Genomic DNA, 72,089 nt, shown 5'->3' on the forward strand with positions numbered 1-72,089 from the left:
GTGGAATCGGGTATGAACCAAGTAAAAGATGAGCATAGGAATCACCCTAGCTCAGATATGGATCAAACAGGATGAAAAACGATGAAAACGGTGGTGAAATAAGAGAGATCTCACTTTTCCGGCGAGATCCTGGTTTTCCGGCGATGACGGCGCCGGAAAGGTGGCGCCGGAAAAACGTATCCTAGGATGTTAGAGAATGTTCTGACATTCTGACCTAACCCTAATTCGTTAGCGGGGGGCTAACGAATGGGCCTTAGTTCGTTAGCGGGGATATGGCGAACTAACCTTAATTCACTATGATAATTCGTTAATTCGTTAAGGGATAAATGACGAACTAACCCCAATTCGTTAAGTAGTTCGTTAAGGGAGAACTGACAAACGAACCCCCAGTTCGTTAAAGGTTCAGTTCGCTATGCAGTTCAATTCGTTAACCAAACCATACGAATGAGGTCCAATTCATTAGAAGGACCAGTTTGTCATAAGGTCCAATTCGTTACAAGAACTAGTTCGTTATCATAGTCAATTCGTTAAGAACTGAGTAACGAACTAGAAGTTTGATAAAATGACCGAACAGCCCCTGGACTTAGAAAAGATTAAATTAATTACAAAATAGCCCTTGAGCTTAACCCCAGCCAGGGGCTCTACCCCTTGGACCCCGCTAAGGGCTGCCGCCCCTAGAACCCCGCTGCCAGGGGCTCTGCCCCCGGACCCCCGTTCGTTGAGGTTAATAATTAAACTAGAAAAACGATATGGGTAGTGATAGTTAAATTGATACGTGTAATTGTTATACAGTTAGTCGTGCACAACTCAAGAAAGGAATAACCATAAACGGTGAACGTAACCGGTTCAGGTGAGTTTCTAGCCCCATTCCTTGTTATGTTTTCGGGGTTGTGTGCATACTCGATGTGATTAGTTAATACACTTTCCTTAAGTGGTAATGTATGCCTTACATGATTATGTATAAATGAATACTTGATGGTGCATGAACGATCATCGGATATTGCATGTACCATCGGGTGATAGTTTGAAGATATGAATGATATGTATATAAAGTATGAATGATTGCTTGTTGGTATGTGAACGATCTTCGGATATTGCTTGTACTGTCAAGTTATAATGTTATGTATAATGTACGAATGATATGTACATATGTTATGAATGAATGTAAGAGATAGTCAGGTACAGAAGAAGGGGATTGAGCCCTAATAATACTCAAGGTAGAAAAGGGACCGAGCCCTTTATAAATCTCGAGGCAGAAAAGGGACCGAGCCCTTTATAATTCTCAAGGAAAAAAGAAACTGAGCCCTAATATTACTCAAGGCAAAAAAGGGACCGGACCATAATAATATCCGAGGAAGAAAAAGGGACCGGACCCTAATATTATCTGAGGCAGAATTGAATCATGTAAAGCAGAGTTTAAAATAAAGTATGAAGGTAAGTATGTATATTATGAATGAATTATGAAAGTACGAAGTACGTATGGAAGCACGTGGTTAGGGATGTATTGTATGTTGTATGATTAACTAGAACTCACTCAGCGTAGCTGCCTTTTAGTATGCACGCAGGTTAATCGACTGAGACAGCTAGTTTGAGAAAGACACATGGCAGGATCCGAAGAGGCTGGCATCTGAAGATTTGTCGTGATGTTTGAAATACTTTATGTTATGTTTTTAAAAGACAAGTTATGGATGTTTGTAATGAATGGTTGACTTTTATATTATTCCGCGTAAGTTTTAATTAACTTTGATATTTAGAACTGTGTTTATGAGTAAATCCAACATCCAATGTAGGATACCGGTAACGGGGCCTTACACACTTTTTATCTAGTAGCAACATATTTCCTACAACAGTCGTCTTCCATGTCAGCAAGGTCGGGTATTTTGAAACCAAGATCTCCCGTTTTGGATCCCAATCCAATCCAGCGATTCCCTTACGTACTACACTGGAACGCTCATGTTTTTGATTAGCAGACTCTGGTGTTTTTTGCTATCCTTCTTCATATAATTAGAATCATGCAAACTGTTAGTATATTACATACAACAAATATAATGAGTAAAAAGTATTTGAATATATAATTACCTTAAACTCATCAATTGTAACTCTTTCCTTAAATTCTTCCCAATGACTCCAATCTTCTATATAATCATACTCCTTTGTTATTTCTAAACCTTGGTCACAAAACTTGACTTTAAGTGTGTGACGAATGCTTTCATAATGTTTATCCCTTGTTTAATAATCTGTTCGTTGGCAACGTCATTTGATATTTTAAATGTTTCCTAAATATAAAGTTTAATATATTAATTATAAGTTTAATATACAAATATTTGAAAACAAAATAAACATACCACCTACCTTAAGGTAATTCCATGCCATATTATAGCCCTTTTCATCTACATCTTTTTCCAAAAGATGAAAGGGTACTCGTTTTCTAAAAGCAATGCCGACCGTGGACATAAAGTAAGCTTGAATTTCATATATTGGCTGCCCAAGATGATTGAATTCAATTGTGTGCTTTCATGGATTATTGATCATTTTAGTGAGTTTAGAAGGCCCTTTCTTTTTCTTCTGACCGCTATTTTGTAACTTGTTTTGCCTTCTAGGTGTTATATTAAATATTCCTGACACATTTAAAAACATTCAATACAAATGAATATACAGAATATAATGGCCATAAAAACACAAAGCAAGCTAGAATGTAAACATTCAATGCATATTTAGTTTCATAATATTGATATGGGGACCACATACATACAAAATTAAATCATATACCCTAACTTTATACATGTAAAAAAAAACATTGTATCTATCAGATGTGCCACTTTTTAGAGGGAATAAACAGAAAAAACATAAAAATAATATTGGTTCCAACAATATTGACAGGTACATACATACAAAAGTAAATCAAAAACCCTTCCTTTATACATGTATAAACTCTCGAATCCCCAATTCTATCCAGTAGAATTTGAGATTGTGATCATACTAATATACTGAATTCTCAATTATTAACTTTATATATGTTTCCTGTTTAATAAATTATTATCTACATGTGCGCACAAAATATTGAGTCCCCAAATATTAAAAAGAGAATTTGCGCTTGGGACCATATTGTTTGTTTTCTAAAACTCTAACAAGTTCAGTCGCAACATACCGCTTAGTTGTACAACAATGGTAGTACTAAGCGAGTTAGAGATTGTGTAATGAGGTAATCGAGCAAGCATGAGATAGTGATGGTGATTGTCTGAATTCAAATCTTTTGATGAATTGGTAAATAGTATGGCGGGGGATAAGTAATTGGAGGTGGAGCCAAAAGTAAAAACCACTAGCATTAAATTTAACTGGTATAAATTGATAATTAATTATGTTCATTGAGTTATAAACAATGGTTTCCAATTAAAAATATTAAAATAATGCACTGGTATAATTGTTTGCACCAATTTTAAGCGTTTTAACAAAAAAATAACAACGGTGCTAAACTCAATATCAAGTAACCGTTTTAAATGCATATAATAAAATAATGGTTTAAGACGTATTAACAACAGTTTCATATACTTTAACCGTTGCAAATGTATGTATGTATGCATGTATGTATGTATGTAAGTATGTATGTATGTATGTATGTATGTATGCATGCATGCATGTATGTATGCATGCATGTATGTATGTATGTATGCATGTATGTATGTATGTATGTATGTATGTATGTATGATTTCTATCCATAATTCTTTGTTGTAATTTAACTGAGAGTAATAATCATTAAAGGTTGTTTTTATACTAACTTTTTTTAAATTAATAGTAAAGTAAAATAGGTGAACAAGTAGATGGGTTTTAGTCGAGAAAATCAATATGTGAAGGTTACCATTGGAATCAAGATTCCGCTCAACCCTTCTCTGATGATTAGATTGATGTATATGTGATTAACTTGCTTTAATAAGATAAGATAAAATAACCCCCCATTCCTAAGTGAATTACCCTTTGACATAAAAGAAAATAGAATGCATAACTTTATGTCTACCACGAGAATATCAATTTAAGTAAGCAAATAATTCAAGTGAAGTATAAAGATTGGGATTGGCTTTGATTTAACAAATACCAATTCTAACTACTTCGTGTAGTTATAGTTTAGTCATACAACCTCCCATTGGTTGATTTAAGTAGATTATAATTACACATATGATTTCTTTAACTAGCATCACAACCTAATTAATCGTGTTATTCATATTATTTTATAATTACCAAAACTAGATAAATTGGTCATAACTTGTATCTCATCTTTTCAAAGTACAACACAACGAAATATGTTTTGGATAAAATATCAAGATATTCTTTTTTACCATTTCTAGTTTCCAAGAACATGAGTGAATCATGAATGAGTGTTAATAATCAATCTTGAATTAATGAATTATGATGATAAAACATATCTCATCAAAAGATAATTGCAAAATAACCATGTACTTCACAAAAACTAAATCATATATTCAATATAATCATCAATTATAATCAAGTTTCATTGTAGATTTAGATAGTAAATGGAGTTTTAACTGTTGAGCATGATAATGAACATCAAAGAAGATAACGATAACAAGCACATGATTAACTAGAACAATCCAATCACTATGATGATAAAGAATCTTCCTTCTTCAATGGTGATGGATGATAATGATGATGATGATGGATGATGACAATAGATGTCTCCAAGCCTTCAAACTCTCCAATGGATCTTCAATATGAGTGAAAGTGAGTGTTTTTAAGTGAGAAACCCATCCAAACTCACTCTAAGCACACTTGAAACAATGAGAAACGCATTCTATTTATAGGCTGTCAGGAGAGGCTGGCACGTCCCCATGCTTGGCTAGGCACGCCCTCATGTCCAGCTATCTAGGTGCATTTAATGTCTTATCAGATCGTACATGATGACTCATCACGGAGGCGTTCTAGGTGAGACACGACCCTGTGTTTGGAGTGTTGGATTCTGTATTTTTATATTTTCTTGAAAGGTAACCACGAGGATGTTTTCTTGAGGCACGGCTCCATGCTTGCTTCATCTTACTTTGTCTTTTCTTAGAAAGGTGACCATGGGGGTGTGCTGTTTGCAACATGGGGATGTGTTAGGCTGATTAATCACAATTTCTTTGATTTTCTTTGTCTTTCTTTGTGTAACCAATGCTTATTCTGGAGTAAACTTGAAAATAGAAATAAACATAATAAGTAGCTATTTGAACTAAATAAAATAATAAAAGGTGATATTTTGGAGATTATTTGATGTTTAAAAGATTTATATTTTTATATACACCAAACATCCCCACACTTGAACCTTGCTTGTCCTCAAGCAAACTAATCATAGAAAGAATCTCTAAAATAGCAAGGTAGGACCAAAGCTAAAACATCCCCAAAGAGTTTCGAGAAAATGGAAACAAAACAACCAAATTTAAATCATGAGAATATATGTAGTGATATATGAAAAGATTGCTTGTTTTATGTGTTTCTTTTATGCAGAACGTCGCATTCTCACAATGTTCACACATACTCGACTTTATAGATCATACAAGTGATGTTTGTATGTATATGAACACTCTAAGCCAAAATGCAACATGTGATAAATAGGCTTTTCGAGAGTTCAGTTCTCCACCTATATGAAGGGTTGCCTATACTAGATGGTAATAAAGGTTGGTGTTTAGTTTATGAGTAGGGATGTGGTGTTTTTGTGGAGGTTCAAGGTTAAAGGTAAAAATGGGTAAACACAACTTCTAACAACATTTGGGAGCTTCAAAGTGTCTTCAATAATCTTGCTTCTTTTATCACCCAATTTGGGGTGGTGATTTATTCTAACTACTTTTTTTTTACAAACCTAGTGACTTTTTTAAGGTCAGACCGTCAAGACCGGTGTTGTCCAAGATGTGGATCGGCTATTCGTTAATCCTATTCTGAACCTAACTTCCAGCTATAATGGACCACTCGACTTTCGAGCCTAATAGCCCCCACCCTCTTCCTTCATGGGATCTTTTTTCTCTTATTTTCACTGTACTTTTGTAATTCCCACAAAACAGTGGCCTTTGTTCCTCTAGGCGCCGCTTTTTCCTCACCTCATTGCTAAAGAGAAAAATTATCTCTCTACTTTCCGAAGGAATCTATGTTTTGCAAAATGTATGCAGCAAAGGAAATTGAAATCGAAAGAATGCATTCTAGTTCTTTAGGGTCTGCCGACGAAAGACCAGTGTAGTATTTTACCGATAGGAGGGATAAAGTGGTAGGATAAGGTTTTGAGTTTTGTTTTGAAATACATTACCTTCCTTTTTATGCAACGCTTCGTGGGGTATTGAAAAGGATACTCAAGACAAGTTTTAAATCACACGAAACATATGACTCACTGAATGCTCCGCAAAAATATGTATATGGCTTATCTCACAATAACGGAGGGACTGAGTATAAACACCATATTTTGCATAAAGTTCTTCTCAGTATTACAAAACTTCTTTTCACTTTTTCACATTTTAGATTGATTGATTTTTATTTGGTTATTTTGTGAAAAACTTGTCTTGGAATTTACCTTTGGTTATGCTAAAAATTATAGGTAGCTAATTTATTTTGCTTGCTACAAAAATTTATTAAATTTAGAGATTTTTACTAATTAGTTGGACAAGACAATGGACAAGTAATTCCCCTCATACTTGAATCTCACTTTGTCCTAAATGTGATGGAGTCATAAGTAATTAAAAAATGAGGCATGGAGGGTAAGTAAAAAAGGAAAACAACTTCCCTACGGGCCGAAACAAAATTTTGACAAAACGTCCCCTATTTTTCGTCTGTTTTTCTGTAGTGCTTCCTAATATATTAAACTGCACACAACCAACAATAAAACAAGATAATAATACTGAAAATTGGATGTGCGACCGCCCACATCTAACCTCAACGAGCCTAAATACGTCTAATCAAATGGCTCGGGTAAACCAGCCATAAATACAACCATCAAGTCATACAAAAATAGGAAATAAAGGTGTTTAAGACAACCAACCATAAAAAACATAAAATCATAAAATACTACCACTCGCCCATATTCCCAATGCCAAAAGCTGCTACCGTCACCGCCACACATTAGTTATCCGGGGGATCCAGGTCATAAGGTCCCCACGATGGTCCATACGTATACCCAAGAGTTTGATTTCATGACTCATCCCTGAATACTCTTTGGCATGCTGTAGGTCGGATACTTCAATCTGACTGGTCAACCTATCGATAGATGTGGTCATGTGAGTGTAGTAACGATCAATCAAGTCATATAGGTACTCAAATAAATACGGGTTCGGTTGTGGCAAGCTAGCACCAGCGGCTGATAATGATAGGCCACCTGGCTGAAAATAGGTACGGCGACTGGCCTGATGTGGTGGTGAACTTGCTCTCTTAGCGGGTCTTCATGATCCCAAATCTGGTTGTAGGCATCCTAAAATCGCCATTGTGGTGGATCCCTTGAAATCTGCTGAACCATACCCACACTCATACAAAGGTCAAGATAGAGAGGTTGTGATTTTGGGCTTTGAGTTCCCTCTAAATCTGCACCACCGTAAAGTTTATAAATCCAAGGACCTCCCAAAATCGGGGTTCTAACCCTTTTTGCATTGGCATTTGTTTTGAACATATGGAAAAACAAATAAGTGATCTCATGGAATATTGTTTTGATGCAATATAAGGCACAAAGATCCCTCAAGCTCACGACACCTACGCTATGGCCACAATGAGTAACACTATGGCTCAATAAGCAATTAATGTATCGAATGAACGGGTCATATAGAGCTGTTGACACACCCCAACCTAGGGTGGAATGCGGGGGTGCGAATCGTTGGTTCACAGCTCACAAGACACTATCATGCAAATTATGACCATCAGTTTTCTAGTTGTGTATAATAGGTAATATGTAAAGTATTAATAGGTACGATAAGTCCACAAAAGATTTTAAAATCAGTAAAATAGGGGAGTGATTACTCGCCATATTAATTAGGCGAGTTAAACAATAAAATAAAGATATTAAACGTGTCCAGATCCTTAAGCGAGCTGACTAATCCGAAACGAACTGACCTGGAACTTTGGTGCAGTAAACTAGAATTAAAAAAGAGAACATAGCCTTTGGAATCATATCAAACGGGGGTATAAAACTCAAGTTATAAGATTTTAACGATTTAAGTGAGCTGGTACTGTTTAGAATCCAAACTCCGAGTCGCGAGTCGGGTTTTGATTTGTACACACATAATTTTAAAACATACATAAAAGTCTTCTGGCCCGAAAGCTACATCTGACCAGAAGATAGCTAAATCGGATAGTCAAATATTTTGACTATTATCCCATAAAACGGGTCGGAGAGCAATTGACTAGAAAAAACCCCCATCAATCAGTAAAATTGATTGAGGGCTTTTGTTTTTTAGATAAAAACGAACGTTTTTCATGAATACAACTTACCCAGAAAGACTATGGAACAATGAGAAAACACGAATCAAAGGGTCTTAAAGCTTGAAAGTCAAACCGTATAATGAAGATTCTAGTATAAAACACCATGAACACCAAAGAAGGATGGCTTTGGATGATGGGGGTTGATCTTGCATATGTATTTAGGGTTTTGGTGGCTAGGGTTTTAAGGAATCTAGTTTAAATTTGTATATGAATAGTATAATAAGTAAATGAGCTCGTTTAGGAATTAAATCGAACAATAAATGGCAAAATCGGGTATAAAATAACAAAGGGATTTCGAATTTTCAAAAAATAAAACAAGTTTAGACCTGTTATAACATTATAGGACTTATCTTGGGGTTTAAGTTTCTTGCTTTTTTGTCCAAAATAGTCCCTGTACTTTTATAAATGCAATTTTAGCCGTTTAAGCGATTTTAAGGGTTTTTAAGACTTGTTTGACGAGTTTGAAAGTTATACGAGTGTAAACTAAGTTAAATACCAATAAATACAGGTTCTTATTATTACAAATGATCCGAATTACATTCCCAAGTCGGGTAAACGAATACGAATACAAATACGAAAAATTCAAAATGTTACAATATGCTTTTGGAGCTACTTGGCTGGTATTCCTCCTTTACATAACTTAATGGTTCCCAACCTTCAAGTCTAGTGTTAGCGGATGTTGCTTACACTTGATCATATTCGTCAAAAAATGTTGTTTGGGCCTCAAACCACACTGTAGGTTCGGTTTCCTTAGCGGTATAAATACCCTATGTGAATCCCAAGCTGAGTAACCGAGGTTTGATACCACACAACCCCGATCCTGAATTGAATACCTTTCGAGTCCCACATATACAAATACTTGGTTCTCATTGAGAACGAAGCGAGAAACTCTTTTTTTAGTTCGGTTATGGTTCATCCTTCATAGCTGAACACTCGGACCTATGGGCCCGTCACAAAACTGTTTTAATGTTTTTACTGATTGACTTCTCTTAGCATGTTGGGGCATGCGTAGAGGTTAGGTGCGGGATATCATGCGACCATATATTCAAGTCTATCTTGAGCAATTTTATCACGTCGAGTTTGCTCAGGAAAGAAAAGAAATGCATGAACATCGTCTCCAAATTAAGCCATCCTGGAAACAAAACAGTATTAGTTGGGTTTTAGCAAGATTATCAAAGTTCAAAATAACCATTTATTAAGGAAAACGCAGCGGAAAATAAGTTTTAAATCTTGTTAACCATTACACATAAAACCCGATTTATGTCAAACTAGGATCCATATACGATTTACACACTATCAATAAACAACCATAGGGTGTTAACATACATACCTTCATGTCCGAAAATGAAAAGGATGAATGAGATGAATGGCTAGCTTCCAAAGGAGGAAACCTCAAGCTTGTATACCCAACGAGCTAATCAACAAACACCTTAGGTTGCTAGGGTCCTTTACACTTGATGCAAGAACAAACCTTTGTTCTTCTTCTTCTTCTTCTTCTTCTTGTTCTCGGCTCCAAAGGAGAGAAAAAAAGAGAAAGATGTGTGTGAGAGAGAAAGTTTGATTGATACAACCAAGAATTCTAATCTCCCAATGAGATAGATTGCATGTATTGGAAAACAACAAAGAGGAGATAGAGAGGGGGGGGGGGGGGGCAGCCACCTTGGTGGGTTTTCCCCCAAAACCTAATACTCAAATTGTTTATTTTTCATTATACACATTAAGTTATTTATCCAAATAAATAACATTTCTCAAATACATAAATTATCCACATAATTTATTTAACACACTAATGCAAAATATCCATAAAACCCATTTCCAAATATTATAAGTGTTGATAATCATTACTTAGATCATATCAAATAATAATTATCATGGCGTTTGTCTAGCTTGTTATTGGGTATGACCCGACTTGGATCATAACGTACTAGGCACATCAAGTCTAATATGTGTTTTGGGCAGATCGATTCCAACAATCTCCCACTTGCACAAGATACATATAATATTGATGCAAATAGAAAATACCGCCTAACAACGATTTACTATCCCTAATACGTATGACGAAGTGCCATTCAGTAACATCATCCCCTCGAAGTCCCTTATTTGAATATGATTTAGGTGAAACTATCATTTATACTTTTGCCACAAATGTCATGTTAAATCCAGAGACACAGAGTGATCATTCTCTGTTGATTTAACTAATCAGGCCTTAGACATTTAACTCTCAACTAAGTCAAAGTATAATAGTTGGTGAATATCAAGACCCAATATGTATCTCAGGTCGGAGGATACTATGATGTTCGCCTTTACTCAAATTTACTTATGATCATAAATCACAAGGATTCCATGCAGTAAAATTGAGGGCGGGTCAGTCCAATACTTATCCCATAAATATTTATGAACCTTGGTAGCAAACCCTTTGCTATATTCGTACCTTATGAATATCTACCAATCCAAGTTCATATAGTCTTACTTTCATATTTTTTCCCACAACTATGATCGACTACGGACGTTTAGAATAATCAAATTATTCACGGATTTAAACATGCTAAAATGGAACATAACTCAAGAATATGACCAAAACCAAAACCATATGATTGAGTCAAAATAAAATTGTTCCGATATCCAACTACAAAATTTGATCAAATCCAATCACTAGAATATCGAAATCCTAAGGCGCGAGTATGACCCTCATGCTTCGGCCTTTTAAGGAGCTTCGTGAGTGGATCCACAATGTTTTGATCAGTGTGAACTTTGCGAATACATATCTTTCCTTTTTCAACTTCACCCCTTATGTAGTTGAATCTCCGCTCAATGTGCCAAGTCTTTTGATGTGCACGGGGTTCCTTGATTTGAGCAATCGCACCCTCGTTGCCACAAAAGATTACTACCTGAATGGTACGGACTACCCCTAGATCGGCAATGAACTTTCTAGTCCACGCAGCTTCTTGAGCTGCCAAGGAGGCAGAGATGTATTCTGATTCAATGGTGGACAAGGCTACCACATCTTGTTTTGCGCTCTTCCATGAGACAGCATCACCATTTAGAATGAAGACATATCCTGATTGTGATCGAGAATCATCTACATCAGTTTGGAAACTTGCATCCATGTAACCCTTTACAACGAGTTCCTCTTCACCAGAGCCATATATTAGAAACATATCTTTAGTCCTCCTAAGATATTTCAATATGCTCTTAACTGCCATTCAATGGCTAGTTCCCGGATTTTGTTGATATCTACTTGTCATGCTTAAAGCACATGACACATACGGTCTAGTGCATATCATGGCGTACATGATGGATCCTATAGCAGACGCATATGGGATTACATTCATTTTGTCTTGCTCATCCTTCGAGCTTGGACATTGAGATGTACTCAATATTCTTCCCCTTTGAATAGGTACCAAACCTTTCATAGAGTTTTCCAACTTGAACCTTTTCAAGATTTTGTCAATGTATGCACTTTGATTCAAACCTATCAACCGCCTTGATCTATCCCTAATGACCCTTATTCCCAGAATATAGCCGGCTTCACCAAGATCCTTAATGGAAAAGCAATTTCCAAGCCAGGCTTTTACACCTCCAAGGTTGGAACGTCATTTCCAAATAGTAGTATGTCATCGATATTTAATACCAGAAAGGTAATGATGCTCCCACTAGCTTTCTTATACACACAAGCTTCATCAGCGTTTTTGATGAACCCAAATTTCTTAACTTCATCATCAAAACGGTGATTCCAATTTCTAGATGCTTGCTTCAATCCATAGATTGATTTCTTTAACTTGCATACTTTGTTTGGATGTTGTGGATCGACAAAACCGTCAGGCTGAACCATATAGACATCTTCCTCAAGATGCCCATTTAGAAAAGCAGTTTTGACATCCATTTTCCATATCTCATAGTCGTAATATGCGGCTATGGAAAACAATATCCTTATAGACTTAGCATCGCCACGGGCGAGAAAGTTTCATCATAGTCAACCCCTTGAGTTTGAGTGAAACCCTTTTCTACATGTCTTGCTTTATAAGTATCTAAGTCTCCATGCGTATCAGTTTTCTTCTTGAAAACCCATTTACTTCCAACCAGTTTGGAATTTAGAGGTGGTACAACCAAGTCCCATACTTGGTTATCATGCATGGATTTCATCTCTACGTTCATGGCTTCCAGCCATTTATCACAATCAAATTGTGACATTGCATCTCGGTATGTGGTGGGTTTATCAGAATCTACCACGTAGCATCCATCCATGAAAAATCCATATCTTTCAGGTGGGGTGCTAATTCTACTAGATTTGCAAACTTTTTGTGTGTTTTGATCAACCATTTGATCATTCTCAACAACCTCTTGTTGATTACTAGTGTCAACCAAATGTGTATCGGGTTGTAGTTCACGATCCTCCTCGAGTTCCACAGTTTTATCAGTTCCTTCCAAAAGGAACCTTCTTTCCAAGAACTCAGCCTTTCGAGCAATAAACACTTTATGCTCGTTTGGATTTTAGAAATAATATCCCATCGAATCTTTGGGATATCCTACAAAGATACACTTAGTGGATCGGCTTTCAAGCTTGTTTTGGGTGTTGTTCTTGAAATAAGCCTCACAACCCCATACCTTTAAATATGATAACGATGGAACCCTTCCATGCCATATTTCAAAAGGTTTCCTATCCACTTTTTGGTTGGTGACACATTTAAAATACGGGGTGCGAAGATCAATGCGAAACCCCGGAATGATAGAGGTAATGTGCTTCTAGCCATCATAGATCGAACCATATCCAATATCATTCGATTTCTTCTTTCAGACACATCATTTTGTTGCGGTGTTCTAGGTGGAGTATGTTGTGAGACAATCCCACAACTCTTAAGTTCACCTAGAAACGCATCATTGAGGTATTCACCTCCTCTACCGGAACGTAGTACTTTGATTGTTTTGTTGAGTTAATTTTGTACTTCATTTTGGAAGACTTTGAACATTTCAAAGGCTTCATATTTGTGCCTTAAAAAGAACACATATCCATAGCGACTATAATCGTCGGTAAAGGTAATGAAGTATCTTTCACCATTCCTTGTCATTGTCCTAAAAGGACCACATACAACTGAATGTATGATACCTAATAAGTCTTTTGCCCTTTCATTAGTTCCACAAAAGGGCTCCTTGGTCATCTTCCCCCATAAACAAGACTCACATTTATCAAATGAATAATCATTTGCTTCCAAAAGACCATTCTTTTGAAGTGTATTAATGCGATCGTTGTTTATGTGACCAAGGAGACAATGCCAAAGAAAAGTTTCACTCAAATCCAGTTTGAGTCTTTTGGTGTTAGCTTGGTACAACGAGTTATCAATGGATGTATTATCATGAACTAATTCATAAATGCCTGATGTGTGGGTAAAAGTACACGCCTTAAGTGTTTTATGTTGTGTGTTTTACTGGTTTTTATGTATCAAACTCAAATACTTTGATAGGTTTTATGTTTACAGGTGTGCGGAGCTTAACGGAGCTTATTGGAGCTTAAAGAAGCTAACTTGGAGCATTCATGATGGAGTGGAAATGAAAGTGATGATCCATGAGATGATAGAGAATTGAAATACGAAGACGTGGCCGCAAACATGGTGGAAAACGGAGTTGAAACGAAGATTTTATGAAGAAAACAATTTTGGCCCAGCAGGACCGTAGGGCAGGGTCTCCAGACCGTCGCTTACGGTCTGACCGTAGCTTACGGTGGCCAGACCATAGCTTATGGTCTGGTCTGACGGAAAAAGGGATTTTGGTGATATTTCTTCCATATTTAATCCCAAAAACCCAAAGGTCGACCCCATTCAATAATTATCAGTTGGGGGACTTCTTGGAGGCCATCTTACACCACCAATACTCATCCTAATCACAATATTGATCCATGGACACCATCTCCAACATCATAATCAAGAGCATGAAGATCGAGATGCAAGGCTAAAGGCTTCATAACCATCTCCGGGTGTAGGGTTGAGTTGCATTTTAGGTTTTGATATTCTAAAACATTAACTTTGGATTTGTAATTGATCAATCATTCGGTTGATCAATTTTTTGCGTTTGATTTTTTGCTTCAACCGTTTTTATTAATTGATTACTTAATCTTTTATCAGTTAATTGATTTGTGGTCATCAACAATTAGGATTAAGTTCTTTCGTCATCGACCCGATTATCGTTAACCATATTTTTGATTTTGTGTTCCAATAAGTAAAACCATTTATCAATTAGATTTTCATTAAGCCATGTCAATTGTTCAGATTCAGTTCTGACGATCAACATAGGCAATAGTTAAATCTTTTGATTTACATATTTTAACGCCAAAACGTCCAAAGAAGTTTATGAATTTCCTAACTTGTTTCGAAACCCAAACCCTGGAGTTTGGTTATTTTCACACAATTGTTTACAATCTACTCATTTAAACCGCTTGACATCGTCTGTCCACTTTTAAGTATTTTTATAATAGATTTTTAGTTCCACTTGCACTTTCCACTGATTCCCTGTGGATTCGACACCTTACTTGCCCTAGCTAGTAAAGGTATTTTACAAATATTTTTGATTGACCTTTCGACATTGATGTGCGGGTAAAAGTACATGCCTTAAGTGTTTTATATTGTGTGTTTTACTGGTTTATATGTATCGAACACAAATACTTTGATAGGTTTTATGTTTACAGGTGTGCGGAGCTTAACGGAGCTTATTGGAGCTTAAATAAATTAACTTGGAGCATTCATGATGGAGTGGAAATGAATGTGATGATCCATGAGATGATAGAGAATTGAAATACGAAGACGTGGCTGCAAACGGGGTGGAAAACGGAGTAGAAACGAAGATTTTATGAAGAAAACAGTTTTGGCCCAGCAGGACCGTAAGGCAGAGTCTCCAGACCGTAGCTTACGGTCTGACCGTAGCATACGGTGGCAAGACCGTAGCTTACGGTCTGGTCTGACAGAAAAAGGGATTTTGGTGAATTTTCTTCCATATTTAAGCCCAAAAACCATAAGGTCCACCCCATTCAATAATTATCAGTTGGGGGACTTCTTGGAGGCCATCTTACTCCACCAATACTCATCCTAATCACCAGATAGATCCATGAACACCATCTCCAACATCATAATCAAGAGCATGAAGATCCAGATGCAAGGCTAAAGGCTTCATAACCATCTCCGGGTGTAGGGTTGAGTTGCATTTTAGGTTTTGACATTCTAAAACTTTAACTTTGGATTTGTAATTGATCAATCATTCGGTTGATCAATTGTTTGGGTTTGATTTTGTGCTTCAACGGTTTTTATTAATTGATTACTTAATCTTTTTTCAGTTAATTGATTTGTGGTCATCAAGAATTAGGATTAAGTTCTTTCATCATTGACCCGTTTTTCATTAACCATATTATTGATTTTGTGTTTCAACAAGTAAAACCATTATCAATTATATTTTCATTAAGCCGTGTCAATTGTTCGGATTCAGTTCTGACGATCAACATAGCCAATAGTTAAGTCTTTTGATTTACATATTCTAACGCGAAAACGTCCAAAGAAGTTTATCAATTTCCTAACTTGTTTCGAAACCCGAACCCTGGAGTTTGGTTATTTTCACATAACTGTTTACAAACTACTCATTTAAACCGCTTGACATCATCTGTCCACATTTAAGTATTTTTATAATAGAAATTGAGTTCCACTTGCACTTTCCACTGATTGCCTGTGGATTCGACACCTTACTTGCCCTAGCTAGTAAAGGTATTTTACAAATATTTTTGATTAACCTTTCGACATTGATGTGTGGGTAAAAGTACACGCCTTAAGTGTTTTATATTGTGTGTTTTACGGGTTTATATGTATCGAACACAAAAACTTTGATAGGTTTTATGTTTACAGGTGTGCAGAGCTTAACGGAGCTTATTGGAGCTTAAAGAAGCTAACTTGGAGCATTCATGATGGAGTTGAAATGAATGTGATGATCCATGAAATGATAGAGAATTGAAATACGAAGACGTGGCCGCAAACGGGGTGGAAAACGGAGTTGAAACGAAGATTTTATGAAGAAAACAGTTTTGGACCAGCAGGACCGTAAGGCAGAGTCTCCAGACCGTAGCTTACGTCTGACCGTAGCTTACGGTGGCCAGACCGTAGCTTACGGTCTGGTCTGACGGAAAAAGGGATTTTGGTGAATTTTCTTCCATATTTAAGCCCAAAAACCCTAAGGTCCACCCCATTCAATAATTATCAGTTGGGGGACTTCTTGGAGGCCATCTTACACCACCAATACTCATCCTAATCACAAGATAGATCCATGAACACCATCTCCAACATCATAATCAAGAGCATGAAGATCCAGATGCAAGGCTAAAGGCTTCATGACCATCTCCGGGTGTAGGGTTGAGTTGCATTTTAGGTTTTGATATTCTAAAACTTTAACTTTGGATTTGTAATTGATCAATCATTCGGTTGATCAATTGTTTGTGTTGGATTTTGTGCTTCAACGGTTTTTATTAATTGATTACTTTATCTTTTATCAGTTAATTGATTTTCACATAATTTTTTACAAACTACTCATTTAAACCGCTTGACATCGTCTGTCCACTTTTAAGTATTTTAATAATAGAAATTTAGTTCCACTTACACTTTCCACTGATTCCCCATGGATTCGACACCTTACTTGCCCTAGCTAGTTAAGGTATTTTACAAATATTTTTGATTAACCTTTCGACATTGATGTGTAGGTAAAAGTACAGGCCTTAAGTGTTTTATATTGTGTGTTTTACTGGTTTATATGTATCGAACACAAATACTTTGATAGGTTTTATGTTTGCAGGTGTGCGGAGCTTAACGGAGCTTATTGGAGCTTAAAGAAGCTAACTTGGAGCATTCATGATGGATTGGAAATGAAAGTGATGATCCATGAGATGATAGAGAATTGAAATACGAAGACGTGGCCGCAAACGGGGTGGAAAACGGAGTTGAAACGAAGATTTTATGAAGAAAACAGTTTTGGCCCAGCAGGACCGTAAGGCAGAGTCTCCAGACCGTAGCTTACGTCTGACCGTAGCTTACGGTGGCCAGACCGTAGCTTACGGTCTGGTCTGACGGAAAATGGGATTTTGGTGAATTTTCTTCCATATTTAAGCCAAAAAACCCTAAGGTCCACCCCATTCAATAATTATCAGTTGGGGGACTTCTTGGAGGCCATCTTACACCACCAATACTCATCCTAATCACAAGATAGATCCATGAACACCATCTCCAACATCATAATCAAGAGCATGAAGATCCAGATGCAAGGCTAAAGGCTTCATAACCATCTCCAGGTGTAGGGTTGAGTTGCATTTTAGGTTTTGATATTCTAAAACTTTAACTTTGGATTTGTAATTGATCAATCATTCGGTTGATCAATTGTTTGTGTTGGATTTTGTGCTTCAACGGTTTCTATTAATTGATTACTTTATCTTTTATCAGTTAATTGATTTTCACATAATTTTTTACAAACTACTCATTTAAACCGCTTGACATCGTCTGTCCACTTTTAAGTATTTTTATAATAGAAATTTAGTTCCACTTACACTTTCCGCTGATTCCCCATGGATTCGACACCTTCTTGCCCTAGCTAGTAAAGGTATTTTACAAATATTTTTGATTAACCTTTCGACATTGATGTGCGGGTAAAAGTACACGGCTTAAGTGTTTTATATTGTGTGTTTTACTGGTTTATATGTATCGAACACAAATACTTTGATAGGTTTTATGTTTACAGGTGTGCGGAGCTTAACGGAGCTTATTGGAGCTTAAAGAAGATAACTTGGAGCATTCATGATGGATTGGAAATTAAAGAGATTATCCATGAGATGATAGAGAATTGAAATACGAAGACGTGGCCGCAAACGGGGTGGAAAACGGAGTTGAAACGAAGATTTTATGAAGAAAACAGTTTTGGCCCAGCAGGACCGTAAGGCAGAGTCTCCAGACCGTAGCTTACGGTCTGGTCTGACGGAAAAAGGAATTTTGGTGAATTTTCTTCCATATTTAAGCCCAAAAACACTAAGGTCCACCCCATTCAATAATTATCAGTCGTGGGACTTCTTGGAGGCCATCTTACACCACCAATACTCATCCTAATCACAAGATAGATCCATGAACACCATCTCCAACATCATAATCAAGAGCATGAAGATCCAGATGCAAGGCTAAAAGCTTCATAACCATCTCCGGGTGTAGGGTTGAGTTGCATTTTAGGTTTTGATATTCTAAAACTTTAAGTTTAGATTTGTAATTGATCAATCATTCGGTTGATCAATTGTTTGTGTTTGATTTTGTGCTTCAACGGTTTTTACTAATTGATTACTTAATCTTTTATCAGTTAATTGATTTGTGGTCATCAAGAATTAGGATTAAGTTCTTTCATCATTGACCCGTTTGTCGTTAACCATATTATTGATTTTGTGTTTCAACAAGTAAAGCCATTTATCAATTAGATTTTCATTAAGCCGTGTCAATTGTTCGGATTCAGTTCTGACGATTAACATAGCCAATAGTTAAGTGTTTTGATTTACATATTCTAACGCGAAAACGGCCAAAGAAGTTTATCAGTTTCCTTACTTGTTTCGAAACCCGAACCCTGGAGTTTGGTTATTTTCACATAATTGTTTACAAACTACTCATTTAAACCGCTTGACATCGTCTGTCCACTTTTAAGTATTTTTATAATAGAAATTTAGTTCCACTTGCACTTTCCACTGATTGCCTGTGGATTCGACACCTTATTTGCCCTAGCTAGTAAATGTATTTTACAAATATTTTTGATTAACCATTCGACATTGATGTGTGGGTAAAAGTACACGCCTTAAGTGTTTTATATTGTGTGTTTTACTGGTTTATATGTATCGAACACAAATACTTTGATAGGTTTTATGTTTACAGGTGTGCAGAGCTTAACGGAGCTTATTGGAGCTTAAAGAAGCTAACTTGGAGCATTCATGATGGAGTGAAAATGAATGTGATGATCCATGAGATGATAGAGAATTGAAATACGAAGATGTGGCCGCAAACGGGGAGGAAAACGGAGTTAAAACGAAGATTTTATGAAGAAAACAGTTTTGGCCCAGCAGGACCGTAAGGCAGAGTCTCCAGACCGTAGCTTACGGTGGCCAGACCGTAGCTTACGGTCTGGTCTGACGGAAAAAGGGATTTTGGTGAATTTTCTTCCATATTTAAGCCCAAAAACCCTAAGGTCCACCCCATTCAATAATTATCAGTTGGGGGACTTCATGGAGGCCGTCTTACACCACCAATACTCATCCTAATCACAAGATAGATCCATGAACAGCATCTCTAACATCATAATCAAGAGCATGAAGATCCAGATGCAAAGCTAAAGGCTTCATAACCATCTCCGGGTGTAGGGTTGAGTTGCATTTTAGGTTTTGATATTCTGAAACTTTAAATTGGATTTGTAATTGATCAATCATTCGGTTGATCAATTGTTTGTGTTTGATTTTGTGCTTCAACGGTTTTTATTAATTGATTACTTAATCTTTTATCAGTTAATTGATTTGTGGTCATCAAGAATTAGGATTAAGTTCTTTCATCATTGACCCGTTTATCGTTAACCATATTATTGATTTTGTGTTTCAACAAGTAAAACCATTTATCAATTAGATTTTCATTAAGCCGTGTCAATTGTTCGGATTCAGTTCTGACGATCAACATAGCCAATAGTTTAGTCTTTTGATTTACATATTCTAACGCGAAAACGTCCAAGGAAGTTTATCAATTTCTTAACTTGTTTCGAAACCGAACCCTGGAGTTTGGTTATTTTCACATAATTGTTTACAAACTACTCATTTAAACCGCTTGACATCGTCTGTCCACTTTTAAGTATTTTAATAATAGAAATTGAGTTCCACTTGCACTTTCCATTGATTGCCTGTGGATTCGACACCTTACTTGCCCTACCTAGTAAAGGTATTTTACAAATATTTTTAATTGACCTTTCGACATTGATGTGGGGGTAAAAGTACACGCCTTAAGTGTTTTATATATTGTGTTTTACTGGTTATATGTATTGATCACAAATACTTTGATAGGTTTTATGTTTACAGGTGTGCAGAGCTTAACGAAGCTTATTGTAGCTTAAAGAAGCTAACTTGGAGCATTCATGATGGAGTGGAAATGAATGTGATGATCCATGAGATGATAGAGAATTGAAATACGAAGACGTGGACGCAAACATGGTGGAAAACGGAGTTGAAACGAAGATTTTATGAAGAAAACAGTTTTGGCCCAGCAGGACCGTAAGGCAGGGTCTCCAGACCGTAGCTTACTTTTGACCGTAGCTTACGGTGGCAAGACCGTAGCTTACGGTCTGGTGTGACGGAAAAATGGATTTTGGTGATTTTTCTTCCATATTTAAGCCCAAAAACCCTAAGGTCGACCCAATTCAATAATTATCAGTTGGGGGACATCTTGGAGGCCATCTTACACCACCAATACTCATCCTAATCACAAGATTGATCCATGAACACCATCTCCAACATCATAATCAAGAGCATGAAGATCCAGATGCAAGGCTATAGGCTTCATAACCATCTCCGGGTGTAGGGTTGAGTTGCATTTTAGGTTTTGACATTCTAAAACTTAAACTTTGGATTTGTAATTGATCAATCATTCGGTTGATCAATTGTTTGGGTTTGATTTTGTGCTTCAACGGTTTTTATTAATTGATTACCTAATCTTTTATCAGTTAATTGATTTGTGGTCATCAAGAATTAGGATTAAGTTCTTTCATCATTGACCCGTTTATCGTTAACCATATTATTGATTTTGTGTTTCAACAAGTAAAACCATTTATCAATTAGATTTTCATTAAGCCGTGTCAATTGTTCGGATTCAGTTCTGACGATCAACATAGCCAATAGTTGTCTTTTGATTTACATATTCTAACGCGAAACGTCCAAAGAAGTTTATCAATTTCCTAACTTGTTTCGAAACCCGAACCCTGGAGTTTGGTTATTTTCACATAATTGTTTAAAACTACTCATTTAAACCGCTTGACATCGTCTGTCCACTTATAAGTATTTTTATAATAGAAATTGAGTTCCACTTGCACTTTCCACTGATTGCCTGTGGATTCGACACCTTACTTGCCCTAGATAGTAAAGGTATTTTACAAATATTTTTGATTAACCTTTCGACATTGATGTGTGGGTAAAAGTACACGCCTTAAGTGTTTTATATTGTGTGTTTTACGGGTTTATATGTATCGAACACAAATACTTTGATAGGTTTTATGTTTACAGGTGTGCGGAGCTTAACGGAGCTTATTGGAGCTTAAAGAAGCTAACTTGGAGAATTCATGATGGATTGGAAATGAAACTGATGATCCATGAGATGATAGAGAATTGAAATACGAAGACGTGGCCGCAAACGGGTTGGAAAATGGAGTTGAAACGAAGATTTTTTGAAGAAAACAGTTTTGGCCCAGCAGGACCATAAGGCAGAGTCTCCAGACCGTAGCTTACGTCTAACCGTAGCTTACGGTGGCCAGACCGTAGCTTACGGTCTGGTCTGATGGAAAATGGGATTTTGGTGAATTTTCTTCCATATTTAAGCCCAAAAACCCTAAGGTCGACCCCATTCTATAATTATCAGTTGGGGGACTTCTTGGAGGCCATCTTACACCACCAATACTCATCCTAATCACAAGATTGATCCATGAACACCATCTCCAACATCATAATCAAGAGCATGAATATCCAGATGCAAGGCTAAAGGCTTCATAACCATCTCCGGGTGTAGGGTTGAGTTGCATTTTAGGTTTTGACATCTAAAACTTTAAGTTTGGATTTGTAATTGATCAATCATTCGGTTGATCAATTGTTTGCGTTTGATTTTGTGCTTCAACGGTTTTTATTAATTGATTATTTAATCTTTTATCAGTTAATTGATTTGTGGTCATCAAGAATTAGGATTAAGTTCTTTCATCATTGACCCGTTTATCGTTAACCATATTATTGATTTTGTGTTTCAACAAGTAAAACCATTTATCAATTAGATTTTGTGTCAATTCTTCGGATTCAGTTCTGACGATCAACATAGCCAATAGTTAAGTATTTTGATTTACATATTCTAACGCGAAAACGTCCAAAGAAGTTTATCAATTTCCTAACTTGTTTCGAAACCCGAACCCTTGAGTTTGGTTATTTTCACATAATTGTTTACAAACTACTCATTTAAACCGCTTGACATCGTCTGTCCACTTTTAAGTATTTTTATAATAGAAATTGAGTTCCATTTGCACTTTCCACTGATGACCTGTGGATTCGACACCTTACTTGCCCTAGCTAGTAAAGGTATGTTACAAATATTTTTGATTACCTTTCGACATTGATGTGTGGGTAAAAGTACACGCCTTAAGTGTTTAATATTGTGTGATTTACTGGTTTATATGTATCGAACACAATTACTTTGATAGGTTTTATGTTTACAGGTGTGCGGAGCTTAACGGAGCTTATTGGAGCTTAAAGAAGCTAACTTGGAGCATTCATTATGCAGTGGAAATGAATGTGACGATCCATGAGATGATATAGAATTGAAATACGAAGACGTGGCCGCAAACGGGGTGGAAAACGGAGTTGAAACGAAGATTTTATGAAGAAAACAGTTTTGCCCCAGCAGGACCGTAAGGCAGAGTCTCCAGACCGTAGCTTACTTCTGACCGTAGCTTACGGTGGCCAGACCGTAGCTTACGGTCTGGTCTGACGGAAAAAATGATTTTGGTGATTTTTCTTCCATACTTAAGCCAGAAAACCCTAAGGTCGACCCCATTCAATAATTATCAGTTGGGGGACTTCTTGGTGGCCATCTTACACCACCAATACTCATCCTAATCACAAGATTTATCCATGAACACCATCTCCAACATCATAATCAAGAGCATGAAGATCTAGATGCAAGGCTAAAGGCTTCATAACCATCTCCGGGTGTAGGGTTGAGTTGCATTTTAAGTTTTGATATTCTAAAACTTTAAGTTTGGATTTGTAATTGATCAATCATTCGGTTGATCAATTGTTTGCGTTTGATTTTGTGCTTCAACGGTTTTTATTAATTGATTACTTAATCTTTTATGAGGTAATTGATTTGTGGTCATCAAGAATTAGGATTAAGTTCTTTCATCATTGACCCGTTTATCGTTAACCATATTATTGATTTTGTGTTTCAACAAGTAAAACCATTTATCAATTAGATTTTCATTAAGCCGTGTCAATTGTTCGGATTCAGTTCTGACGATCAACATAGCCAATAGTTAAGTCTTTTGATTTACATATTCTAACGCGAAAACGTCCAAAGAAGTTTATCAATTTCCAAACTTGTTTCGAAACCCGAACCTTGGAGTTTGGTTATTTTCACATAATTGTTTGCAAACTACTCATTTAAACCGCTTGACATCGTCTGTCCACTTATAAGTATTTTTATAATAGAAATTGAGTTCCACTTGCACTTTCCACTGATTGCCTGTGGATTCGACACCTTACTTGCCCTAGCTATTAAAGGTATTTTATAAATATTTTTAATTGACCTTTCGACATTGATGTGTGGGTAAAAGTACACGCCTTAAGTGTTTTATATTGTGTGTTTTACTGGTTTATATGTATCGAACACAAATACTTTGATTGGTTTTATGTTTATAGGTGTGCAGAGCTTAACGGAGCTTATTGGAGCTTAAGGAGCATTCATGATGGAGTTGAAATGAATGTGATGATCCATGAGATGATAGAGAATTGAAATACGAAGACGTGGCCGCAAACGGGGTGGAAAACGGAGTTGAAACGAAGATTTTATGAAGAAAACAAATTTGGACCAGCAGGACCGTAAGGCAGAGTCTCCAGACCGTAGCTTACGTCTGACCGTAGCTTACGGTGGCCAGACCGTAGCTTACGGTCTGGTCTGACGGAAAAAGGGATTTTGGTGAATTTTCTTCCATATTTAAGCCCAAAAACCCTAAGCTCCACCCTATTCTATAATTATCAGTTGGGGAACTTCTTGGAGGCCATCTTACACCACCAATACTCATCCTAATCACAAGATAGATCCATGAAAACCATCTCCAACATCATAATCAAGAGCATGAAGATCCAGATGCAAGGCTAAAGGCTTCATAACCATCTCCGGGTATAGGGTTGAGTTGCATTTTAGGTTTTGATATTCTAAAACTTTAACTTTGGATTTATAATTGATCAATCATTCGGTTGATAAATTGTTTGCGTTTGATTTTGTGCTTCAATGGTTTTTATTAATTAATTACTTTATCTTTTATCAGTTAATTGATTTTCACATAATTTTTTTTCAAACTACTCATTTAAACCGCTTGACATCATCTGTCCACTTTTAAGTATTTTTATAATAGAAATTTAGTTCCACTTACACTTTCCACTGATTCCTTGTGGATTCGACACCTTACTTGCCCTAGCTAGTAAAGGTATTTTACAAATATTTTTGATTGACCTTTCGACATTGATGTGCGGGTAAAAGTACACGGCTTAAGTGTTTTATATTGTGTGTTTTACTGGTTTATATGTATCGAACACAAATACTTTGATAGGTTTTATGTTTACAGGTGTGCGGAGCTTAACGAAGCTTATTGGAGCTTAAACAAGCTAACTTGGAGCATTCATGATGGATTGGAAATTAAAGTGATTATCCATGAGATGATAAAGAATTGAAATACAAAGACGTGGCTGTAAACGGGGTGGAAAACGGAGTTGAAACGAAGATTTTATGAAGAAAACAGTTTTGGCCCAGCAGGACCGTAAGGCAGAGTCTCCAGACCGTAGTTTACGGTCTGACCGTAGCTTACGGTCTGGTCTGACGGAAAAAGGGATTTTGGTGAATTTTCTTCCATATTTAAGCCCAAAAACCATAAGGTCTACCCCATTCAATAATTATCAGTCGGGGGACTTCTTGGAGGCCATCTTACACCACCAATACTCATCCTAATCACAAGATAGATCCATGAACACCATCTCCAACATCATAATCAATAGCATGAAGATCCAGATGCAAGGCTAAAGGCTTCATAACCATCTCCGGGTGTAGGGTTGAGTTGCATTTTAGGTTTTGACATTCTAAAACTTTAACTTTGGATTTGTAATTGATCAATCATTCGGTTGATCAATTGTTTGGGTTTGATTTTGTGCTTAAACGGTTTTTATTAATTGATTTCTTAATCTTTTATCAGGTAATTGATTTGTGGTCATCAAGAATTAGGATTAAGTTCTTTCATCATTGACCCGTTTATCGTTAACCATATTATTGATTTTGTGTTTCAACAAGTAAAACCATTTATCAATTAGATTTTCATTAAGCCGTGTCAATTGTTCGGATTCAGTTCTGACGATCAACATAGCCAATAGTTAAGTCTTTTGATTTACATATTCTAACGCGAAAACGTCCAAAGAAGTTTATCAATTTCCTAACTTGTTTCGAAACCCGAACCCTGGAGATTGGTTATTTTCACATAATTGTTTACAAACTACTCATTTAAACCGATTGACATCGTCTGTCCACTTTTATGTATTTTTATAATAGAAATTGAGTTCCACTTGCACTTTCCACCGATTTCCTGTGGATTCGACACCTTACTTGCCCTAGCTAGTAAAGGTATTTTACAAATATTTTTAATTGACCTTTCGACATTGATGTGTGGGTAAAAGTACACGCCTTAAGTGTTTTATATTGTGTGTTTTACTGGTTTATATGTATCGAACACAAATACTTTGATAGGTTTTATGTTTACAGGTGTGCAGAGCTTAACGGAGCTTATTGGAGCTTAAAGAAGCTAACTTGGAGCATTCATGATGGAGTTGAAATGAATGTGATGATCCATGAAATGATAGAGAATTGAAATACGAAGACGTGGCCGCAAACGGGGTGGAAAACGGAGTTGAAACGAAGATTTTATGAAGAAAACAGTTTTGGACCAGCAGGACCGTAAGGCAGAGTCTCCAGACCGTAGCTGACGTCTGACCGTAGCTTACGGTGGCCAGACCGTAGCTTACGGTCTGGTCTGACGGAAAAAGGGATTTTGGTGAATTTTCTTCCATATTGAAGCCCAAAAACCCTAAGCTCCACCCCATTCTATAATTATCAGTTGGGGAACTTCTTGGAGGCCGTCTCACACCACCAATACTCATCCTAATCACAAGATAGATCCATGAAAACCATCTCCAACATCATAATCAAGAGCATGAAAATCCAGATGCAAGGCTAAAGGCTTCATAACCATCTCCGGGTGTAGGGTTGAGTTGCATTTTAGGTTTTGATATTCTAAAACTTTAACTTTGGATTTGTAATTGATCAATCATTCGGTTGATCAATTGTTTGCGTTTGATTTTGTGCTTCAACGGTTTTTATTAATTAATTACTTTATCTTTTATAAGTTAATTGATTTTCACATAATTTTTTACAAACTACTCATTTAAACCGCTTGACATCATCTGTCCACTTTTAAGTATTTTTATAATAGAAATTTAGTTCCACTTACACTTTCCACTGATTCCCTGTGGATTCGACACCTTACTTGCCCTAGCTAGTAAAGGTATTTTACAAATATTTTTGATTGACCTTTCGACATTGATGTGCGGGTAAAAGTACACGGCTTAAGTGTTTTATATTGTGTGTTTTACTGGTTTATTTTTTATCGAACACAAATACTTTGATAGGTTTTATGTTTACAGGTGTGCGGAGCTTAACGGAGCTTATTGGAGCTTAAAGAAGCTAACTTGGATCATTCATGATGGATTGGAAATTAAAGTGATTATCCATGAGATGATAAAGAATTGAAATACGAAGACGTGGCTGCAAACGGGGTGGAAAACGGAGTTGAAACGAAGATTTTATGAAGAAAACAGTTTTGGCCCAGCAGGACCGTAAGGCAGAGTCTCCAGACCGTAGCTTACGGTCTGACCGCAGCCTACGGTCTAGTCTGACGGAAAAAGGGATTTTGGTGTATTTTCTTCCATATTTAAGCCCATAAACCCTAAGGTCCACCCCATTCAATAATTATCAGTCGGGGGACTTCTTGGAGGCCATCTTACACCACCAATACTCATCCTAATCACAAGATAGATCCATGAACACCATCTCCAACATCATAATCAATAGCATGAAGATCCAGATGCAAGGCTAAAGGCTTCATAACCATCTCCGGGTGTAGGGTTGAGTTGCATTTTAGGTTTTGACATTCTAAAACTTTAACTTTGGATTTGTAATTGATCAATCATTCGGTTGATCAATTGTTTGGGTTTGATTTTGTGCTTCAACGGTTTTTATTAATTGATTACTTAATCTTTTATCAGGTAATTGATTTGTGGTCATCAAGAATTAGGATTAAGTTCTTTCATCATTGACCCGTTTATCGTTAACCATATTATTGATTTTGTGTTTCAACAAGTAAAACCATTTATCAATTAGATTTTCATTAAGCCGTGTCAATTGTTCGGATTCAGTTCTGACGATCAACATAGCCAATAGTCAAGTCTTTTGATTTACATATTCTAACGCGAAAACGTCCAAAGAAGTCTATCAATTTCCAAACTTGTTTCGAAACCCGAACCTTGGAGTTTGGTTATTTTCACATAATTGTTTACAAACTACTCATTTAAACCGCTTGACATCGTCTGTCCACTTTTAAGTATTTTTATAATAGAAATTGAGTTCCACTTGCACTTTCCACTGATTGCCTGTGTATTCGACACCTTACTTGCCCTAGCTAGTAAATGTATTTTACAAATATTTTTGATTAACCATTCGACATTGATGTGTGGGTAAAAGTACACGCCTTAAGTGTTTTATATTGTGTGTTTTACTGGTTTATATGTATCGAACACAAATACTTTGATAGGTTTTATGTTTACAGGTGTGCAGAGCTTAACGGAGCTTATTGGAGCTTAAAGAAGCTAACTTGGAGCATTCATGATGGAGTGAAAATGAATGTGATGATCCATGAGATGATATAGAATTGAAATACGAAGACGTGGCCGCAAACGGGGTGGAAAACGGAGTTGAAACGAATATTTTATGAAGAAAACAGTTTTCGCCCAGCAGGACCGTAAGGCAGAGTCTCCAGACCGTAGCTTACGTCTGACCGTAGCTTACGGTGGCCAGACCGTAGCTTACGGTCTGGTCTGACGGAAAAAGGGATTTTGGTGAATTTTCTTCCATATTTAAGCCCAAAAACCCTAAGGTCCACCCCATTCTACAATTATCAGTTGTGGGACTTCTTGGAGTTCATCTTACACCACCAATACTCATCCTAATCACAAGATTAATCCTTGAACACTATCTCCAACATCATAATCAAGAGCATGAAGATCCAGATGCAAGGCTAAAGGCTTCATAACCATCTCCGGGTGTAGGGTTGAGTTACATTTTAGGTTTTGATATTCTAAAACTTTAACTTTGGATTTGTAATTGATCAATCATTCGGTTGATCAATTGTTTGTGTTTGATTTTGTGCTTCAACGGTTTTTATTAATTGATTACTTAATCTTTTATCAGTTAATTGATTTGTGGTCATCAACAATTAGGATTAAGTTCTTTCATCATTGACCCGTTTATCGTTAACCATATTATTGATTTTGTGTTTCAACAAGTAAAACCATTTATCAATTAGATTTTCATTAAGCCGTGTCAATTGTTCGGATTCAGTTCTGACGATCAACATAGCTGTTGGTGCATAAATGTCAGTAGTTCATAGTCTAGTGTCTGTAATCGAGTCTGTAATGTTATTTATGTTTTTGTGTAAAGCGAAGTTGTTAACAAGTTCGCCTAGGCGAACTTGTTGAACAAGCGAAGTTATGGACAACTTCGCCTGAACATATCAGGCGAAGTTGTCGTGTATTTATATTAGATGTTACGGCTTTGTTTAGGGTTGGTTAATCAGTTAGTTGTTCAGTGAATCGAGTTTGTTCGGTAACGTGAGTTTGTATTAGTGATATCGTATCACGTGTTCGGTTATCAATATAACGTGTTCGTTTATCGTATCGTGTTTGTTTGATTTGCTTTCTACACTCGTAACGATCTACGCAGGGATTCCGCACCTGAGTAGACCGTGATATCTCGTGTGATCCGTCTAGGGAACCTACAATTGGTATCAGAGCATTTGCTCGATTGTGTGGTTCGGGATATTCACGCGGGTGTAGAAATCGTCCCGTTTCGACTATTCGCGGGACGTGTTTTCTGTGTTATTGATCATTCTTACCTCCTACCATCGTGTTCAAGCCTTTACACCGTCAAAAACCTCGTTAAAATCCGATTTACAGATCTGCAGAAACTTCTTGTTCATCAGGCGAAGTTGCCGTCACTGTGCGTAGGGTTTCGGCGAAGATATAAGGTTAAGCGAAGTTATCCACAACTTCGCCTACCTTCTCAAGTTCGACTAATTCAAGAGAAGTTCTCTACAACTTCGCCTACCTCTTAAGTTCGCTTACCTCAAGCGAAGTTAAGAATCAGCGAAGTTATACAGCAGTGTTATCAGCGAAGTTCGTCAGCGAAGTTCTTCAGCGAAGTTCTCTACAACTTCGCCTACTTCAAGCGAAGTTATCCGTAACTTCGCCTACAGTACTTAAAAAAAAAATTTCTTATTTTTACAGGTTTCTTACTTTTCGGGGAAGATGTCGTCGATCAACATCTCTGAGTTAGTGAAGATGGAAGTTGAAGCAGGGTCAGCTACCAAGGCCCCAAGATTGCTGAAGGGAACCGATTTCGTTGCATGGAAGGATCGGTTCATACAGTACGTCAAATACCAGGATGCGAAGATGTGGGTATGCATCCAGGATGGTTATATTCCACCAATTATGGAGTATGAAGGTCGTGACCAAATAAAGAAGTATAGTAAAATGGAAGAAGAAGATAAAAAGATGTATGAGGCTGAGAGCAAGGCTCATGCTGCTATCACTATGGCTCTTCCACAAGAGATCCTTCATACGTTTAGAAAGTACACATCAGCAAGAGAGCTTTGGGAAGCTCTTGAGAGAAGATTTGAAGGGAATGTAGGAATCCGGGCTTCAAAAATAAAATTGCTCAAAACCCAGTTTTCAATCTTCAAGTATTTGAAGAATGAATCTTTAGATGATATTATCACTCGATACTACCATCTGATGACTGAATTGAGCAACTATTCCATTTCCTACCGAGAAGAAGAAATAGTTGAGAAGCTTCTAGATGCTCTCCCACCAAAATGGGAGATGTACACTGTGCTGATGAGGGAAGACAAGGACTTTCCCACATATGATCTTGAAACGGCAGTCAACAAGCTCAGAACCTTTAAGCTTAACATGGTCAGAAAAGAAACATCTATGGATCAGGTTCAAGATCCAGGTATGTATGGAGCTAAAGTCAACACTAGCTCAGGGTCAAAGACTGAATCTGCTGCCTACTACACAAAGGGAGAGTCGGGCCCCAACTCATCACATGAGGGGCATGTGTCAGTTAACACCAATGGGGATGTTTGCTATGTAGCAGCTGGATCGAGTGGTTCTCAACCCCAGGTAAGCAAGAGTAGTTGCTCTACAAGTTCTCCCAGCAACAACTACTCCAAGATGCCTATGAGTGTCAAGTCTGCTGAAGAGCAGTTTGGTCTTTATGCTTCTTTCATTGCTTCCTATGAGAACTACATTCAAGGGAAGATTGTTGATCCAGCTAGGTTGGATGAAGATTACGATCAGATTGATGCTGACGATATGGAAGAAATGGATTTACAATGGCAAATGGCCATGATCGTGAGAAGAGTAAAGAGGTTTATGAGAAAGACGGGAAGGAAGTTTGTCAGTGGAAAGCCGGGGTTTGACAAGACAAAGGTGAGATGCTACAATTGTCAACAAAACGGTCACTTTGCAAAAGAATGCAGGAATGAGCGTGTGGAACGAAGTCAGGGTAGGTCTCCACAGCAAAGTGAGGGTAGAAAAGATTACAGTGCCATGATGTCTAGAGCAGATGGTGAATACAACTGGAACCTGCTTTCTAAAGAAACTTTTGAGCAGGCAAATTTGGCAAAGGTAGAAACTGAAGAAAGTGAGAAGGTTACCGGAGAGGAAAAAGCGCTAATGGCAGACGTTAATGACCAGCTCTCCGAGGTATGTTCTAAACCAACTTGTTCAAAATGTGAGAACTTGTCTGAGCAACTAGCAACCATAACCGATCAGTATGTTAGGTTGGATGCTGAATTTAAAACCTTAAAAGAAGATCATCACTTTATTAAATCAAGAGAAAATAATTATAAAATTAAAATAAAAGCTTTTGAAAAAGATGTGAAAAGTTTGAAAACAAAACTTGCTGAAAAAATTGAAGTGATTGATTTAAGTTATGAAGTTTTGGAAGAAAAGACCAAACTAATTGCTGAGAGAGAAAAACAGATTGCTGACCACCAGGTGAAAGTGGTGGAACTGAATCGAAAACTGGAGCGGTTCAGAAATTCTTCTGCTATTCTTGATCACCTTGTTAGTGATTAAGGTTCCTCTACTAAGAGAGGAGGAATCGGTTATCATGAGGTTCCACCACCGTACAATCACAATTACACTTTTAACCCTAGTGTTCAGAAATCTTTTGATTTTAAGGTTGCTCAGACAGTGCCAATTAAAGTAACTGTTAAAGAACCAAACGTTAGTCGAGGCGAAACAAGTTCGCCTGTTTCAAGTGTTGAAATTTCTGTTCAAAGTCCAGTCTCGTCAGATTCGGATAAGTCATCCGAGTCTGGTAAGGCAAAAGAGGAGGTTGTGTTACCCAAGAGTGGAGAAAAAGATAAAACTAATAAAAGGAGTACTCCACTAAACCCGTACGTCCCACCATATGTGAGACGAACGGGCGGTAATATAGCCTGGACATCTAAAACACCGGTTGATAAAAAAGTTGAGCATAGGTGCTGTTTTAGATGTAATCAGTTAGGACATCTTGTTGCAAATTGCCCTCTGAAGCAGCGATTCAGAGGTGTAAGGCCTACTAAAGCTGAGAATAGACCTAATAGTTATTATCATGCTGCTAAAAATGAAAACCACTTAAAATTCAAAAATGTGAATAATTCAGGTTTTCATAGAAACAAATCTCAGTTTTACACTTCTAATAAACAAACCACAAGCTATAATTCTTTCAATTCTCAAAGGTTTGGAAGGCCTCACAATCAATCTTCAATGAGATATCCTAATGGGACTTACAGGAGTTACCGAGATACTAACTTTGGAAAGCCAAAGCTTGGGATGTATAGATCCAAGACCAATTGGTCTTGGGTCCCTAAATTCTAATCTTTTGCTTTATTGTGCAGGAACAGTTGAACAGGGCTGCCAACAATCTTTGGGTTGTAGATAGCGGCTGTTCCCAGCACATGACGGGTAACAAATACTTGTTACACGATTTGAAACCTGTTCAAGGAGGGAGAGTTAGCTTTGCCGGTGAAAGTGGTGGCAAGATTACTGGAATGGGAACGGTGTCAAACGGAAAGATGACCTTGGAGAAGGTTAACTTTGTAGAAGAATTGAAGCACAATCTGCTGAGTGTGTCGCAGATCTGTGATAAGGAGTACACCGTTCATTTCACAAAGAATGAGGCGATCGTGTTGAAACCTGGTTTTCAGATACCAGAGGAGTGGATTCTGATGAAGGCTCCACGTGAAAGAAATACATACATTATGGATATGAGATCAACTGAAATGGCCACGGCAGAATCATGCCTTATGACGAAAGCGAGTGAATCAGAGTCCGAGTTGTGGCATAGGAGAATGGGGCACATTCATCTTCGGAAGATGAACCACATTGTCAGGAATGGGCTTGTGCTGGGCGTTCCCTTGAAGAATTTCAATTTTGAAGATAAATGTATAGCGTGCAAGAAGGGAAAGCAGCACAAGAAATCCCATCTCACCAAGAAAGTCAATTCAATTGCCAGTACTCTGGAGTTGCTTCACATGGATCTCTTCGGTCCCGTGAATGCAAAGAGTCTAGGAGGAACTTCTTATTGCTTAGTGATCACTGATGACTACTCACGATATTCGTGGGTTTATTTCCTGAAATCAAAAGACGAAACGGCTCAGATGGTGAAGAATTTGATTACCAAAGTTGAGAACGTTATGGATAAAAGGGTTAAGTTCATCAGGAGTGACAATGGAACGGAGTTAAAGAATTTTGAGATGGAGATCTTCTGCCTTCAGAGAGGGATTGAACACCAATACAGCGCTCCGTATACACCGCAACAGAATGGAGTGGCTGAAAGGAAGAATAGAACATTAATTGAAGGAGCCAGAACTATGCTGGCTGATTCGAAGCTTCCTGTGGTGTTTTGGGCTGAAGCTGTTGCTACAGCCTGTTATGTTCTGAATAGAGTCTTAACTGTTAAAAGACTTGGTAAAACGTGTTATGAGCTTATGCATGGGAGAAAGCCCAACTTGAGTGGTCTTGAACCATTCGGGTCCCCTTGTTCGATTTTGAAGACAAATTCTAAATTTGGTGAAGTAGCCGATGAAGGAATCTTAGTCGGTTATGTTGTTGGGACTCCCAACAGACGTGTCTTCAATACATCGACCAGCAAGGTTGAGGTGGTGTGTAACACCGACATCACAAGTTACCAACCGCCAAAACCGAGCAACGGACCTGCTGAGTTTTTTGACTATGTTAAACTTTTTAAGTCTTTTAACATACCGTATTTGGATATTGCTGAAGAAGAAGAGAGAGTTGCCACAAAGATGATCCTTGATGAGGAAGAATACCTTTTGCAAAGACAGCTGATCGATAAATGTCAACCTTCCTCATCAAATGCTATCGATACCCCTGCTACCTCGACTGAAGAAGAATTTTTCAATCCATTTCACTCTCAGTATGAAACAACCATTGACAAGCTCTCTTCTAACTTGGAAGACAATTTGCATGTCGGTTCTGTTCCGACCACGAGAATTCATAAAGATCACCCTTTGGAGAATGTGATTGGTGATGTGTCCTCCGGTGTACAAACAAGACGTAGCTTGAATGAGCACACCTGTGTTTACACAAGCATCAAGGAGACAGGGATAATCAACGAATGCTTGTACACCTGCTTTATCAGCCAGATTGAACCGAAGAATTATCAAATGGCTCTCAAGGACAGCTCGTGGGTCGAAGATATGCAAGAAGAGTTGGCTCAGTTCAAGAAAATGGAAGTATGGATTTGGTTGAAAAACCGAAAAATGTGCATGCGATAGGCACAAAATGGGTGTTTAAGTGCAAGAGAGATGAGAAAGGGATTATCATAAGAAACAAGGCGAGGCTAGTTGTGAAAGGATTTAATCAACAAGAGGGTATTGATTATAATGAAGTGTTCACTCCTGTCGCAAGGTTGGAAGCCATTAGATTATTTTTGGCGTTCGCTGCTTATAAGAAGATGAAGGTATTTTAGTTGGATGTGAAGAGTGCGTTTCTGAATGGGAAAGTTGATGAGGTAGTGTATGTTGAGCAACCTCCGGGTTTTCCTGACCCAGACTTTCCTGATCACGTGTACAAGTTAAGCAAGGCATTGTATGGACTACATCAGGCACCTCGTGCCTGGTATTCAACTTTATCAGATTACTTGCTTGAAAATGGTTTTGAAAGAGGGAAAATTGATAGCACGTTGTTCGTTAAGAGAGAAGGAAGCGACTTCCTGCTGGTGCAAGTCTACGTGGATGACATTATCTTTGCTGCATCTAAAGTCTCCATGTGTCAGGAGTTTGAGGACGTCATGAAGAAAAGGTTTGAAATGAGTGCTATGGGTGAACTAACTTTCTTTTTAGGATTGCAGGTTGATCAGTAGAAGGATGGGATGTTCATTCATCAGACCAAGTATGTCCATGATGTGCTCAAACGCTTCAAGATGGAGGACAGCACTCCATTCGACACTCCTATCTGCGTCAATCACAAATTGGGTGCTGAGTCAGACGGTGATGCAGATGTAGACCCAACTCAGTATCGGGCTATTATAGGTTCTTTAATGTACTTAACTGCTTCTAGGCCTGATATAATGTTTGCTGTTTGTCTTTGTGCTCGTTTTCAGGCAAACCCAAAGGAATCTCACATGAAGGGTGTGAAGAGGATCTTACGGTATCTCAAGGGCAAACCGAAGCTGGGGTTGTGGTACCCGAGAGGAGGAGACTTGGAGCTAGTTGCTTACACAGATTCTGATTATGGAGGGTGCAATCAGAGTCGGAAGTCAACAACTGGAGGATGTCAGTTTCTTGGTGGCAGATTGGTGTCGTGGCAATGCAAGAAACAGACTTCAGTCGCAATTTCAACCTGTGAAGCAGAATACATGGCAGCATCCAACTGTTGCTCCCAGGTTCTTTGGATTCAACAACAATTGCGCGACTATGGTCTGAATTTCTTACTTACACCTATTTGCATTGATAACACAGCTGCTATCTCAGTAACTAACAATCCCGTGAAGCATAGTAAAACTAAACATATTGACATACGTCATCATTTTATACGGGATTGTGCTGAGAAGAAACTGATTGTGCTTAAAAAAGTGGATACGCTAGATAATTTCGCTGATCTTTATACTAAAGCGTTTGACAAAACGAGATTTCAAAACCTTATTGAGTTGAATGGGATGATCAATCCCGAGTAACCATGTTTTTCAAGTTATTATTAAAAAAAAAAAAAAAAAAATCACTATCGCTTAAAAGTATGTCGGTTACCACAGTTTGAAGGACATGTCTTTGGATATGTTTTGGTCCTCATTTTCTACTTGTAGATTTTGTGGATAGCCATTAACCAGATGACTGAAAGTGACCGGGGCGGTTTATGATGTGTTTTCATTCTATCGCTTAAAATTAGTCGATCATATTAATTAGTTAGAAGGACACATACTAGTATGTGGTCGGTCCAGCTGATCCATTGGATCTTCGGGATAGCCGTTAACCTGACGACTTGACTTGATCGGGGTGATTGAAGTCAAAATTTTTTTTAAGGGAAATGAAATTATTTTTCAAGTCTACTACTTCGTAAGAAGTACGTTTGCTATGTTTAACAGAAAATTGATCCAACCTTGGAAAATGATAGATATACTAATTCTGTGTGCTTAACTAGTGAAGTTATTAGGCTTAAAAGGCTTTAGGACAGTCATTGTATGTCATGGTAACTTTTTATAGTGCGTAAAAGTAGATGTGATACAAACTATAACTACTTGATTTTACGTGGAAACTCCTTACGAGTTTTGCATGTCTTCATATATATCTTTCCGAATGATAGGCAGAAAAGCGATTACCCAGTCATACACAAGCCCGTAAGTGTTCTGATTCCCGTGAAGATAGCGTTTCAAGAAACTGCAGTGATCCAGATTCGGGACTTGCAGTTATTCACTACTCTGAAGTCTATGTAAATGTTTATCGTAAAAAAAAAAAAAAAAAAAAAAAAAAAAAAAAAAAAAAAAAACTTATGAGTTATTGAAACATTTTAGAGTTCAACATATCAAGACTTCTTAATCATGGAGTAAGAAAGGGAACGGGAAGGAGATGAAGAGTAATTACAAATTTAATCAGACACTAAGGGTCGAAGTCAATTCGGGGTGACTTGGGGAAAGCCAAATACGCTTTGAGAATAGATAGGAGACATCATAATCTCTGAGTTGTTGCCCACTTAAATTTTGAGCTTAATTGAACTTAACTCGTATCACCGAAACGATGAAAACCATCTTAAGTTATTCACCTGCTTACAACCTGTCTCTATATGTCATAATACAGCTAAACACGGATCTATGTGACAGTCACGTAGTTAGTATGATTCCTGTTCGGATCTTTTCTAAAACGTAGCAGTCCCTATCGAGACTGAAATTTGATCCCTTATGCTTTAATTGTTAAAAGTTTTCTTTTTATGTAGTTGTATGCTTTTATAAAAGGTTACTTGGACTTGATCATGTTAGTTAATTCTTAAATGGAAGTTTTAAACGTTAATTGCAAAATGTTCAAATTATAAAGGTTGATTTTGTAAATATAGGCGATGTTGTTAAACAGGCGAACTTGTGAATAACTTCGCCTAGGCGAAGTTAACCTTAACTTCGCCTGTATAACTTCGCCCCTATATAAGGATTTTCAAGAGTCAAACAGTTCATTATTTTCTGATCAGCGAACTTATCTCCGATTATCCAGCGAACTTAGCGATCTTAAACTTCGATCATACTTGTTTTCTTTCTTCGATCTCAAACCGATTTAAAGGTTGGTTGGGTTATTACATCGTATTATCCGTTCATTGATGTTAATCTAAGGTTGTTTCGACAACCGGGTAATAACCTCGGACGACCGATCCTTAAACCCGATTTCAAAACTTGTTTTCACGTGGTCATGTACAACCTGGTCGTTTAGTTATCCTCAATATCATGTGTTTTAGCCTCCTTAATCGTCAAAACTAATCGAAACATCGGATTTTCGAGTTTGAATCAAACTCACTGTCGCCGATTCATATTCAGGCGAACTTAAGGTTTAGGCGAAGTTATCCGTAACTTCGCCTGATGCTCAACTTCGCCTGAAGCTTAAATTCGCCTGAGGCGATGTTGTGGTGAGGCGAACTTAAAGATGAAGCGAAGTTGTTCCCAACTTCGCCCCAACATTAACTTCGCCTGAGTCCTTTTAACTTAACAATTATTAGACGAACTTAAAGATGAAGCGAAGTTGTTCCCAACTTCGCCCCAACTTTAACTTCGCCTATACAGTTTTTATCACAACTTCGCTCATGGTAACAAGCGAACTTGTGTTATGTCTTAATGTTTATCTAACTTGGTTCGTTTGTTGCAGAGATGGCTGCTGTTGCCGGTGCTGGAGGTGCTGGAGGAGATGACGGAGGAGATAATCAGAGGCAATTCTTCCCGGGTCACAACATGTTCATCACCTTAGACCCGGAAGCGAGTGGTGTGGAGGATTATCGCGAGATAATCACATTCCTCCTACGCTCGAGGATATTCCACGCAATCACGACGACACTGCCGATATCCTTACCCAATATCGAGGACTTCTGGTAGACGGTGGAGTACGATTGTCGTGTTGAGCCCCCGGTTATGAGAGCAACAGTCAATAATCAAGAAGTTCAGTTCTCATCTGAACAAATTCGGGTGGCGTTACGATTTGGAGAGAAGACTCGGAACGACCCTACGGAGTTTGTGGCTCCGTTTCGTGATAGAGCATTTCTAAGAATGGGCTATTCTGGTCCATTGGGCGATACCCAGAGATGGAAGGGGTTCCTACTTGATCAGTGGCGCTTCCTTATGCACGTTATGATAGTATGCATGTCTGGGAGGAAGGCGGGCACTGACGGTATGGGTGCAACCATGCAGTCCGCAATGACTGCACTGACCTATAACAAACGTTATAGCTTCAGTCAGATGGTCTTTTACGAGATTGATAGACAGAGGAGGGCGATAGCTCGGGAGCGGTTCATAATGTATCCAAGATTCATCCAGATGATCTTGAACCATGTGGCTCCGAATTTGCCTCAACGACGCCCGATAAGATACGTGGAGAGTGTGAGCAAACGTATCTTTGCTCAATGTCGCACATCCAGTGCGAGGAGCAAGCCTGAACGTCGTCCAAGGCATACTCCACTCTTTGTGTTCTTAATAAACCCGGGGTATGTGCCAGCTCGGAGGGATGAGTTCAGAGACCCTCAACCACACCAGGCAGGAGCAACTCGTGATGTACCTACTGTGCCTGTTGTATCGGCTGAGGAGGATGTTGACCTTGATGCTGCATTTGGCGGCCAAGGTTTCTTTGACATGGATCGTTTTGATCCACATGAAGAAGTGCAGGTCTCTGCTGCACAGGTGAGGGAAGTGATTGTGACTAGATGTCACACCCGGCCCTAAACGGCGGAAACAGCCGGGTGCGCGCGAGTGGGAATTGATAATCAAGCACGGGTCATTGCAAACATTCAAATAAAATTTTCCATTGCGCATGAAATGTCTAGTACAAAATACATTACATGGTTTAGAATTACATATAAAAACATCCACATATGAAAACGTTGAAGATTTCCGCGCCATATCCCCTTACACGGCGGGAACAACCACGCGTGTGGAAGGGATAGAACTAAAATCTTCCAAAAACCATTTTATAGATGTTCTGCGTGAAGTGCTCTATGTGTGACTCCTTGCGCTACTAATTATCACCTGAAAGACACGTAAAAACATTTGAATCAGTATAAACTGAGTGAGTTCACAAGTTTTGGTGACTTGATAAATCGTATTGCATCATATCCTTGATAAAACCATATTGAAACATATTTCTGATAACATCATTAAAACATATGCTTGTTAAAACCGTCCCGCGGGTTACGCGCGGACATTTCTGAAAACACTGCTCGTCCATGCAAAGTGGCGCTGCCACTACGAGCTAAAACAATACCGTCCCGCGGGTTACGCGCAGACATTTCTGAAAACCGTGCTCGTCCATGCAAAGTGGCGCTGCCACTACGAGCTAAAACAATACCGTCCCGCGGGTTACGCGCGGACGTTGTGCTCGGAAAACTAGGCGCTCGTCCATGCAAAGAGGTGCGACCCCTACGAGCGGGCTTTACCAGTAGTACTACCCCATGACCATACTAGGCACTCGTCTATGCAAAGAGGTGCGACCCCTACGAGTGGGTTGATCAAACACAGTAGTCCCTACCCTTAGAGTTCCACGGACAAGTGATCACTGTCTTAATCTTGCGCACTTACATTGGAAACCATGATAAACACCATAAACAGATAATCGTTTGCATTGCTTGTAAATACACCATGATAAAACATAATTTAAACACGTGTCCCTCACCCCGAAAACAGTTTAAAAACAGTGAAAATAGGGGCTGTGAGACTCACCTGCGATTCTTGTTAAGTGATGGTTTAGAGAGATATTAAACGAGATTCGGGTTTCCTGATGTTAGGCTCGAAATTGGAAGTCTAGAATATGTTTAAATAACAAGAAATATGTATATTAAGATCAAGAAATCAAAGAATATAAGGGTTGGTCAGAAAAGTAAATCTCAAGACTAAAGTTTCGGCTTACCTAGCGATGGAACTGGAACGGATGCTTGGGAGATGGTTAGTGCAGAATTACAGGTTTAAGAGAGGAGTTTGAAGTGTGTTTGTGTGATATTTTTTTTCAAGAATTGATACTTATTTATAGGAAAATTCAAGGGAACACAATCCCTTGATTTAGGTGATTGAAATCTTATTTATATTGGGTGTAATGATGACAAGTTATGGGGTTTATTATTATTTATTTTAGGGATGGGGGTGATGGTCATAGGGAGTGGTTATAAAGATTCTGATGGATTTGACAGTACATGCAGGACTGTGGTTGGTGAGAGTAGGTGCGGCTGACAGCTGACATTTCGTGTTACAGTATACTTTTCCTGGTACTGTTGTCAGTGTGTAGTCAAAAAGGTAAAAATCTCTGAAACACGCAACTGGTTCTTTCTGGGCGGGGGTATTCCCCTTACATCTGAAGAATAGACTAAGTGTTTTGTGCGTGTAGCCTTGCGCGTATAGCCTTCTGCGTGAAGGCCATTTCTTTGAACGTTGTGGGTCCGGCGGCTCCAGTTGGTCTTCGCGCAAGCGTCCTTGTAACGAATCCTGCGCGTATCACTGCGCAGGCGCCCTTATAAGGAATCCGGCGAGTCCATCTGGCTCTGCTGGAACCAGCGTTCTCAGAGTTTATTAACAGGGTGAACTTTTGGATTTAAGCGAAAAGGTGGTTGGTCTCTGTGCAGACGTTCATGCATAAAGGGTTTAGTTTTAAGGTGTCCCGCGGGGATTCTTCCCGCAGGTGTCGCACATAATTCCTTTTTATTTGATGCGGGTAGGTACGTAACCTTCTCGTAGTCAGGGACGTTGAGTTTCATTTGTAGATTCTCCATGAGGTCTTGGTATTTCAACATAGTGATCAGTTATTTTGAAGTCAATTCCATCTTGGAGCTTCAAACAAACTAGCTCTCAATGTTCCCGCCATGCGGGGAGGTTAGTTCCCTTTTTCTTGCGCGCATAAATGATTTGGGTCTTAATTAGGAAATTAGGATATTGTTTGAACATAGTTTTACTTATTGATCATAGAAGAGATATGCAACCCATTAGACCGAAACGTCATAAAATTAAGTTGTCATGAAAACACAACAAAAACCTGCGCGCGTGGCGCATATAACATATGCCCGCGCGGATCCTAACATGGCGCGCATCGCATCAGCGCATGGCGCATATAACATATGCCCGCGCTGATCCTAACATAGCGCGCATCGCATCAGCGCATAGCGCATATAACATATGCCCGCGCTGATCATAACATAGCGCGCATCGCATCAGCGCATGGCGCATATAACATATGCCCGCGCTGATCATAACATGGCGCGCATCGCACCAGCGCATGGCGCATATAACATATGCCCGCGCTGATCATAACATAGCGCGCATCGCATCAGCGCATGGCGCATATAACATATGCCTGCGCTGATCATAACATGGCGCGCATCGCACCAGCGCATGGCGCATATAATCATATGCCCGCGCTGATCCTAACATGGCGCGCATAATATTCACAATCACCTAATAATTAGGTTGATTACTTGGTTTATGGGATTGGGAAATTACCGGGTGTCACATTCTCCCCCCGTTAGGAGAATTTCGTCCCGAAATTAGGAGGTGTCGCTGGTAGGAGCTATCCTTTGGAAGAGGTATGGGTACTTTTTGCGCATTTGGTCTTCTCTTTCCCAAGTGAATTCAGGTCTACGCTTTGAGTTCCATTGAACCTTTACTAACTTGATTTGGCTTCTTCGCAACTTTTGTTCTTTCCAATCGGTTACTGCTATAGGCTCTTCCACGAAGTGTAGCTGTTTGTCGATATGAACCTCGTCCAATGGTAAAATTAACGTTTCATCAGATAAGCACTTCTTGAGGTTGGACACATGAAACGTGTCGTGAACTCCAGTAAGTTCGGCGGGTAAATGGAGTTTATAAGCAACTGGACCGATCCTTTCCAGGATCTCAAATGGTCCGATGTATCGCGGATTTAACTTTCCTCTCTTGCCGAAACGGGGGACTCCCTTCCATGGAGAGACTTTCAAAAGTACTCTATCCCCTACTTGAAATTCCAACGGTTTTCTTCTCACATCTGCATAGCTTTTCTGTCTGTCGCGCGCTGTCTTAAGGCGATCCCGTATCTGGAAAATTTTGTCCGTCGTTTCTTGGATCAATTCTGGACCAGTAATTAGCTTGTCACCCACTTCAGCCCAACACAGTGGGGACCTACACTTGCGCCCATACAAGGCTTCAAATGGCGCAGCCTTGAGGCTTGTGTGATAACTGTTATTGTATGAAAATTCAACCAATGGGAGATGAGTATCCCAGCTACCCCCAAAATCGATTGCGCACGCGCGCAACATATCTTCTAATGTTTGAATGGTTCGCTCGCTTTGTCCATCTGTTTGGGGATGATAGGCCGTACTCATGTCAAGACGAGTACCTAAAGCCCCTTGTAACGATCTCCAAAATCTTGAGGTGAAACGACTATCTCTATCAGAAATGATGGATACCGGAACTCCGTGTTTTGAAACTACTTCTCGAATATACAATCGGGCTAACCTTTCCATCTTATCGGTTTCCTTGATCGGCAGGAAGTGTGCTGACTTAGTTAGCCGGTCTACAATAACCCAAATCGTGTTGTAACCCCCAGGTGTCCTTGGCAGTTTGGTAATGAAGTCCATGGAGATTTGTTCCCACTTCCATATGGGAATTTCTGGCTGTTGAAGCAACCTCGACGGTTTCTGGTATTCAGCCTTCACCTTCGAACACGTCAGGCACTTACTGACATACGTCGCGATGTCGCCCTTAAGATTGGGCCACCAATACTGCGCTTTAACATCTTGGTACATCTTGTCTGCGCCAGGATGTACGGAATACCGTGTTTTGTGAGCTTCGTTTAACACTTGCTCGCGCAATCCTCCTTTGAGAGGGACCCATATGCGGTTAGCAAAATATTGAGTATCGTTCTCTTTGAGCTCCAAATTCTTAATCATACCCCCAAGGGATTCGTTCTTGACAAACTCTGATTTCAAGGCTTCTTGTTGAGCTTCTCGGATGCGGGTAGTGAGATCTGCGCGAATGGTCAATCTTAGAGCCTTAACTCGTAGCGTCTTTGCTCGCTCTTTCCTACTTAAAGCGTCTGCTACCACATTCGCCTTTCCAGGATGATACTTTATTTCACAATCATAATCATTCAATAATTCAACCCATCTTTGTTGCCTCATGTTTAAATCCTTTTGATCAAATATATGTTGAAGGCTCTTGTGATCCGTAAAAATCAAACACTTTGTACCATAAAGATAATGGGGCCAAATCTTTAGCGCGAAAACAACTGCTCCAAGTTCCAGATCATGCGTTGTATAATTCCTTTCATTGACCTTGAGTTGACGAGAGGCATACGCTATGACTTTGTTTCTCTGCATAAGGACACATCCGAGCCCTTGATGTGAAGCGTCGCAGTAGACGACGATGTCGTCCGTCCCCTCGGGTAGCGACAAAATTGGCGCACTACATAACTTTTGCTTTAACATTTGAAACGCTGCTTCCTGGTTTTCGCCCCAATCAAACTTCTTATCTTTCTGAGTTAGCGCAGTCAGAGGTAAAGCTATCTTGGAGAAGTTCTCAATGAAACGTCGATAGTAGCCAGCTAGTCCTAGGAATTGCCTCACCCCAGTTGGTGTTTTTGGCGCTTCCCAATTCTCGATGGCTTTGACCTTGGAAGGATCGACGTGTATTCCTTTCTCGTTTACAACGTGACCGAGAAAGTGAACCTCTCTAAGCCAAAACTCACATTTAGAAAACTTTGCATACAACTTTTCTTTCTTCAGCATTTCCAAAATTAACCTCAGATGTTGTTCATGCTCAGCTCTGGTTCGGGAGTAAATCAGAATATCATCTATAAATACAATCACAAACTTATCCAAGTATGGTTTGCACACACGGTTCATCAGATCCATGAATACAGCCGGCGCATTAGTTAGCCCGAAAGGCATCACTAAGAACTCATAATGGCCGTATCTAGTTCGGAAGGCTGTCTTCGGCACATCTTCCTCATGGACCTTAAGTTGGTGGTAACCTGACCGTAGATCTATCTTCGAATAATAACTGGATCCCTGCAACTGATCAAATAAGTCGTCAATCCTCGGTAAGGGGTACCGATTCTTGACTGTCAGCTTGTTCAGTTCCCTGTAGTCAATACACATTCTAAATGAACCATCCTTCTTCTTTACAAAAAGTACTGGAGCTCCCCAGGGTGAAAAGCTTGGGCGTATGAAACCCTTATCCAATAGTTCCTGCAACTGATTGGATAGCTCTTGCATCTCGGATGGAGCTAGTCGATAGGGTGCTCGAGCTACTGGTGCAGCTCCTGGAACCAAGTCGATTCGAAACTCGACTTGTCGCGGTGGCGGTAATCCGGGCAGATCTTCAGGGAAAACTTCCGGGAATTCGCGCACCACTGGTAAGTCTTCAATCTTTCGTTCATCTCCTTTCTTCTCTACTACGTGCGCCAGGAAGGCGTAGCATCCTTTCCTCAGGCACTTGCGCGCCTTTAGAGACGAAATGAGTTTTATCGCAACTCCACTTCTTTCCCCTTGAATTACTAAGGTTTCTCCGCTCAACAGTGGGATCCGAACCTGCTTCTCATGGCAAATAACTTCCGCGTGGTTCTCGACTAACCAATCCATGCCTACCACAATGTCAAAACTTCCCAAGTCTATTGGCAATAAGTTAATATTGAATCCGTGACCTCCCATGACCAATACACATTGCTCAGTCCTCTCGTTCGCGCGTATCTGCCTACCATTGGCTAGTTCTATAGTATAAGGCGTGTCTAGCCTACTGGTTGCTAGGCCAAGTGAGTTTTTAAACTCAGTGGATATGAAACTTAGGTCAGTGCCAGTATCAAATAAGACAGATGCAAAATGGTCGTTAAGTAGAAACGTACCGGTTACCACATTCGGTTCTTCTTTTGCTTCGCCCGCGCCGATCACAAAGGCTCTCCCGCGAGCTTGGTTTCTCTTTTGCGGGCAATCCCGACTGAAATGTCCTGGCTTCCCGCATGCGTAGCAGTTGTCGTTTGCTCCAGCTTCCTTATGGTAGTTTATCGCCTTGTGCCCTGGTCTGCTACATTTGGCGCATACGATGCTTGCGCATTCACCCTCGTGGTGATACTTGCATCTGCTGCACCATGGGCGAGGCCCATTGTACCCTCTTCGTGGTGGCTCCAGGGCTTGTATCCCGTAAGCCCTTACGCTCTCCTGTTTCTTGAATGGTGGTTGCTTGGAGTCGGACCCTCGGTGGTGAGAGTTCCATTTTCTCTTGGGGTCAGAGGTTCGCTGCTCGTTCCCGCGCGAGGTCAACATGCCCGCACGGACCGTATCTCTTGTAAGAGTGATGGCCCGCGCCACTGCCTCATCAAAGGTTGGAGGCGCTGCGGCATTGAGCGGAACTCTGATAACATGGGGTAACCCAAAGATATACCTCTCGATCTTTTTCTCCTCCGTGTTCGCCATATCCGGCACCATCCGGCAAAGTTCGTTGAATCGGTTGTTGTAGGCGTCGATATCAGTTCCTATCATGGTGTGGTTCCAAAATTCCTGCTGTAGACTCTGAATTTCGGCGCGAGAGCAGAACTTTTTCATCATCATTTCCTTCAGCTCCTCCCAGGTCTTGTGGAGAGCAACTTCTCGTCCCAATGTTTTCACTTGAAGCTTCCACCAAGACGAGGCCGCTTCTTGAAGCATGCAGGTCGTGTAAAGGACCTTTTGACTTTCACTACACCCGCTAATGGAGAGAACTGTCTCCATTTTGTCGATCCAGTTGTAGAGCCCAATGGCCCCTTCGGTGCCCTTGAATGGCCAAGGCTTACAGGCCATAAATGTCTTATAGGAGCATCCTTTGTCCAAAGCTCCTGATTCGGGTTCTGGGGTTTCGGTCTCTTGACGACCCTGACTTGATTCGGCCTTGCTGGCCTCATGCGTTGCGATTGCCTGTGCGATTATTTCTGCGAGTTCCTCGGGTGTCATGGTAATTCCCTTGGCTCTGGTTGGAGGCATTCTCGTTTTTCTTAAAAGAGAACGAAAATATATCAAACTTAGCGCATGTACCCTGAGCACATAATGTTCTTATCCTTAGTGTTCACTAGACATTGTGTGACCCGTGGTCCTAAGTGTGTGTGTGGTTTTTCTTTTGAAAATATTTTCTTTGCAAAATATTTCATGCGATTCCCCTACGGTTATAGTCTAGGTTAAAACTTCTTTCCTAGTTCGCTATAACCAGTGCTCTGATACCAATCTGTCACACCCGGCCCTAAACGGCGGAAACAGCCGGGTGCGCGCGAGTGGGAATTGATAATCAAGCACGGGTCATTGCAAACATTCAAATAAAATTTTCCATTGCGCATGAAATGTCCAGTACAAAATACATTACATGGTTTAAAATTACATATAAAAACATCCACATATGAAAACGTTGAAGATTTCCGCGCCATATCCCCTTACACGGCGGGAACAACCACGCGTGTGGAAGGGATAGAACTAAAATCTTCCAAAAACCATTTTATAGATGTTCTGCGTGAAGTGCTCTATGTGTGACTCCTTGCGCTACTAATTATCACCTGAAAGACACGTAAAAACATTTAAATCAGTATAAACTGAGTGAGTTCACAAGTTTTGGTGACTTGATAAATCATATTGCATCATATCCTTGATAAAACCATATTGAAACATATTTCTGATAACATCATTAAAACATATGCTTGTTAAAACCGTCCCGCGGGTTACGCGCGGACATTTCTAAAAACACTGCTCGTCCATGCAAAGTGGCGCTGCCACTACGAGCTAAAACAATACCGTCCCGCGGGTTACGCGCAGACATTTCTGAAAACCGTGCTCGTCCATGCAAAGTGGCGCTGCCACTACGAGCTAAAACAATACTGTCCCGCGGGTTACGCGCGGACATTGTGCTCGGAAAACTAGGCGCTCGTCCGTGCAAAGAGGTGCGACCCCTACGAGCGGGCTTTACCAGTAGTACTACCCCATGACCATACTAGGCACTCGTCTATGCAAAGAGGTGCGACCCCTATGAGTGGGTTGATCAAACACAGTAGTCCCTACCCTTAGAGTTCCACGGACAAGTGATCACTGTCTAAATCTTGCGCACTTACATTGGAAACCAAGATAAACACCATAAACAGATAATCGTTTGCATTGCTTGTAAATATACCATGATAAAACATAATTTAAACACGTGTCCCTCGCCCCGAAAACAGTTTAAAAACAGTGAAAATAGGGGCTGTGAGACTCACCTGCGATTCTTGTTAAGTGATGGTTTAGAGAGAGATTAAACGAGATTCGGGTTTCCTGATGTTAGCCTCGAAATTGGAAGTCTAGAATATGTTTAAATAACAAGAAATATGTATATTAAGATCAAGAAATCGAAGAATATAAGGGTTGGTCAGAAAAGTAAATCTCAAGAGTAAAGTTTCGGCTTACCTAGCGATGGAACTGGAAACGGATGCTTGGGAGATGGTTAGTGCAGAATTACAGGTTTAAGAGAGGAGTTTGAAGTGTGTTTGTGTGATATTTTTATTCAAGAATTGATACTTATTTATAGGCAAATTCAAGGGAACACAATCCCTTGATTTAGGGGATTGAAATCTTATTTATATTGGGTGTAATGATGACAAGGTATGGGGTTTATTATTATTTATTTTAGGGATGGGGGTGATGGTCCTAGGGAGTGGTTATAAAGATTCTGATGGATTTGACAGTACATGCAGGACTGTGGTTGGTGAGAGTAGGTGCGGCTGACAGCTGACATTTCGTGTTACAGTATACTTTTCCTGGTACTGTTGTCAGTGTGCAGTCAAAAAGGTAAAAATCTCTGAAACACGCAACTGGTTCTTTCTGGGCGGGGGTATTCCCCTTACATCTGAAGAATAGACTAAGTGTTTTGTGCGTGTAGCCTTGCGCGTATAGCCTTCTGCGTGAAGGCCATTTCTTTGAACGTTGTGGGTCCGGCGGCTCCAGTTGGTCTTCGCGCAAGCGTCCTTGTAACGAATCCTGCGCGTATCACTGCGCAGGCGCCCTTATAAGGAATCCGGCGAGTCCATCTGGCTCTGCTGGAACCAGCGTTCTCAGAGTTTATTAACAGGGTGAACTTTTGGATTTAAGCGAAAAGGTGGTTGGTCTCTGTGCAGACGTTCATGCATAAAGGGTTTAGTTTTAAGGTGTCCCGCGGGGATTCTTCCCGCAGGTGTCGCACATAATTCCTTTTTATTTGATGCGGGTAGGTACGTAACCTTCTCGTAGTCAGGGACGTTGAGTTTCATTTGTAGATTCTCCATGAGGTCTTGGTATTTCAACATAGTGATCAGTTATGTTGAAGTCAATTCCATCTTGGAGCTTCAAACAAACTAGCTCTCAATGTTCCCGCCATGCGGGGAGGTTAGTTCCCTTTTTCGCGCGCGCATAAATGATTTGGGTCTTAATTAGGAAATTAGGATATTGTTTGAACATAGTTTTACTTATTGATCATAGAAGAGATATGCAACCCATTAGACCGAAACGTCATAAAATTAAGTTGTCATGAAAACACAACAAAAACCTGCGCGCGTGGCGTATATAACATATGCCCGCGCGGATCCTAACATGGCGCGCATCGCATCAGCGCATGGCGCATATAACATATGCCCGCGCTGATCCTAACATAGCGCGCATCGCATCAGCGCATGGCGCATATAACATATGCCCGCGCTGATCATAACATAGCGCGCATCGCACCAGCGCATGGCGCATATAACATATACCCGCGCTGATCATAACATAGCGCGCATCGCATCAGCGCATGGCGCATATAACATATGCCCGCGCTGATCATAACATGGCGCGCATCGCACCAGCGCATGGCGCATATAACATATGCCCGCGCTGATCATAACATAGCGCGCATCGCATCAGCGCATGGCGCATATAACATATGCCCGCGCTGATCATAACATGGCGCGCATCGCACCAGCGCATGGCGCATATAATCATATGCCCGCGCTGATCCTAACATGGCGCGCATAATATTCACAATCACCTAATAATTAGGTTTATTACTTGGTTTATGGGATTGGGAAATTACCGGGTGTCACACTAGAGCAGCTACGACGGTGGCTGACTCAGATCTTGACGACGTTATGGATGAGGCAAGGAGGATGTTGGTGACTAGAGAGAGGACGTTGGGGAAGAGAAAGAGGACGGTGGATGATAGTGAGTCAGAGGAAGAAGAGGAGGACATACACAAGTTGATTAGACGTTCGAGACGTGAAAGGCAGGTGCTGGTATGGGAGCTGGAGAGACTTCACGTGTTATACGTTTTGCTCCATCCGCACTGTCAGGTATGTCAATTGTTCCTACTTCTGTACAGGTTACAAGCGCTGCAGATGTTGCTGTGGTGGCTACATCAGCTGTTGGCATCCCATCCATCACACTACAGACGACGACACCGGAGATTGTGTCGTTACCACCTCCAACGCTTACTCTTTCAGAGGTGGTGGCACGGTTTGTAGAGTCGACGGTCGTCGCAACTGCAGGGTTGTCGGTCACGATACCACCTGCGGTTACGTCCACAACTGCTTCTGACGTCCCGGTTACATTCGAGATCCCTCCTCAGTATACTCAAGACACATCTAACATGAGGTTTGATTTCGATGCAACCCTCTCAGACTCGGAGAGAATAGCTGCACTTGAGCGGGTCGTGGCTGAGCAATCGAGGATAAACTTTATCCAGACCCAGGCTATTCAACGCCTTGTAGCAGAGAATCAACTATAGTCGTCCCTCCTGGTTGAACATGGGCGTATTATAGATGCTATGAAGGAGTTCTTGGCATCTCAGGGGGAGACAGGCTGTAGAGGCGACGAGTTACAGACGAAGAAGAGAAATGACAGAGACGATGATCCCAATGCACCGAAAGGTGCAGGTGGTGAGTTGCCAAGAACTACTCAAGCTCTTGGGACTTCCACAGCTCAGGGGGAGTCTGCGGGTGCAGTTGGTGGTGATGAGGTGGTGATGGTTGATGATGATGATGATGTGATAGATGCGTTGAAGGAATTGAATGATGATATGCTAGAAGATGATGATATGTTTGATGATGATGTGCTGCCGATTGAGGAGATTGGCGCACAAATTGTGATTGAAGATGAGATTGAAGAGGGTGAGATAGTAGAAGAAAATGTTGAACACGAGATCCCAGATGTTGAGAAAGCCGATATTGGTACTGAGATGGAGAATGATGAGACAGAGTGGGAGGAGCAGCCTAGGTGGAAAGAAGGATATGCTCATTGGTTTATTAAGACTAAAAAGCCTGCTGTTCCAACCATGTTCAAGAAGAATTATAATATCAAAGGCTATGCTGAAGCGAAGAAAGGGATTATTTGCTGGATCTATGATGAGCAGTTGAAGCTCTTTGTGCTCAAACGGTATGATGGCGTTCAGTATTTTAAAAGAATGTTAAGGTCGTTGAATACACTGCCGGAATGTGAAGTGAAAGACTTAGCCAGATTGGGGTTAATCAATCGAAGTGAAGATAATATGGCTAGAGTCATTGAGAAAATTGTTTGGAGAGAGAGTATAAAAGAGAAGAAGTTTGAGCTGTTGAAGCCACAAAAGGGAAAACTTGTTGAGGACAAGGATAGAGGTCTAAGAACTGATGGAAAACCTTGGATGGTAATGAAGTATAAACCGATCCGGTGCCTGAAAGAAGTACCGATGAAGCTAATGCCCAAGGATGTGCTTAAAGACCTAAAGTGGTGGTACGTGGATTGTGAGACAGCAGAGGCGGTGATGGAAGACGAGGATGAACAAGAGCTCCTTAGAGTTTACGATCCGATGCATTTGGTAAACTTATCGCAAGCTGATCTGAAGGTGCTTAATGAGAAAAAAATCTTTTATATTCCTGCTTGGAAGGATGAAGCGAGGAAGTATCAAAGAGTCGTGTCGGTTTGTGTTAGAGAAGGAGTGCATGCGTGAAGATACAGGATTACAAGACAAGAGCTTAAAGATCAAGATATGAAGCTACTACCAAGGGGGAGTCTGTTGGTGCATAAATGTCAGTAGTTCATAGTCTAGTGTCTGTAATCGAGTCTGTAATGGTATTTATGTTTTTGTGTAAAGCGAAGTTGTTAACAAGTTCGCCTAGGCGAACTTGTTGAACAAGCGAAGTTATGGACAACTTCGCCTGAACATATCAGGCGAAGTTGTCGTGTATTTATATTAGATGTTACGGCTTTGTTTAGGGTTGGTTAATCAGTTAGTTGTTCAGTGAATCGAGTTTGTTCGGTAACGTGAGTCTGTATTAGTGATATCGTATCACGTGTTCGGTTATCAATATAACGTGTTCGTTTATCGTATCGTGTTTGTTTGATTTGCTTTCTACACTCGTAACGATCTACGCAGGGATTCCGCACCTGAGTAGACCGCGATATCTCGTGTGATCCGTCCAGGGAACCTACAATAGCCAATAGTTAAGTCTTTTGATTTACATATTCTAACGCGAAAACGTCCAAAGAAGTTTATCAATTTCTTAACTTGTTTCGAAACCCGAACCCTGGATTTTGGTTTTTTTCACATAATTGTTTACAAACTACTCATTTAAACCGCTTGACATCGTCTGTCCACTTTTAAGTATTTTAATAATAGAAATTGAGTTCCACTTGCACTTTCCACTGATTGCCTGTGGATTCGACACCTTATTTGCCCTAGCTAGTAAAGGTATTTTACAAATATTTTTGATTAACCTTTCGACATTGATGTGTGGGTAAAAGTACACGCCTTATGTGTTTTATATTGTGTGTTTTACTGGTTTATATGTATCGAACACAAATACTTTGATAGGTTTTATGTTTACAGGTGTGCGGAGCTTAACGGAGCTTATTGGAGCTTAAAGAAGCTAACTTGGAGCATTCATGATGGATTGGAAATGAAAGTGAGGATCCATGAGATGATAGAGAATTGAAATACGAAGACGTGGCCGCAAACGGGGTGGAAAACAGAGTTGAAACGAATATTTTATGAAGAAAACAGTTTTGGCCCAGCAGGACCGTAAGGCAGAGTCTCCGGACCATAGCTTACGTCTGACCGTAGCTTACGGTGGCCAGACCGTAGCTTACGGTCTTGTCTGACGGAAAAAGGGATTTTGGTGAATTTTCTTCCATATTTAAGCCCAAAAACCCTAAGGTCCACCCCATTCTATAATTATCAGTTGGGGGACTTCTTGGAGTTCATCTTACACCACCAATACTCATCCTAATCACAAGATTAATCCTTGAACACCATTTCCAACATCATAATCAAGAGCATGAAGATCCAGATGCAAGGCTAAAGGCTTCATAACCATCTCCGGGTGTAGGGTTGAGTTGCATTTTAGGTTTTGATATTCTAAAAATTTAACTTAGGATTTGTAATTGATCAATCATTCGGTTGATCAATTGTTTGTGTTTGATTTTGTGCTTCAATGGTTTTTATTAATGGATTACTTAATCTTTTATCAGTTAATTGATTTGTGGTTATCAACAATTAGGATTAAGTTCTTTCATCATTAACCCGTTTATCGTTAACCATATTATTGATTTTGTGTTTCAACAAGTAAAACCATTTATCAATTAGATTTTCATTAAGCCGTGTCAATTGTTCGGATTCAGTTCTGACGATCAACATAGCCAATAGTTAAGTCTTTTGATTTACATATTTTAACGCGAAAACGTCCAAAGAAGTTTATCAATTTCCTAACTTGTTTCGAAACCCGAACCCTGGAGTTTGGTTATTTTCACACAATCGTTTACAAACTACTCATTTAAACCGCTTGACATCGTCTGTCCACTTTTAAGTATTTTTATAATAGAAAATGAGTTCCACTTGCACTTTCCACTGATTCCCTGTGGATTCGACACCTTACTTTCCCTAGCTAGTAAAGGTATTTTACAAATATTTTTGATTGACCTTTCGACATTGATGTGTGGGTAAAAGTACACTCCTTAAGTGTTGGTTTTATGTTTACAGGTGTGCGGAGCTTAACGGAGCTTATTGGAGCTTAAAGAAGCTAACTTGGAGCATTCATGATGAAGTGGAAATGAAAGTGATGACCCATGAGATGATAGAGAATTGAAATACGAAGATGTGGCCGCAAACAGGGTGGAAAACAGAGTTGAAACGATGATTTTATGAAGAAAAAAGTTTTGGCCCAGTAGGACCGTAAGGCAAAGTCTCCAGACCGTAGCTTACGGTCTAACCGTAGCTTACGGTGGCCAGAACATAGCTTACGGTCTGGTCTGACGGAAAAAGGGATTTTGGTGATTTTTCCTCCATATTTAAGCCCAAAAACCCTAAGGTCGACCCCATTCAAAAATTATCAGTTGGGGGGGCTTCTTGGAGGCCATCTTACACCACCAATACTCATCCTAATCACAAGATAGATCCATGAACACCATCTCCAACATCATAATCAAGAGCATGAAGATCCAGATGCAAGGCTAAAGGCTTCATAACCATCTCCGGGTGTAGGGTTGAGTTGCATTTTAGGTTTTGATATTCTAAAACTTTAACTTTGGATTTGTAATTGATCAATCATTCGGTTGATCAATTGTTTGTGTTTGATTTTGTGCTTCAACGGTTTTTATTAACTGATTACTTAATCTTTTATCAGTTAATTGATTTGTGGTCATCAAGAATTAGGATTAAGTTCTTTCATCATTGACCCGTTTATCGTTAACCATATTATTGATTTTGTGTTTCAACAAGTAAAACCATTTATCAATTAGATTTTCATTAAGCTGTGTTAATTTTTCGGATTCAGTTCTGACGATCAACATAGCCAATAGTTAAGCCTTTTGATTTACATATTTTAACACGAAAACGTCCAAAGAAGTTTATCAATTTCCTAACTTGTTTCTAAACCCGAACCCTGGAGTTTGGTTATTTTCACATAATTGTTTACAAACTACTCATTTATAATAGAAATTGAGTTCCACTTTCACTTTCCACTGATTCCCTGTAGATTCAACACCTTACTTGCCCTAGCTAGTAAAGGTATTTTACAAATATTTTTGATTGACCTTTCGACATCGATCAATGCCATTAGACGGAATCGCTTTAAAATAAAAGACATTATTCATGAAAACATAAATACCATTGTTAACAAACTTCAAATGAAATCCAAATTGTCTTAACATAGAAACAGAGATAATATTCATAGTCAAACTAGGAGAATACAGAATGTTTTTCAAAATAACTTCCAAACCATTTGGAAGCTTCAAAACATAATCTCCTCGGGCTTGGATGTCAACCTTTGCTCCATTGCCCATGAAGAGACTAATATATCCTTTCTTCAAATCATTTCTTCAAATCATTTCTTCTTGTGAACTCCTGCAATGAATTGCATATATGAGTTCCACATACGGTATCCAATACCCATGTGTTAGAAGAAACAATATTAAGATCTATATGGATCATGAAAGTTGTACATGAGGTTTGCCCCGCATCCCTCTTAGCTTTCAACTCCTTGAGATAGGTCGGCCAGTTTCTCATCCAATGACCTATCTCTCCACAACCAAAGCACGGATCCTCAAAGCTAACCTTTAGCTTCTTGGGTTTGGGTTCTGACTTAGCCTTTCCCTTGAACCCTTCTTGACTTGCCCCTTACCAACAGAAACTTTGCCTTTGGTTCCGGGTGATGCCTCTTCTTCAAGCCACCCTCATTGATCGCAAGAACGGGTAAAAACTTTTTACCCATGCTAGCTTCGGCTGTCTTGAGCATTGCGTGAAGCTCACCAATGTTCTTGTCTCATCCGTTCATGTTGTAATTCATGAAGAACGTCTCAAACCTTTTAGTTAATCCATTTAGGATCAAATCCGTGGTAAACTCTCTTGATATGGGACAATAAGCCGTTCAAGCCGATCAATGTGGCTTTTCACCTTAAGTACATAAGATGAGACAGATTGGGTTTCTTCCTTATGACATGCATGAAACGCTCGAACCGTTTCGAAGCGTTCCACCCTTGCTTGTGTAAGGAACATTTCCTTAAGTTGGGTTATCATGTCATACGCCCCATGATTCTCGAAATCCTTTTGGATCTCGGGAATCATTGTTCCCAACATGAGGAAAGAAACTTGCACCGAATCCTCGGTGTATTTTAACCAATCCGCGTAGGCATCCAAGTTGTTGACATCAGGTTCATCGGGAATAGGATCGTCTAAAATGTAGGACTTCTTCTCTTGCTTGAGAACAATTCTCAAGTTTCGATACTAGTCCATGAAATTATTATAGTTTAGACGATCCTTATCCAGAATGGATCTTAGTGATAAGTTATGCACGGGTGGGATAATAGCATTCTGTGGATTGTTTGCAGCCATCTATAAAAGAATTTAACAAAGTTCAATTTAGTATTTTTGATATCAATAAACTTTTAATTGTTAATACCCTTTCATGTCTGCAAGACAATTAATGATTAAAATCTAGAACCCAACGTTTCATTCAAATAGTAGTTAGGTGACCTTTATCCCACTATTTAAATTAACAAGTTAGTCAACGTTTGACGATTGCAACCCTTTGCAACTTCTAGTTTTATGGGATCGGTTAAACATCATATGTTTATTTGGCATGTTTAATCCCATAAACACCTTTGTACGCCATGCTTCGGTGACCCTATTCAAATGGTTTCCATATCAAGTCATCCTACTTACACACACGTGTGAGTTTAGACATACAAGTGGTTAGGTGACCTTTATCCCACAAGTATTGTAAAATCACCTCAAGATCACAAGTTTTCTTAAATGCGGTTAGGTGACCTTTATCCCACATCAAGTCTCCAAGTGACTCGAGTGTCGTATAAAAGGATGGTGTTCAACTTGTTTTCAAAAGAGATTCAAGTTTTCAAAATTCTAGATTGAAAACTAATATAATGTACCTTCCATTTTCATGCGTTCAAATGTATGGTACCTTTGAAAACCAATTTTTCAAATTCCTTTTAATAAAACCCATTTTATTATGAAATCATTAATAGTTAATAAAACCAATTTTATAACTTAATAATTTCAAAGGAATCACTTTTATGCTAGTTGTCGATTTTAATTGTTAACATCCAAACATGATAAAACAATAAACATAAATAAACCACATAAGCATAAGATACAATCACATGTTCACAACCACAGCCACCTAATATCAACGACACTTGTTGACCAAAACAAGCGTGTCAAAAGGTCTCTTCTAAGGGACAAGCATGACACAAGGTATGAGATAGTGAACTCCCACTTGACTCCGCATCCTTATGCTTCAAGTGTTCACTTCTTGTTGTGATCCTTCTTCTTTACTTGGGCTTTCACTTGGGCTCCAACCAAAATGGTGTTGTAGTTGCATCTTCTTTTACAGAATATATCCTAATACATTTTGTCTTATAAAAGAAACACAACTATTCTACTTATTATTACAAACCATTTGAAAGAATAAAAAGATTACAAACCCGAATAAAGAATATTCAAAAAAATGAATAAATCACAAGAAGTCTCTTCAATATACACAAGATCATTGGCTAGGTTATTAACATCCACACAAATAGGTCAACCTTTGACCAAACAGGTCAACCATTGACCAGAATGGTTCCTCTTTTTCCTTGAGTTCTCGGCCTAAAACAGAGAACACATAGTTCTCGGCCTGAAGACCAAAGATTCAGAGTTTTCGGCCCGAAAGCTTTGGTTCACCGAGAACCTATTGTTCTCGGTCAACACCGAGAACTAGTTTTCGGTCAAACCGAGAACTATGATTCACAATCATAAGTTCTCGTCCAACCGAGAACATGTTTTCGGTCAACCGAAATCTCATGGTTCCTAACCATGAGTTCTCGGCCAACCGAGAACAGGGTTTTGGGTGTCTTCGGCCAGATCGAGAACCATGGTTTCCAACCATTGAGTTCTTGGCCAGAGCTGAAGAACACAGTTTCAGCCCAAACAAAATTTGGCAACCAAAATGACCAATTTTTCCAGTTTTTACCACATGCATGTATGGTATAAACTTGAAAAACCAAGGGGCAACCAAAAGGCCTAAATTTCTCAGCCAAAATGGTATAGAATACCATCAAAATCGAGCAATTTAGAACCCAATTTGAAGCATGTAATCGTATAAGCGGCTCTTGATGACAATGTTGGGTTTTAGCAAGATTATCAAAGTCCAAAATAACCATGAAAACGCAGCGGAAAATAGGTTTTAAATCTTGTTAACCATTACACATATAACCCGATCTATGTCAAACCCAAACCAAGATCCATATACGATTTACACACTATCAATAAACAACCATAGGGTGTTAACATACATACCTTCAAGTCCGAAAATGAAAAGGATGAATGAGATGAATGGCTAGCTTCCAAAGGAGGAAACCTCAAGCTTGTATACCCAACGAACTAATCAACAAACACCTTAGGTTGCTAGGGTCGTTTACACTTGATGCAAGAAAAAACTTTTGTTCTTCTTTTTCTTCTTGTTCTCGGCTCCAAAGAAGAGAAAAATGAGAGAAAGATATGTGTTAGAGAGAAAGTTTGATTGATACAACCAAGAATTCTAATCTCCCAATGAGATAGTTTGCATGTATTGGAAAACAACAAAGAGGAGAGAGAGACAGAGAGGGGGGCCGGCCACCTTGGTGGGTTTTCCCCCAAAACCCCAAACTCAAATTGTTTATTTTTCATTATACACATTAAGTGATTTATCCAAATAAATAACATTTCTCAAATATATAAATTATCCACATAATTTATTTAACAAACTAATGCAAAATATTTAGAACACCCATTTCAAAATATTGTAAGTGTTGATAATCGTTAGTTAGATTATATCTAATAATAATTATCATGGCGTTTGTCTAGCTTGTTCTTGGGTATGACCCGACTTGGATCATAACGTACTAGCCACATCAAGTCTAATATGTGTCTTAGGCAGATCGATTCCAATAGTATTAACGAAACAAACGTTGAAATAAAATGAAAATCTGGAACAGTAGCTGGGGCACGCCCCCGTTTTGCGTTGGCGCGGGCCCGTGCTGCACACTGGTTGACAATTTGACTTGCAGTTGAATTTCAGTTGACCATGAGGGCCATGGATCGTGATTTTGGTCTAGTCTGCAATTTTTTAAGACTTGAACTTGCGTGTCAAACAGGTTGATGAAACATTAATCTCCTGTCCGGATTTAAGGTCATTCCATGTGGAATACCGGAACACGAGTGATTTTCATTCCAACCCCACTAAATCCATGAATAAATCGGGTCATTGAATCTAGGTAAACAATACCCAAGATTATAACAATGAAATGGTAAATCATAAAGCTTTTGACCTGAGTCATCCTAAGATGGTTCGGTTCTAACCCGATTTTGACTTGAAATGGTCAAATTGAACCCTAGAATCAAAGAAGAACAAGAAATTTTGACATATCTTTTAACTGTAATCGAAAGATTGAAGTGGAAGTTGGTGAAATTAGGGTTTTGTTGCCATTTTTAGTGAGAGGAACGGAGTGGTTCGTGGTTTGTAAGAAAAGGAAAAACTGATTTAGATAAAAACTATGTAGCTGTACTAAAAGGTCGGGCACGGCCCTGTGTTTGGTGGGCACGGCCCCGTGCTGCATTGTGCAGACTGATTTTTATTATCAAATTTTAAACATTTTTTAAGAACCGAATCCTCCTTTAACGACCATGACTAGTTCAAATGATGATAAGTATGTCAAAACACATAAGAACACTAGGAATTCATTAAAAAAAGTTTACACACAAAGATATTTTGTGAAAAATATGAAAAACACACAAATAAACTACCCGAAAAGCGGGACCAAGGGAGCAAAACAAGGCTCTCAACATCTAACTACATAGAACTTCTACCTAAAAACCACCATGACCGAACAAGTCATGAATGTGATGTGGAATTTTCTTGGTAGCCACAAGTTCTATTCGGTTTTGGTTCACTTTTTCAATTTCTCGGTTTAGGTAGTCGAGCTTGTAGTTGATTTGTTGGTTATGATGTTCAGTAGCGTAACCTTTCTTTAATGTTAGCAGCTCCACCCTACCGGTGAGCTCCATCAAAGGTGCTTCCACTTGTAGGTTTCCCTCGACTTGCTCCTTGACGGCTTCTTGAAGTCTTCCAGTTTCGTGCTCGAGTGAAACAGAACCATTCTCTTGTTTAAATTTCCTCACAAGGTGCCACTCCATTATTCAGTTATCCATTTGGAAGTGTTTTGGTAGGTGTGAATGGAATAGTGAAATGGAATTGCAATATATAGATGATAAGAGTGTGAGGCACGACCCCGTGTTTGTCCAGACACGGCCCCATGCTTGGGAAGAAATAAATATTTCTGATTTAAAGAATTGTACAGCTTCATTGCGGATCATGCTGAAGATTCCAGGGTGACCACGACTCCGTGCTAGGCTTTCGGTTGAAACACGGTTCTATTGAGCTTTGATATATTAATTGATCAATACATAGTGATCTAATTAAATGGATCTAGTTATTCAATATATGCATGTATATAATATGATTATAGAATGAAGTGTTCAAGTGAGCAATTCGGCAGAGTAACAACTTTTAAGAATATACAATAAACACACTTAAATTTATGAAGGCATGAACAACCTTTGTATAGAAGACGAAAGCCATTTGTTACCCATGTCGTAACGAATGGCCTTCATTCATCTTCATTACAATAAATAACAAAATGGTATAACGAATGAATCATTCGCTATACCTCATTCGTCAACATTCAATGACGAATGGGACGTATCAATAACGATTAAGGTCTATTCGTTAAACATCCTTAACAAATGGACATGTATAACAGCCTAACTATCATTCGTTAAACAGACTTAACGAATGAGTACATATAACTTAATGAATGGAATTGTAATTACCAAAATACCCTTACATTATAAAAACAACAACAACAACAACAACAACAACAATAATAATAATAATAATAATAATAATTAATACACACGATTACAATGACTCGAGACGACCAAAAACGTGCACTAACAAAAACCCCCTCATCTCGTGCTCTTTGACTTTAAATTACTTGAACCTCATTGACTTTCAGTCGGCACAACTATGAACTCCAAACGTGTGGCATACACGAATAACGCGTTGGAATCGCATAGCCCGGTCATAATCTTCACGTCTTGTAAAGAGGATCTTGTTCTCAAACAGCAACTCATTATCTGTCTCAGATAAATTAACGAGCCACATAGGGTCTATGATTTGTATAAAGTTAGTCTGCAGCCCTTTGCCCAAAACAATGATTGCCTCGCCCGTTCTGTTGTCTTAGTACCACCGATTGAATGACAGATGAAGATCTCGTGGAAAGTTCTTCACCGGTACTCGCTTCATAGTCATTGGCGGCTTGATCTTCAATACGAGCTTTCTCCAACCAGTACGAGGATCTATCTCATTGATATATTTCCTGGTTGGCACCTGCGGTTTATGGAACTTAAACCCGTGGTTGACCTCAAAGAGCAGATGTTGGTGAAACCACCCTGCCAATTGATTTCCACGACGGTTAATGAAAGGCCGATTGGCGAGAGTCAGCACATCCCACCTCTGCAGTAAGGGAAAATTAGTAATATATTGAAAATACTGAATGCCATTCTCCCACTTGATAATACCTACCCGCAAATCCGAATCATATAACCAAGAGACGATGTCACCTTTGACGGTTTGCACGGCCTTGAACATAGTTTTCTGATATGCTTTGGCGCTTGCACTAACGTCCAGCTATTTCTCTTGATCAACATACCGATAAGCTTCAATGGTCTTTGAAGTTAGGGACTTGTTGTGATCCCCAAACCAACCCTCAGCATCAGCAACGAACTTGACCCGTTTGTTGGTACTTTACCCTTCTTCCTGGTTGTCTTCTCAAGATGGTCTTCGGCAGCATTGACATGTTCTTCAACAAATAACGAAACACACTGATCAACATTTGAACGTGTATAAATATCAAGGTACTCCTCTACCGTCACATCTTCAATCTCGATCTCCTCATCTTAATAAATATACGACGTATTCCCATGTGGAAAAGTCATGTCAAACTGGACTTTGTAGGTTCCCAGCCGGATCTACACGAGATATCGCGTTCTACGTAGGTGCGGAATCCCTACGTAAGACGTTACGAGCGTAGAAGACAAAACGATTAAACACGTTACAATAAACACAAACCCGTTATATTGCAACCGTAAACACATGATACAAAGATCACCAAATACAGACTCTCTCTGACTCGTTCTCTGACTAATGAACTCGTTCTATATGTTTATCTAAGCCGTAACCTAGTTTATATAATCACGACAACTTCGCCTGGCATGTTCAGGCGAAGTTGTCACTAACTTCGCTTGTCTAAAAAGTTCGCCTATATCAGCGAACTTGTTAGCAACTTCGCTTACATACAAACTCAAATCCAAACGACTCGATTACAGACACTAGACACTGAACTACTGACATCATGTACCAACAGACTTCCTAATTGTTAAACACTTCAACATCTTCCTTAGCCTCTAACTCGTCCATTTCTTCGTCTTTTAAACCCAAAAATAAGAAAATTTGATCCCGAGATAGGGCATGATCAACAAACTCACTCTCCTCGATCTCATCAGCATTGGTAGTACTCATCATTTCACCTTTCTTGTAATCAGTAAATAGTATTGTGTTGGCTTTAATCGACTCGATAGGATTGACATTAGTAGTATCTTGATAAACAACTATCTTTCGATCATCACCCCCGCACCATTGCCACTACTAGTACCTGCAACAGATGAACCGTGAGCTTGTTTCGGCTCACTGCCACTTGCACCAGTAGCATCAGGATCCTTATCTTCTACACTATTCTTTAATTTTTTAATGCATCATATTTACAGGTTAATTGAATAATAAGGTCATTTTGTTCTTTGATCTTCTCCCCCCCTGAGATGTGGCAATCTCATGCAGCTCTTTCGTCTCCTTTTGCCAGTACGAGATATAACCCATCAGTCGACGTTGATTCATCAACATCTGAATCCTGTTGTTGACGATCAGCTACCATTTGATTCTCATATAAATGAATCAAGCTTAGGAGCATATCCATCTGCAGAGCATGCGGTATGACATTAAAGCTTGGCGGAACATGCTGCACCGAGCCTTGCGGACGAGTAACTCTCATAAATTATACGGCGAAGGTTGTATCGGCATCGTTGTAGTAGCAGGGGATTTTACAATAGATGTCACATGAGGTGTAGGTAAAGATGATAGCACCGTTTGTGGAACCGAGCCAAACCTCAGATTTGATGATGCCGTCGTCGTAAGAGTGATTTCCAGGGTTCTAACAGTAAGACACACCACTAGCCTTTGTTGTACAGACGACCTAGGCATTTGTGGACCTATCTCCACACCCGAACCATGCCTAATCTGACGCTTAGGCGGTTGATGTGTAAGCTTCTCCTTGCCCTTGATTTTACTTTGAGCAGCATATGAGCTAGTTGCCTCAACCTTAGCACATCATCCTTCACCCCCCATTTCCACCATCTCCATCGTTTCTATCATCATCACCACCCAAGTTCCCACTCGATCCCTCTTCACGTTCAGAATCTGAGTCGTCATGGATCCAACGATCATCAGAAGGACATTCATAATCAGGATTCGCCAAAAGACCAATTAGAATTTTGGTCCTTGGACGATCCTCGGGCGACTGTTTCCGACAAGTCTTCATCCTTTTCATTGTATCGGCCGTCATGTGATCAAGCTTTAATACATCATCGTTCAATGCCTGATCGATTACAAGATCAGGAATCAGATCTTGTATAATTAACTATAAGAATCGCGGGTACATCAAGAACATGCTATGTCGATTCTTAACCAGACTATTCTCCTTCAAATGGTAGAAGATGGGCTCGGAGAAATTGAACAGTTTGTTCAATATGAGAGCAACAAATGCAGATTGAAGCATTATCCGACATTAGTCATAGCCACCCTTTCGCCCCCCAAGGCAGTGGATCAAAACACGTAATAAGTACTTGTATGGGGCACTTAAGTACGCCTTGTTGTATTGGGAGTGATCCAGGTCTCCTGTATAGAATAGTCTCTGAAATAACCCACGAATCAGCGCGTTATCGAAATCACATGGAATGTCCATGTTATCAGTAAACCTCAGCACCCGATGTATCACCAGGGGCGATCGTGATAGTTGTCTTGTTAATCTCCGCAACGATGTTGTTTTCCGACTCCACATACTTAGCCAAATCCCAAAAAGGATGGATCACGCTATAAAATATAAGGACATTAGCGGTTATAGCATGGTATATCCGGGATCAACGTAAAAATGAAATAATATCTCCAAAAGCGTCCCGATCATCAAAGTTCTCCTGTACGAACGCACAAATATTGTGGTTCTTGTCATAAGCTAACGCAGGAGCAGCTTGAGCTTGTTTTTGCTGTGTTGGGGGTTGTTCTTATTGTACATCAGCCTGTGGATCAACAACTGGTGCACCTTGGATCATCTCATCAGCCATTTCTGTAGATGCACAAACTGGAATATTGGTAAACCCGAACTTAATTATAATTTAATTCAATATTCAATTTATACTTATTGAAAATTAAATTCTGTTTAATATTTTAAAGTCTCATACGCTATCTCATTCGCTATAACGAATAGTATCATTCGTTATGACAAATGAGCTGATTTGTTATACTTACAATAACAAATGATTCAATAGAGAAGTAGGTATGAACGAAGGACTTCATTCGTGAATTATATAGAGCAAATGAAGGTCCATTCGTTATATAATCACACGAATGTGCTAATTCGTTATGCAAGTACAACGAATGGGTGCATTCGTCAACTGTAGACACGAATGAACATCCATAAGTTGTCCATAACGAATTACATCAATAATTATCAACTTTGACCCCAATCGTCAAAGTCAAAATTGATGGAAACTCAATTATTCAACATGCATACAGATAGTCAATTAAACCCAATTTCACGATGAATCAATACAAAATTTGCATCATAGGACTAGTAATGGCATCGCTTATTAACTCCAAATCAATCGATAACACATACACCATGTTTTACTAGTGCATTTGATTAATACATAAACCCGGTGAATAAATCATCCAATTAATACAGCATGAAAAGTCCGTTAGTTTTGACGAAAATCGTTACGATTGAATCATCTATACCTTATGATTCTTACTAGATCAACAAAACAAGGTTTAATGAAGGTTGGGAAATTAGGACAAATTTGCCAGAGGTTTGCTAGGGAGGGTGATAATTTATATGAACGAATGGGTCGAGTCGTTCATCCACCGTTTAATATATAAGACAGATTTACACGCAAACCTAGACACACGAATAAACCCATTCGTTAGTTCAAAATTAAAGAATGTCCACATACTTTGTCTCATTCGTCAACCCCGTTAACGAATCAATCATAAGTTAGAACTAGACACGAATAAACAAAGATTCGTTCTTTATTTGTTATCAATATCAATAACGAATGAGGTCATACGTTATGAGTGTCAGCGGAAGCGAATATGACAACAAATGAGTACAATCGTTATTTTGTTTAAAAACATGAATTACCATCATTCTTAATCAATAATGATAGCGAATGGGTTTCATTCATTATTCTCACAATAACGAATGAGTATTTTCAAATTTCCAAGAATTAAATAATGTATCGACACCTGTGTCCCGATGAACTATACGTTGAACACTTACCACTAGGAGTAAGATGCAATACCTTAACATGCTTTGCATTCAAAACACATAAGTTAAACGAATTAACTTAAAGCCGATTAACATACAATAATTAAATAAAGAATTAAAAAAATCAAAATAAATAAATAAATGAATTAAATAGGAAAAAATTAAATAAATACGTGGAAAATTTTTTTGGTATTTTCTTTTCCAAATTAGTACCCTTTAGCTCGAGAATCGAAAATAAAGAAGAAATCAAAATAAAAACAAAATATTTTTGGATTTTGTATATTTTTGAATCAGAAACAATTAAAACTAAGACAACAATGAGATCTATTCTATGAAAACAATACAAATTTTTGTGAGTTGAGCAGAGAATCATATTGACAAAATCGCCCTTCCACGTCAGTTTTATATTTCAACATTATTATGACTGGCGTTAAGTTGGTCATTGATATTTTTGTCCACTTAAATCTTAGAACAAACTTTCAAGCATTTTTGTGGTATGATTTAGGTTCAGTTAAAGCACAGATTAATATAAACTTCAGCCTCTAATCTCGATTTAGACTTAATTTGATTTTTACCATGTCGCCCCAACTTGACTTAAACCATTATTCCTGAAGATTACAAGTTTATGATGTATTAATTTGAATAAGCAATCTAAGCCTTGATCCCCACTACAAGGTATACCTTCGTTATCAAGCAAAACACCAAGTTTCCTTTACTATGAGTGAGTATGCACGAGTTAATATGTAGGCTTACAGATACTGTATCCCCTGGGGTCCGTTTCTTACTGGTATTAAGACCCACGCAAGGTAGGAACAACGTATTGTAAATCCCGTTTCCTGTTCGGTTAATAAAATAATAATATGAGTTGTTATGAGTTGGGCTAGTGTTGGGTCAAATCAAAATGGGTAATGGACTTGGATTAATAAGGAAAGAAGAAAGACCATGGGCTTAAGCCCATGACCCATAATATATAAACCACAAATACTCCCTAATCCATCCATTCCACCCATTCCATACACCATCCAAAACACACACTTAAGCTCCCTCTCATACTTCTCTCTTTCTCTAACCAAAACCAAGAAAAAGAACCGATCCCGGCCGAGGTAATAATAGTATGATATCGTATGGATCCAAACCCACTAGATTTAATCGCGAAACGACGAGCCGACAACCTAAACCGTTAAAGTCACGAGATCCGGATGGAATCGGGTATGAACCGGTCAAAATATGAGCTTAGGGGTCACCCTAGGTCAGATCTGGATCAAACGGGACGAAAAACGGTGCGAAAATACGTTTTTCCGGCCACCGCCCGTTTTTCCGGCACGGCGGTGCCGGAAAGGTAGCGTATGAGAATAAGGGAATGTTAGAGAATGTTTATGAAATTCCCTGATCTAACCCTAATTCGTTAACAAAATAATAACGAATTAACAAGCAATTCGTTATACCCATTCGTTAAGAAGAAATAAAGAATTAGCAGCAGATCGTTTAGCCATTCGTTAACGGAGAACTGACGAATGAACCCTAGTTCGTTATAAAAGACCAGTTCGTTATAAAGGCCAGTTCGTTTTAAATATCAGTTCGTTATAAAGGTCCATTCGTTAAGAAATAACGAATGAGTCCATTCGTTATGAGAGAACACATTCGTCAAGAAATAACGAAGAAGTCCTTTCGTTAAAGAACTGGATGACGAACTAAAGTTTGAAAGAATGACAGAAAGGTCCCTTGAATTAAGATAGAATGAATTAATTACAAAGAAGCCCTAGAACTTTATGAGTTAGCAAATAAGATAATAACTAACAATTCTAATGAAAAATGTGTTAAGACAGTTCGACCCCAGCCAGGGGCAGAGCCCCTTGGACCCTGCTAGGGGCTGCTGCCCCTAGAACCCCGCTGCCTGGACCCTACCCCCCCTGGACCCCCCGTTCATCGAGGTTATAATAAACTAGAAATATAGCTTGGGTAGTAATAGTTAATTGATATGTGTAATTGTTATACAGTTAGTCGCGCACAACTAAAGAAAGGAATAACCATTAATGGTGAACGCAATCGAGTTCAGGTGAGTTTCTAGCCCCAAATCCTTGTTATTTTTTCGGGGCTGTGTGCATACTCAATGTGAATATTAATACGCTTACCTTAATTTGTAAGCGTATGTCATAATGATTGATGTGATAGTATATATGAATGAATGCTTGTCGGTGCATGAACGATCTTTGGATATGGCACGTATCGACAGGGAAAGTAATATGTAGTATGCCTAGTATGAAATTTGTATGTATGAAAGTACGTAATGAAATGAGTATTCTCGAAAGGACAATTATATAAAGAAAGGTATGTATGGTTATATGACGAACGGTAGGTATGGTTAGAAAGGGAACCGACCCTAATAATATCTGCGAATGTAGGGAACCGACCCTAATAATATCAGCGAATGCATGGAACCGACCCTAATAATATCGGCTAAGGTTATAGGGCGGAATGCTCTTTAAAACGTATATGTATGATTTAAAGTATGTAAGTATGAAAGAAAGAATGAAGGTACATATGTATGTAAGTATGTAAGGAAAGATGACAATATATGTATCTTCGGTTACGTATATATATAAGTATATGAATGTAATGTATGTTTTCTGATTAACTAGAACTCACTTAGCGTAGCTGACTTTTAGTATGCACGCAGGTTAATCGACTGAGACAGTTGGCTTGAGGGAGACACACGACAGGATTTGAAGAGACTGGCATCTGAAGATTTGTCATGATGTTTTTATATTATCATTTATGTTATGTTTTAAAAGACAAGTTACGAATGTTGTAATGAATGGTTGACTATTATTATTACTTCGCGAAAGTTTTAATTAACTCTGATATTTAGAACTGTGTTTATGAGTAAATCCAACAACAATGTAGGGCACCGGAACCAGGGCCTTACACGTATGACTCACAACGAATTTTGATCAAGTCAGTAATGAGTTTGTACGAAGTACAGCAATGATCAAGTTTATTGACTTTGGGTTTGCTCAAAAGCTTTTGAAATATTTAGGATATGAATATCCAGACAATAAACCGCATAAAGACTCACAGTCTCTAGAAACCGGATGCATCCCATTAATACAGGATTTGAGGCCATAAGACCATACACCATTGAAGTGCTAACCATAAACTAGATGCATTTTATTTAGAACTTTTGTTTTTGGTGATCAAACCGACATAAGGCTTGAGTATGACAGGCTATTACATTTCTTCCTTCATTACCGAGACTTTTGAAAGAGACTAACATCTCTTTGAAATTGACAATTCTTATGTTTATATCATATACTTTTCTCTAATGGTTTGTTTAAGACCTATTAATGTACCAATAAAGCTAAGCACACAGTCTTTTAAGCTTATTTCTTTCTGGATATCGGACTAGATGATCAATGTACTATCATCTTCTTTTCTTATTTTTTTTTTGCTTCAAAACTCATTTTAGGAGCATTTTTTAATTTTTTTTGTATTATTTAAATATTTGAAGGTTTTTGGTTCTTCTCTAAACAAACAAGAATCACAATGTTTTTGTACTTTTCCCTTCTTCTTCCCAAAAAAACCAAAACAATAAAATAACCAAACTAAAAGTTGATTATCCGAGCTTAAGGATATTAGCTAGAGTTTTCAATCCGTTTAAATCAACAAAAAGTTAAAACGAGTTTTATCAAAGGCTTTGGTAAAAAGATCAGCTTTCTGAAAATTCGTGAGCACCTTCTCCAGATCGATTAATTTCTTTACAAAACTATCACGAATAAAATGATATCGAATTTCTATATGCTTCATTTTAGAGTGGTGCACAGGGTTCTTCGTGATACAACTAGCCGCTGAGTTATCAATATATATGGGAGTAGTAAGAAACTTCAAACCGAAATTCCGCAAGTGTTGCTGGATCCAAAGAACCTGTGAACAACAACTCGAGGCTGCCACTTACTCTGCTTCAATGGTTAAAGTGGAGACCGTTGTCTACTTCTTAAACTGCCAGGAAACAAGCCGGTTTCCTAGAAATTGACAACCCACCGTAGTTGACTTGAAGTTGATTTTGCAACCCCCGTAGTCTGAATCAGAAAACGCAGTGAGATCAAAGCTATCATCCTTGGGATACCATAACCTGGTGTCAGCATTACCCCTCAGATAGTGAAGTATATGTTTAATCACCGCCAGATGAGTCACTCGAGGGCTCGATTGGTATCTAGCACATAAACAAACAATAAACATGATATCAGGATGAGAAGCAGTTAGATACATTAAAGAACCAATCATAGCTCGGTATAGGGTAGGATCAACGGTATCAAATTGTGACCCACCGGTAGAGGCGTCGAATGGATTTTTCCGGCAGTTATCTTGAATCTGCTCAAGACATCGTTCACATATTTCGTATGATGTATGTAAATTCCAGCGTCAGGCTGATGAACCTGCAACCCTAAGAAGAAATTCATTTCCCCCATCGAGCTCATTTCTAATTTCTTCTTAATAAACTTCTCAAAATCCTTACACAACTTGTAGTTTGTGGAACCAAATATGATATCATCAACATATATCTAGACGAGAAGCAAATCTTCTCCGACAATCTTATAAAAGAGAGTACAATCCATAGTTCCTCGTTTGAAGCCACTATCAGTCAGATGGTCAGCAAGTGTGTCGTACAAAGCTCTCCGAGCTTCGTGTAACCATAAAGAGCCTTGTTTAAACAATAAACATGGTCAGGATAGTCTGGATCTTCAAAACCATGAGGTTGTTTCACGAAAACCTCTTCATGAAGTTCCCCATTGAGAAACGCACTCTTGAAATCCATTTTATAAACTTTAATATTCTTGAAAGCTACATAGGCCAAAAATATTCGTATAGCTTCCAATCTTGCAACTATAGCATATACTTCTGTGTAATCTACACCCTCTTGCTGTTGAAAGCCTTGCACAACCAAACGTGCTTTATTTCTGACGATGGCCCCATGATCATCCTTCTTACAATTAATGACCCATTTGGTCGGAATAGGCTTCTTAACTCTATCAGGCTTTTCAATAAGATCCCAAACACCCGGTCGATTAAACTGTTGCAACTCTTCTTGCATTGCTTCTACCCAAGGTGAATCTTGAAGCGCCATACGAACACTCGTCTGTTCCAACTGAGAAAGAATGCAAGTGTATTTTGCGAGATTCATGATTCTAGATGAATGCATATCAGCATAAGCACATAATACATTAGAATCGTTGGAACTAGTAATCTGATGACGTGTCTGAACACCAGCATCAAGATCGCCAATGATGTTATCCTGAGGATGATATGTGTGAATAAGAAGTGTTGGATTCTCAGGCACAACAACATTATCAGTTAAATTAGTGAGATTCTCTTCAGTATCATGAGATGATTCACCCACCTCATGAATTACTGAAAATGGTACCGAAGACGAATAAACAAAATGACTATCATCCGATGAAATGGAAATAACATCATATGTATCATGATAATCATCTTATGGAACATGATCATAATTAGAATTTCGAAGTTCTTGGTATGGAAAACAATTCATCATCCAAATACGCACGCACCAAGTCTTCATCAACAAAGTCAACAATGGGAGTGAATGAGTTAAATAAACTCTCATAGACAAACATCCAATCAGGACCCTTTCCGGCAAGAGGTGTTGTGTATCGTTGACAATCATCATGGTACCATTCTTCAACACAACCCAAAGTGAAGTTGAATACACGTTTCTTAGCTGATGCATAGCCCAAGAAGTAACCTTCAATAGCCATTTCTTCAAATTTTCCCGCATCTCGTTTCAACATCGTGCAATGACACCTAAAAGGTTCCAAAAACTTTAAATTAGGCTTTCAATTGTTCAAAAGCTCATAACTCGTCTTTTGCAACTTCATCACATTCAGAAGACGATTGAGCATATAGCAAGCAGTATTCACAGCCTCGTTCCAAAATTGGATAGGAAGCTTTGAATCTGCAAGCATAGTTCTTGCTGCCTCAATCAATGTTCGGTTCTACCATTCAGCCACACCATTATGTTGAGGTACATATGGCACACTATATTTTCAATGGATTCCCTTTTGAATATAAAAGAAGTCCAATATAGTTTCTTGAACTCCATACCATTATCACTCTAAATACATCTCACCTTTTTTTTGTACAGTGATTTGATCTTCGTGATTAAATTTTGAACAAGAGCATGTGTCTGATCTTTAGAACTCATAAATAAGATCCATAAGTAACTCAAATAGTCATCAATGACAACTAAACAGTACCTATCTCCAGCAATATTCGCACGATTCGCAGGACTAAACAAATCCATATGAAGTTGTTCCAGAGGAGTATCTATGGATTTAATTAAATACCGTGGTATACTTTTTACCACAAATTTGAGACACACTCAACAAATTGTGATACACTTTATCACAATAATTTACTTTCTCTAATGTAATACGACCATTCGAAACGTGTCCTTCTTTTGTAATCATTCCCTCAGAATTATCTGCATAAGCTACATAACCCCCTTGAATATTCTTGACATTGGTTAGTAGGTAAATATTGTCGGTAATATGACGAGAGCATCCACTATCCATAATCCAATTTTCACCAGATATAGGCTTGGATAAACTATGCACATACAGGTAAAATGATTAGTTCAAAAAGGCAGCCTAGGCCTCAGTCTTGGGCACCTCTTTAATTTCAATTGAAGAGTTAATTTTGATTGAATCCAAATGTGGTTTATCTGCTTGTGAATAAGTCATAGGCTTTTTCGACTTTCTTCTCAAATATGCATCTTGAACTACATTTTTGTTCACATTTTTACAAATTGATTCCGTAGGAACAAATTTGGGTTTTAAATAAACATTGTTTCCATCAACATGAATC

This window comes from Bidens hawaiensis, unplaced genomic scaffold, assembly GCF_021521415.1.
Source record: "Bidens hawaiensis isolate Kalapana, Puna unplaced genomic scaffold, B.hawaiensis_p1.1 tig00419633_1, whole genome shotgun sequence".
NCBI classification, from domain to species: Eukaryota; Viridiplantae; Streptophyta; class Magnoliopsida; order Asterales; family Asteraceae; genus Bidens; species Bidens hawaiensis.